At 40.4% G+C, this 72,089-nt stretch overlaps 2 protein-coding genes and 1 long non-coding RNA gene across 3 annotated transcripts; all 3 read left to right on the top strand.

Moving 5' to 3' along the window:
* The first annotated feature begins 28,109 nt into the window (after nucleotides 1–28,109).
* On the top strand, nucleotides 28,110–28,821 carry LOC135704858 (uncharacterized). Its single transcript, XR_010517808.1, has 3 exons — nucleotides 28,110–28,176; nucleotides 28,241–28,310; nucleotides 28,444–28,821. It is a non-coding gene; the product is annotated as an uncharacterized LOC135704858 (long non-coding RNA).
* A 12,252-nt stretch (nucleotides 28,822–41,073) lies between these two features.
* Josd (Josephin domain containing) lies at nucleotides 41,074–42,334 on the top strand. Its single transcript, XM_065226372.1, has 7 exons — nucleotides 41,074–41,146; nucleotides 41,238–41,340; nucleotides 41,401–41,508; nucleotides 41,578–41,656; nucleotides 41,721–41,813; nucleotides 41,889–42,069; nucleotides 42,131–42,334. Exons 3-7 carry the CDS (start codon nucleotides 41,430–41,432, stop codon nucleotides 42,263–42,265), a joined length of 567 nt encoding a protein of 188 aa, XP_065082444.1. The 5' UTR covers nucleotides 41,074–41,146; nucleotides 41,238–41,340; nucleotides 41,401–41,429; the 3' UTR covers nucleotides 42,266–42,334.
* A 19,774-nt stretch (nucleotides 42,335–62,108) lies between these two features.
* Nucleotides 62,109–67,201, top strand: d4. The gene is made up of 2 exons (XM_065226423.1): nucleotides 62,109–63,439; nucleotides 66,894–67,201. Exon 1 carries the CDS (start codon nucleotides 62,134–62,136, stop codon nucleotides 63,415–63,417), a length of 1,284 nt encoding a protein of 427 aa, XP_065082495.1. The 5' UTR covers nucleotides 62,109–62,133; the 3' UTR covers nucleotides 63,418–63,439; nucleotides 66,894–67,201.
* The last annotated feature ends 4,888 nt before the right edge of the window (nucleotides 67,202–72,089 follow it).

The raw sequence follows: 72,089 nt of genomic DNA, 5'->3' as shown, positions 1-72,089 counted from the left end.
GCAACTGTTGCTATAATAATGAAAATTTTCACAGATTGACTGTGAAAAGCGCTTTCCCTAACACAGGTTTGAAAATCGAATTTGTAGATTGTTCTACAGAACACGACGAAAGGCTGCCCGCAAGTGTTAGCTGCAGCCCACTGAGCGGTCCATTCGCCGATGAAGGAGGAAGAACTTGCGCACCGCTACTGATCGGATTTCAGTTGCTCGTCGTGAGCTGCTGTGGGTCATCTATGCCAAGTTCGTCACCGTTCCAAACAACATACAGCTCGCCAGCCTTATCTGTGTAAAACACCTTAATAGCTCAGCATTACTCAACCATCACGACAAAACGGTCCTTTTCAGGAACACCATAAATTTGTTAGTGTATTTTCTGGACATTTCCCGCGTTAACATTCAATTAGACCAATCTACATTGATCGATTCTCTTCATCGACTCTCTCTTTCATTTATAACTTGGTTCCAAAAAAAAAAATGTTCAGCTGTTATTATCGTCTAATATGCTTAGTAATAGCACAAACGAAGTGACAGACGACTAACTGGCGAAGAAATCCATTTAAATAATGTGGTTCACTGTAACAGAATTTTCTTGGAAGCTTGCGCCATCATCCACCAGATGGGTTAGTTTTTTTGTTTTGATTTGAACAAAGTTGATTTTGTGTACAATGATTCTTTGACAGTGTGCAAAGAGTGCGTATCTTTTTATCATTTTTAATGCATTTCAGTTTTGAGTAGAGTGAAAGAGATAGAACCAGGCATGGAAATTCATTTACATTCATTTCATGCAATCATTTACATTCATTTGCCTCTAACTTTTTTCATCAACAGCAATCCGCAAAATGATGTATGGAGCTTTAGTAGGTTTTGTTATTAGCAACAACTTTTGCCCATAACTCAAATGTGTATCTCTTATGCATCACGAATTAGAGCGGGCAGAACTTGTTACTGTTTTTCAGTGAATGTAAAATACATTCACTGAAAAACAGTAGTGGCTTCTGTTCGCTCTGGTTCGTCATACATAAGAGATACGGATTTAAGTTGTTGACAAAAGTTGTAGTTAATAATAAAACCTACAAAAGCTTCATACATCATTTTGCGGAATTCTGTTGATGAAAAAAGTTAGGGGCAAATGAATGTAAATGAATGCACGAAATGAATGCAAATGATTTTCCATGCCTGGATAGAACCAAAACATTCTAGTACATATGGTGAAAATGCTAGTGTGGTACAATCCAGTAGTAGTGGTGTTGCCATGTGGTACACTGAAAAATTGCAATAGCAGGTTAGTCACCAAAGTTTTCGAGCCGGAGCGTCTGTCACTTCGTTTGTGGTAATAGCATAGAGGTAACTCTAAGATTAGAAGGTCCCGAAATAACGTGCTGAACTTTTTGGCTCAGCTCTGGTACTCTCTTCGGTCCCAAGCTAATCGATTCACCCCTCGAAACATAGGGAAAACCAATAACCCATCATTTTATCTGTCAAACTTTCATAGCGAATCAAAACAAACATTGCGTAGTACCACAAACGAAGTGACAGACGGAGCGGCTCGAAAATCTTGGTGACTAACCTGCTATTTCAATTTTTCAGTGTACCACATGGCAACACTACTACCAACAATCAATACGAAACTAACGATTTTAAATTGGCTCACCACTTTAGTAGCCTATTGGTCCCAAGCAAACGATTACCGTACCATAGAGGTAACTCTAAGACCACTGGGTCCCGAAGAAAATCATTATTATTTTTGGCTCACTCAGTACCAGAACAACGGTCCCAAGCAGTCCCAAGCTATTTCACTCACCCCTGCATGTTCTGCATGAATCCACACACCCCTGATGTTATCTGTCAAACTTTCATAGCGAATCAAAACAAACATAGTGTAGTAATAGAATTTCAACTAGAATAGGGTACGTTAATCGTTTGCTTGGGACCAATAGGCTACTAAAGTGGTGAGCCAATTTAAAATCGTTAGTTTCGTATTGATTGTTGCTACTACTGGATTGTACTAGCATTTTCACCAAATGTATTAGAATGTTTTGGTTCTATCTCTTTCACTCTACTCAAAACTGAAATGCATAGAAAAATGACAAAATGATACACTCTTTGCACACTGTCAAAGACTCATTGTACACAAAATCAACTTTGTTCAAATCAAAACAAAAAAACTAACCCATCTGGTGGATGATGGCACAAGCTTCCAAGAAAATTCTATTACAGTGAACCACATTATTTTAATGGGTTTCTTCGCCAGTTAGTCGTCTGTCACTTCGTTTGTGGTAGTACTAGAATTTTGACTAGTATAGGGTACTTTAATCGTTTGCTTGGGATCAATAGGCTAGTCAAGTGGTGAGTCAATTTAAAATCGTTAGTTTCGTATTGATTGTTGGTAATATCATAGAGGTATTGCTATTGCTAAGACTAGAAGGTCCCGAAATAACGTGCTCAACTTTTTGGCTCAGCTCTGGTACTCTCTTCGGCCCCAAGCTAATCGATTCACCCCTCGAAACATAGGAAAAACCAATAACCCCTCATTTTATCTGTCAAACTTTCATAGCGAATCAAAACAAACATTGCGTAGTACTAGAATTTCGACTAGAATAGGGTACGTTAATCGTTTGCTTGGGACCAATAGGCTAGTCAAGTAGTGAGCCAATTTAAAATCGTTAGTTTCGTATTAATTGTTGGTAATAGCATAGAGGTAACTCTAAGACCACTGGGTCCCGAAGAAAATCATAATTATTTTTGGCATACTCAGTACCAGAACAACGGTCCCAAGCAGTCCCAAGCTATTTCACTCACCCCTGCATGTTCTGCATGAATCCACACACCCCTGATGTTATCTGTCAAACTTTCACAGCGAATCAAAACAAACATAGTGTAGTAATAGAATTTCAACTAGAATAGGGTACGTTAATCGTTTGCTTGGGACCAATAGGCTACTAAAGTGGTGAGCCAATTTAAAATCGTTAGTTTCGTATTGATTGTTGGTAATAGTTTCTGTTAATCCAGCATTTCACGAGCGCTTATGGCCGCCACAATCTGGCTGAGTTTTTGGTAGGGAACATATGATTTGACGTTTGGGTTGTGTCGTTTGACGTGTAAACGTTCAAATTTGATCGTTTACACGTCAAACAACACAAGCCAAACTTCAAATCTTATGTTCCCTACCAGAAACTCAGCCAGATTGTGGCGGCCATAAGCGATCGTAAAATACTGGATAGACTATGTAGAAAAATTAGCTCGAAATATGAATGCAGCTAACTTATCAAAGAAAGAGAGAGTCGATGAAGAGAAACGATCAATGTAGATTGGTATATTTGAAAAGTGGCGCGTACTTGTCAAGGATCGGATATCAGTATCGGTTTGTCAATCGGATATCAGTTCCGATAAGTTTAAATCTAACATACCATGTTTTTTAAGGTAATATTGGGGGTGCAATTTCAAAAATCAAAGTCGGTGGCGGCATGAAAGTGGTTTGATTTTCATCTAGAGATGATGGATTGTAATTCTTAATACGCCAATCAATAGGAAATTTTTCTACGAATCTGTTAAAATCAAGACTTTATCACTTTTCAAAATGGCTATTGAAAATGCAACTGTTGCTATGATAATTAAAATTATCACCGATTGCCAGCGAATAGCGCTTTCCCTAAGACAGACTTCAGAATTGAATTCCATCTGGTCTCACCGAACGATGTTCATTCAATCACCGCGTGTGATGAGCGGTGGTGTTCTCCAGTACACAACGAAAGGCTCCCCGCAAGCAGTTAGCTAAGCTACTGTGTTACCTGACTTATAACGAATATACGTTGTATACGAGTACCCCGAATACAACGTATAGTTCGTCCAATTTTTGTAAGTGCTAGCTACCTCAGTTGGGAGCGATCCTGAGAATCCCTGACTACAATGGCCTCAGGGTCGACACGCTTACCGAACTAGCTAATCGATTCACCCCTCGAAACATAGGGAAAACCAATAACCCATCATTTTATCTGTCAAACTTTCATAGCGAATCAAAACAAACATTGCGTAGTACCACAAACGAAGTGACAGACGGAGCGGCTCGAAAATCTTGGTGACTAACCTGCTATTTCAATTTTTCAGTGTACCACATGGCAACACTACTACCAACAATCAATACGAAACTAACGATTTTAAATTGGCTCACCACTTTAGTAGCCTATTGGTCCCAAGCAAACGATTACCGTACCATAGAGGTAACTCTAAGACCACTGGGTCCCGAAGAAAATCATTATTATTTTTGGCTCACTCAGTACCAGAACAACGGTCCCAAGCAGTCCCAAGCTATTTCACTCACCCCTGCATGTTCTGCATGAATCCACACACCCCTGATGTTATCTGTCAAACTTTCATAGCGAATCAAAACAAACATAGTGTAGTAATAGAATTTCAACTAGAATAGGGTACGTTAATCGTTTGCTTGGGACCAATAGGCTACTAAAGTGGTGAGCCAATTTAAAATCGTTAGTTTCGTATTGATTGTTGCTACTACTGGATTGTACTAGCATTTTCACCAAATGTATTAGAATGTTTTGGTTCTATCTCTTTCACTCTACTCAAAACTGAAATGCATAGAAAAATGACAAAATGATACACTCTTTGCACACTGTCAAAGACTCATTGTACACAAAATCAACTTTGTTCAAATCAAAACAAAAAAACTAACCCATCTGGTGGATGATGGCACAAGCTTCCAAGAAAATTCTATTACAGTGAACCACATTATTTTAATGGGTTTCTTCGCCAGTTAGTCGTCTGTCACTTCGTTTGTGGTAGTACTAGAATTTTGACTAGTATAGGGTACTTTAATCGTTTGCTTGGGATCAATAGGCTAGTCAAGTGGTGAGTCAATTTAAAATCGTTAGTTTCGTATTGATTGTTGGTAATATCATAGAGGTATTGCTATTGCTAAGACTAGAAGGTCCCGAAATAACGTGCTCAACTTTTTGGCTCAGCTCTGGTACTCTCTTCGGCCCCAAGCTAATCGATTCACCCCTCGAAACATAGGAAAAACCAATAACCCCTCATTTTATCTGTCAAACTTTCATAGCGAATCAAAACAAACATTGCGTAGTACTAGAATTTCGACTAGAATAGGGTACGTTAATCGTTTGCTTGGGACCAATAGGCTAGTCAAGTAGTGAGCCAATTTAAAATCGTTAGTTTCGTATTAATTGTTGGTAATAGCATAGAGGTAACTCTAAGACCACTGGGTCCCGAAGAAAATCATAATTATTTTTGGCATACTCAGTACCAGAACAACGGTCCCAAGCAGTCCCAAGCTATTTCACTCACCCCTGCATGTTCTGCATGAATCCACACACCCCTGATGTTATCTGTCAAACTTTCACAGCGAATCAAAACAAACATAGTGTAGTAATAGAATTTCAACTAGAATAGGGTACGTTAATCGTTTGCTTGGGACCAATAGGCTACTAAAGTGGTGAGCCAATTTAAAATCGTTAGTTTCGTATTGATTGTTGGTAATAGTTTCTGTTAATCCAGCATTTCACGAGCGCTTATGGCCGCCACAATCTGGCTGAGTTTTTGGTAGGGAACATATGATTTGACGTTTGGGTTGTGTCGTTTGACGTGTAAACGTTCAAATTTGATCGTTTACACGTCAAACAACACAAGCCAAACTTCAAATCTTATGTTCCCTACCAGAAACTCAGCCAGATTGTGGCGGCCATAAGCGATCGTAAAATACTGGATAGACTATGTAGAAAAATTAGCTCGAAATATGAATGCAGCTAACTTATCAAAGAAAGAGAGAGTCGATGAAGAGAAACGATCAATGTAGATTGGTATATTTGAAAAGTGGCGCGTACTTGTCAAGGATCGGATATCAGTATCGGTTTGTCAATCGGATATCAGTTCCGATAAGTTTAAATCTAACATACCATGTTTTTTAAGGTAATATTGGGGGTGCAATTTCAAAAATCAAAGTCGGTGGCGGCATGAAAGTGGTTTGATTTTCATCTAGAGATGATGGATTGTAATTCTTAATACGCCAATCAATAGGAAATTTTTCTACGAATCTGTTAAAATCAAGACTTTATCACTTTTCAAAATGGCTATTGAAAATGCAACTGTTGCTATGATAATTAAAATTATCACCGATTGCCAGCGAATAGCGCTTTCCCTAAGACAGACTTCAGAATTGAATTCCATCTGGTCTCACCGAACGATGTTCATTCAATCACCGCGTGTGATGAGCGGTGGTGTTCTCCAGTACACAACGAAAGGCTCCCCGCAAGCAGTTAGCTAAGCTACTGTGTTACCTGACTTATAACGAATATACGTTGTATACGAGTACCCCGAATACAACGTATAGTTCGTCCAATTTTTGTAAGTGCTAGCTACCTCAGTTGGGAGCGATCCTGAGAATCCCTGACTACAATGGCCTCAGGGTCGACACGCTTACCGAACTAGTTTCCACCTGGCAAGGAATGATCGCACTGGATACAGCAAAAACTCCTACAGCACTTCAATATTCCAAATTACCACTTTTTATTGTCGGATTCTACTAACACTTTTATTCCTCCCTACGTATGTTGTAGGATCTTTGATTACAGTACAGGATCTAGTCATCATTGGAATAAATAAATATTCATTCTGTTTCCAACAGTTGTCTTAGTCACTACATTTTAGCAACGACAGGAGAAAAAACTGTTCAAGAAAATCTAGCATTTTTTGCAGCGGAAAAGTTTGGAACCGAGCGGAGTTTTTACGGATTATTATCAAAATAATGGCGTTCTCCATGGTACGTATAAAATAAAGTATAAAAAGAAAACTGATTGAAGCAATTTTCTCGAGAAAATTTTGGAGTATACGGAACCTACCATCAAAAATTTTACAATATTTGAGGCCCGAAACAGTCGGGATGGCCCTCAACTATATTTTATGAGACCCGTGAAACCAGGATGAATCTTACAGGATTCAAAGTAATCTGAACTGAGGCCCGTTAGTCTCGGGATGGCCCTCAATTTAATAAGCAAGACCCGAAGTGTCCGAGATGAGCATTGCAAGATTCTGTATTGAGGCTCGATGCAGATTCAGGATGGCCCTCAATGAATCACGAGAGACCCGCAGAAATCGGGATGAATCTCACAAGGTTCAGAAGAATCCGAATTGAGGCCCGACATTATCGGGATGGCCCTCAGAGAGTTGGAGAGACCTGGAGAAATCGGGATGGATCTCACAAGATATATCGTAAATTTATGAGTCGTACACGCAGAAAAAAATATTTTAAGCGTAATAATATTTGACGTAAATGCAATAAGAATTTCATGTTGTTTTTGCTGCAAAAAGAAATCATTATTGTTTCAACAATCCAGTATTGTTGTCCCTTAAAACCCATGGATTGTTAAATCAAAAAGAAAATCTTTTCGAATTTACAAGAGCTTTCATGGTTTTGACGTAAGCTGTCAAATTTGGCAGCTGGGTCAACAAGAAAATATGTTTGTTTTTAAAAGAGATTTCTTGTTGATTCAATCAAATTTATTTTATGAAGGCTGACAATTCACGCAGTAGAAATAACAATATGTTTATTGATTCAAAAATAATGTCGATTTTTTTTTTTGTGTTTTGTTTTCTTTTTGCAACAAACAGAATTGCAATTGAATTTTTGAGGCATAAAATCACTGATCACGCCTTCCTTTGGGAGCCGTTGGTCACCGGTTCATGAGTTGATGGGTCGATATGTAGGGTCCAGGTGTGGGAGGTGCATTCCTGGCGTCGGGAGCATTGGTACTCGGTACGGAAAACAAGATCGACGGAAAAAAATCAAGGAAAAAAAACTTAAAAATTGATTATATTTAACAACTGCAGCTTCAACTGCAGCTTACTTGCTTACCTCAAGTCTCAAGATTTTCGGAAATCTCGTACTTATTTCCCGAAATTCACAATTAAAAACAATACTTAATCAAATGAGAAATTTGTTGTTATTATTTACATTTTTGTCCGGGTGAAAACGAGGGAATAGTGGGTAGTTATTTTTGTATTCATGGCCCGGGGAATAGACACAGCAAATAAATGCTAAATTAAAATTAACTATTGTTGGCTTAATAATAGAATATTGTTATTTTTACAATAGTTGCAATTGAAAAGTGGCTTATTAAAACAAAAAGAATCTTATGTTGAATTTATTTGAATAAGTTTTATAGAAACAATAAAATGCAATATAATTTCAACCGGAATTGTTTGTTCAAATACAACTAAAGTTTTGTTTGGTTCAATGCAAACAATTTTCTGTCCGTGTAGGATGAAGTACGTAAAAGTAGAGGCCCGATAAATGGGTTGATCTAAAAAACAAAAAAAAAGAATTGTAACTTCATACATAAAAATTGTTTCTGTCAAATTTATCATTTGTCTGCCTACTGTGATTTACAGGTTAATCAAATCGTTCCACCGTTCATTGAAAACGATGAAGGACCCACAGCTGTATGGTGGGAAAAGTGGCGAGAGCACTTTGAGGCCTATCTTGAGTGGACAAATGTAGTTGATCATGATGAAAAATTCAAAACGCTTATGCTCTTCGGTGGGTCAGATGTACGGAGGGTTGTGTCCAAGATAAATGTTGACGATTCACATCCGTTGGACAACCGGCTGCTCTCCAACTACTTTATGAGTATTTCATTCCACGTGTGTCGAAGACCTATGAAAGACAAAAATTCCGACAAATGGCACCTGAAGCAAACGAAAAGCTAGATAGGTTTGCAATCCGTCTGAAGAAACAAGCAACAAACTGTTCATTCGAGGACCAAACGGACACCAAGGATGAAAAACAGAAACGGAAATGCCTGGAAAAAGATCATACACTAGAAGAGGTTTTGGCAATGAGTCGAGCTCATGAATCTGTTCAGCTCCAACTGAATGTCTGGGAAAGTGGAATCAATGAAAAGAACATTGTCAACACGGTGCAAACAGGTGCAGCTCCAGATGTGAAGGAACACCGTGTAGATAAAACCTGGGATAAAACCAAAACGAAGCACGCAAACAGATGTTTCCGGTGTGATGGACGGCACAACTCGAATGATTCCATCTGCCCAGCATTGTCTCGGAAATGTAAGATTTGCAACAAGATCGGACATTTTGCTCGGTGTTGTTCGAGAGGTAAGAAATTCCCAAAATATGATCGTCAGGAAAATCGTACTCAGAAGAAGAGGTTTGTTCGAGAAGTTAGTGGAGATGATATCAGTCAGAGAGAGGAGAGCGAAGTGTTCGACTTATTTCACCTTGGATCAAGAAAGCGGTTCGTATCAGCAGCAGTGGGTGGAGATTCACTGAGGATAATTATCGATATAGGTGCTGATGAAGATATTCTCAGTGAAAATGACTGGAAGATGTTGAAGTCTACTGGATTCCAGGCATACAGTATCAAGAAAGGAAGTAGCAAGGTATTCAATGCCTATGGATCCAAAACTCCGTTGAAGGTTCTCGGCGAGGTAAATACGGACGTAGCCTTTGAAGGAAGAAGCGTAGAAAAAACGTTGTACGTCATCCAATTCGGGAAATGTTCGTTACTTTCTGGAGACGCTGCTATCAAGTTGGGTGTCATCAAGTTTCTGAACGTAGTTGAATCTGATCCTTTCCCTTGCATCACCGGTAAGAAGTGATTGATTAATATGTAAAATAATAGATGTAATTTAATAAATTTCTAATCGTTAATGCTGGTTAATGTATAGGAATAGAAGCCAATATTAAAATCGATAAAAGCATTCCACCAGTTCGACAAAGTCTACGACGCATTCCATTTCCTCTAGAAGAACTCACACTGATGAAATAAAAAGAGTTAGAAAAACAAGATATTATCGAACGCGTTACTGAAGCGTCCGAGTGGGTATCCCCTATGTTAGTGAAACGCAAAAGTACCAACGAAGTGAGTATTGTTATCGATCTGCGTGAAGCAAATAAAGCCGTCGTACGAGAAGTTCATCCGCTCCCAACTTTGGAGCAAATGATGAAAAAAGTTGGGGGGAGTAAAATATTTACCAAGCTCGATATCAAGCAAGCATTTCACCAAGTTGTGTTGAAGGAAGAATGTCGCTACATTACTACATTTATTAGTCCAGTTGGGCTGATGCGTTACAAACGATTAATGTTCGGATTATCGGCTGCCCCTGAATTATTTCGAAAGGTCATGGAAATGATTTTCGCCGATTTTCCATGGCTGATCATTTTCATCGATGATATACTCATCCCAGCCAAAGATGAAAATGAACTTGCACTTAGAACTAGTTTAGTACGAGAACGTGAGTTGGAGGTGAACCAGCCCCAGGCTGAAAGCCTCCCTAATAAAGATAAATTAATTAAATTACGAGAACGTCTGCGGAAACACAATATTTTGATCAATACTACCAAAGTGGAAGAAGCTGTAAGGGCGACCGATTTTCTCGGTTACCACATTTCTAGACAAGGAATATCTGTCGCTGAAGAAAAATTGGACGCTATTAAAAAGTTAAATCCACCCAAATCTACGGAAGAAGTGAGGAGTTTTCTAGGTCTGGTTAATTTCGTTCACCGTTATATCCCAGACATGGCAACTATAACCTATCCATTGAACGTATTGACAAGAAAGGGGACAACGTTTAGCTGGGACACAAACCACCAAGAAGCGTTCGAAAAAATCAGAAGTATTTTGCTAAAGAAGGAAACTTTAGGATACTACGATGTGAATGAAGATACCTTCGTGATTGCTGATGGAAGTCCTGTTGGCCTCGGAGCAAAGAAAGAAATAAAAACGGACAATATCGTATAATTTGCTATGCTTCAAAGACACTCTCGTTAACTGAACGAAGATATGCGCAGACGGAGCGAGGAGCCTTAGCGTTAGTGTGGGCCTGTGAAAAGTTTTACTACTATTTATACGGTAAATTCTTCTTCCTGATCACCGACCATAAACCGTTAGTGGTTATATTTGGAGATCGAGTGAAACCATCACCACGCATTGAACGCTGGAAATTACGAATTCACAATTATGTACCGTCCGGGAAAAAAACAATATTGCTGATCCACTCTTAATTACAATTTATTTAATTTACAATTACAAATTACAGCAGGGGTTCATTTGCTGGTAGCTACAGATTATTATTCCTGATTTGTTGAAGTTGCCGTAATTACGTCAATGACAGCTGCGATAACGATTAAAAAGTTAAGAGAAATGTTTGCTCGATTTGGATATCCTGACGAAAATTTCGTTATTTAATTATAAAATTATTTAATAATATGTGACAAGGGCCAACCATTTTCTTCGGGAGATTTTCTATCTTTCTGCAAAACCAACAATATAAACATAAAACATTCAGTTCCATACGCCGCTTTCCAAAATGGTCTCGTGGAAAGACAAAACCGAACACTATTGAAAACTCTAAAGATAAGTGCATCTATGGGTAGGAAATGGGAGAAAGACCTGCAGGATTTCTTACATTCATATCGAGCAACTCCTCATTCTATAACAAATTTTTCCCCTGCGGAACTAATGTTTGGTTGGAATATTAGAGATAAGCTTCCTAACATAAACCGCGAAATTGATGTTGATCAAGCAAGGAAAAATGACGAAAATTCAAAGGAGAAAGGTAGGAAATATACTAATGCAAAGAGGAAAGCTAAACCTTCGAACATTGACGTCGGAGATCATGTTGTGGTGAAGAACTTCGTGAAGAAACATAAACTATCGTGCACCTTCCACCCGGATCCACACGTTGTAGTTCGTCGAGAATGTTCCTTCCTTCGGCTGATCGTGGAAAATCTTATCAATGGAGCCATATCAAACCGACATGTTAACCACGCGAAACATATTAGAAGTAAGAATCCTGTATCGACAAATCAGTGCCAACATTTCAAAGGGGCGTAATTGCTTTTGTAAACAATGACTTTAGGCGTCAATTTCGCGTGAATGAAATATTACCTATCCAAAATAACAATGCTAGCTGGTAGAGGAGACATTCCTCTACCTGCTGGTGTTATTATTTTTCATTACTGAGCTTTTATTCGCGAGAAATCGACGGCTAAAGCCATTGTTTACAAATGCAATTACGCCCCTTTGAAATGTTGGCACTGAAATGATGAACTTCCTATTGTACCTGATTTCGACTTGAATGCTGCTGATAGTCCAACATCCGATTCAATACCCAATCCAGTAGTACCAGAGAACAGGACCGAAATTCAACCTGGACCACGGCCGAAGCGAATGAAGAAAATGCCTTTGTACTTGAATGATTATAACTTAAATTTGTTAAATTATGCTGATTAATTAATTGACTTATTTATAGTATAAAAGAAGGGAGAGATGTAGGATCTTTGATTATAGTATAGGATCTAGTCATCATTGGAATAAATAAATATTCATTCTGTTTCCAACAGTTGTCTTAAGCCTGGTACGCAGCTGAAAAGAAAACGGAAAAGTAATTTTTGAGGATTTTTCCCAAAAGAAAATTTGACAGCTATAGTCTGCTAAATTTTGAGATTATAGGGAGATGTGGTCAAATTGTAAAATCAACACTTATTAGTGTTTATGTTGTTTAAATGCATCCAAAACATCAGTTTTGCAATAAACGCCAACATTACCTAACGGAATAATTGGTCAGACCATTATTACGCAAGCAAAATGAAATTACATTCAGAATGCGCCACCTTCATGTCGATCACGATACTAATGTAATCGATCTTTCCTTTACCGATTTCTTTTGAACTGCGTACTTGGTCAAGAAATGCTAAGGAAAAGAAATTTCTTTAGCATTCCGTGTCCTATCCCGTAGCACGTAAAAACGTCATTACTTTTCAGCTACGTACCAGGCTTTAGTCACTACAGTATGTAACACTCCCACTTTCTTAATTTCTATCTGACCTGTTTCTGTTGTCTTTCCCTTCTTCTTCGGGGCCCCTTGCAGATCCACCACCACGTTTTCTCGACGACTGCTTCGCTCGGCTCCACGTTCCACCTTCTTCCTTATCTCCTTCGGCGGCGTTGGAAATCTCCTTCGCGTGCTATTCAACTTCTTATGCTGGCTGGGCCACCGAGTGTGTTGACGGACTCGGCTTCGGCGGTTCGTGCCGGAATTGTCCTTACTTGGCTGGGGACTGGCGTAGCCTATCGGTACGTCTACCAGGTATACCTCCCCAACAAACAATTTGAGTTGGTTAAAAGCTGAACAAGCTAGTTTTTAGCTGAAGAAGCTTATTTATTCTTATTCAGCTTCCAATGTTCGTTGGGTCAGCGCTTCTGTCTAAAATTTACAGCGGGGTCCTAACAGATAAACGGTTCACATTAGGACCTTTGAACCAAAATGGTGATTCCGGGAATTTACCTGCTGTCCGTTTTTTCCTCTCACTCTCTTTCACTTTCCTCTTACTATCTTCAACTATCTTCGGTCTGCACAGTAATGTTTGGTATTTTCTAGGCTTTGTCTGGTTTGAATATTACACCAGAGACTATCGACCGTTTATCTTGATGGTTCTTTGATGATAGACCTGATCGGTGTATGTAGCCTAGAAATACGTTCTTTGGGTCACTGTCCTTAGACTATTGGTCAGTGACCCAGGCCATTCGTTTTCCATCGCCAGTCATCGTGTCCGTTATGCCGTTTATAATGGCCTTTTTTGTCGTCACCTCTCATGGCCGCCTAAATGCTGCTTTTATTCCATCTGGTGGTGGGTTTTGTAGACTACGGTGGGCTGCGTAATACGGTAGGCTACTCTACTCTGGCCTACCACGGAAAATTTACTGACGTAGAAAAACGGCACACATATACGAACATTACTTGCCATGATTTTTCAACATATTAACGAGTACTCTACACGATATTCTAAAAATTACTCGACACTGAATCGTGAACACTCACATTTTACATTGCAAATGCTATGCAAAATTAGACGAGTCATACGTTGTATTCGGGGTACTCGTATAGAACGTGTATTCGTTATAAGTCAGGTAACACAGTAGCTAGCTGCCATCAACCGCTGATCGGATTCAGTTGCTCGTCGTGAGCCGCTGTGGGCCATCTATGCCAAGCGCGTCACCTTAGTTCCAAACAACATACAACTCGTCAGCCTCATCCGTGTTGAACACCTTAATAGCTCAGCATTACTCAACCATCACGGCAAAACGGTCCTTTTCAGGACCACCATAAATTATTGTTGTTTAAGAACTAATTTGCTTTGAACATTCGCTCACCTTGATGTCATCCACATCATCCCCAAAGCTCTTTGATAATGTACCCAGCAACTAAACGTTTGTGGTCAAATGCGTCAACCAGCGGCTCCGGTGGTGTAGTGGTAAGCGTTCAATCCTAGTCGGCGCCGCCGGGATTTTCTGCGGCATAACATCTCTGATCACGCCTTCCTTCGGAAGGGAAGTAAAGCCATTGGTCCACAAACGAAGTGACAGACGACTAACTGGCGAAGAAATCAATTAAAATAATGTGGTTCGCTGTAATAGAATTTTCTTAGAAGCTTGTGCCATCATCCACCAGATGGGATAGTATTTTTGTGTTGGTTTTGCACAAAGTTGATTTTGTGTACAATGATTCTTTGGCAGTGTGCAAAGAGTGTATCATTTTGTCATTTTTTTATGCATTTCAGTTTTGAGTAGAGTGAAAGAGATAGAACCAAAACATTCTAGTACATTTGGTGAAAATGCTAGTTCAATCCAGTAGTAGTGTTGCCATGTAGTACAATCCAGTAATAGTGGTGTTGCCATGTGGTACACACTTCGTTTGTGGTAGGTACCGTCGATATTCTCAGTTTCTGTGATTGATGTGTTTTCGGTAATACATATTTAATTTCCGCACCGCTATCATCTCCAAGAACATCGAGGAAAAAAATCCACAGCATTGTTCTAAACTGGCTTCCAAGCTTCCAACCCATCGGTCCTTTTCAGGACCACAAATGACTGATATAAGAGTTAGTTAAAAAGTTCAAGTAATAGCTTGTATCCAAGACATATCGTTCAGGACACCGACAGAGTACCTCAAAAACAGAATTCTCAAATTGCTTCCGAATTTCAACCTATAGTACCTTTTCACTGATAACGAGTTAAGAAATAAATTTAATATTTACTATACTTTTGCTGTGGCATCAAAACTACCTTTCGTAATCCTACGTCAAATCTACGATCGTGTCTTGGATACAACTTCTTACTTGTTTTTATCGCTTCGGTTGTTTCGCACGGCGTTCGGAATTCGCGCGGTTTTCGTAGCTTACATAATTTAGATATTTCGTTCGATGCGGATTTACTTATTCAATCGGATTACTACGTGGATGTATCTACAGGCACACGTCATAGCATTGTTTTCTATAACTATCTTGAAACTATTCACACGGAATCCAGTGTTCAAGCTGCCAACATAGGCTAATCCTTGTCAAATTACGAACTTAATTTTCTAAACCAGAAAGATTTGCAAGACGGTTGATTTAGGTCCGGCATCGTTGGCTCATGCCGTGGCAGAATACAAGGGGCTGGCAACCCTATATCAATCCTATACGTTTGACAGTAGGCAACATCACGAGCCTTATTTAAATACGGCCCGCCTGACGTATAGGTGGAAAGTGACGGAAAACCGTGTTGTAAGCAGAAAGACAAGAGCAGGTGATGGCATCAAAAACATGGCCGCCAGTCAGGCCCCTGGCAGAATAGCGTCATGGGCATGCGATGAGGATTACTGAGCTTCCCCTCATGATGAACCATTACTTGAGAGAACCAAAGTTCTAGCCTGAAGTGATATTATCACACCTACTACTTTTTTTAAGAGCCGCGTCGTAGTACGTTTACGTATAGGCACTGACGTTGGGTGCGATACTGGCGGGTTTTTCCGCAAATAACGCTTAGGCTGTGTTCCATTTGGTGAATTTTCACTTAAATTTCCAAATGGAACACAGCCTTATTTTATTTTTTTTTTACACAGATGGGTTCCCGAATAAAAATTTACCATACAAAAACAATAGAACCTATTGTTACAATACAATAAAGTCTATTGTAGCAACAATAAATGTTATTGTCAAAAACAATAAAAATGCAATAGAACTTATTGTTATGTACAATATAATCTATTGTTTATGAGACATTTACAATATAAAAGGGGGGTTGTTAGTTACCGTAACCATAAAAAAAAATCAATTTTTTCTCTAACAAATTTGATCTCATTACAATAAATTTTATTGTTATTTTATTGTGCAAAATTTTGATTCCATAGTATTTGTTGTAAACCTATTGTGGTGACTATTTGATTATCTGACCAATACAATAGAATCACAATAAGATAAATTGTCAACAATAGAATCTATCGTATTTTATTGTAATTTTATGGTTATTTTTATCCGGGTTTGCACGGGAATTATACTATTGAAATATTTCAGAAAGTGCCCAACAGTGCTGCTTCTACTCGCGCGACAAGCTTTCATTGTTGTTTTCATTGAAGCATTACTCAGGGAACAATGTTAAACCCAATTTTTGTACATGGTATTGTAACTAATCTTATATGTGCTTCATTTTGATTTGGGATAAGTGTTTGAACTATGAGCGTAGTTGAAGCATATATAATTTAAAAATCAGCTAGGAAACTAACATTAAGGAAACTAACACTAAGGAAACTAAGTGAAGCATTTTAGCATAGAGGTAACTCTAAGACCACTGGGTCCCGAAGAAAATCATTATTATTTTTGGCTCACTCAGTACCAGAACAACGGTCCCAAGCAGTCCCAAGCTATTTCACTCACCCCTGCATGTTCTCCATGAATCCACACATCCCTGATGTTATCTGTCAAACTTTCATAGCGAATCAAAACAAACATAGTGTAGTAATAGAATTTCAACTAGAATAGGGTACGTTAATCGTTTGCTTGGGACCAATAGGCTACTAAAGTGGTGAGCCAATTTAAAATCGTTAGTTTCGTATTGATTGTTGATTTTAGCGAAGACAACAAATCAAGAAGACTGGCAACTATTCCATTTTCTCATACAAACGCTCGTACAAACGCTATGAGACAGGTAGAATCGCGTCATCTGCCGCTCAAAGGTAAATGCTTCGAACGAATTTGATAGCAAAGATTACATCCTCAGAAGAAGGGTTTGTGTATTTGCTCATTTTTCTATGCGTTGCTTCCACCTTCACTCAAGTGCAGCGCTACTGTATCTGTCGCTTGGATTCTGGCAAAGTTGCCAATCTTCTTGATTTGTTGTCTTCGATTTTAGTCACTTAAAGGTGTCACCTGAGACGAACTAATATATCTTACTTTAACTATTTGTTTTATATTACTTCTGCATGAAGTCAACGACTTACATAGTTGAAGATGCTAACTTCAAATAACAGACTAGAGTGGTAATTTTTGTAGATAGATGAGGAGATGAAAGTATAGAGTTGATAGTTCCGTTAGAGTACGGCAGTATGAAAAATTGTTTATATAGAGACTAGAAAGCGAGCAAGGACAACTTTTTAAGAATGAAGGTACACATCGGTTTGATCATCTTTCTTTACCAAACTCCCCCGTTGGAGAGGGGACTTGCGCTCGCATTGCCCCACCAAACGCTGCAAAATGAAAATGAAATAGTACTTTTTCACTGATAACGAGTTAAGAAATCAATTAAATCTAGATAGTCATTGTTTACAAAAGCTGTTACGCCCTAATTCCAGCTCTATCTAGAAATATTTGCTATACTTTTGCTATGACATCAAAACTACCTTTCGTAATCCTACGTCTAATCTACGGTCGTGTCTTGGATACAACCTCTTACTTTTTAAACAGATTTTCTATACCTGCATATCAGTACAACCATAGAGGTAACTCTAAGACTAGAAGGTCCCGAAGAAACGTGCTCAACTTTTTGGTTCAGCTCTGGTACTCTCTTCGGTCATCAGTTCAGCTTCGAACCTGTTCGGATACGGTTGTGTATAAGTTTGTTTCTGTTTTGTGCGTGCGTTCGCTGATTTCGCCAGATTAGCGCTGGCACTCTGCCTCCCGGACGGTTATACGTGTGTGATTGGTGGTTTTCTCGCTTTCCGAGAAGTTTTGGAATCGAAAAAGAAAACGTGTTGCATCATGTTTGCAGGCATCAGAAAAGATGTCGCTATCTGCGTTGTTTGTTTTTTTCTTCGCTTGTGCTCCCGGTACAGAAATTAATGATTTTGTGAGCGGTCGCTTCGTGTTCGCGTTAAGCTGGGTTTAGATAGGGCAAGTCAATTGATCAAGTCAGTTGAATTCAACTGACTTGAACGCGAATTGAACGTGTAAACCATGCCATTCAACTGACTTGATCAACTCACTTGAATTGAAAAAAGTTGAACCAGGCTCAACTTTTCAAGCCAATTGAATTCAACTGACTTGATCAATTGACTTGCCCTGTCTAAACCCAGCATTATGGAGCAATCGACTACATTCGACCAGAAGATTGATCCCCGTAGGGCGGGTCTATGAACGGAGCTACTACACCAAGTGTAACATAGCTGCTTGCAAGGGATTCAGTTGGACTGATTTGGTGAGATTGTTCCTTTTTTCTACTTTTGTCTATTTAAACTTAATTTCTATGAATGCGTATCGTTTGGAATCATTTGATTCGGATGAGACTCTTAACTTTTATTTGTTTACATTGTGTTTCAATTGGTATTCTTAAGAACTTCACAAAATAAGGTTTCAATATTTAAATTGAGCAGCTCGACTAGCCTGGTGGCTGCCGCTTTTGCTTACTGAGTAGAAGACCGTGGGGGATCCACATTGTAAAGATTCCCTATTTTCAGCTTTTTTACAGGCTGGAGTTGTTGTTTGAACCATTTAGTTTATCAATTTAATTTATCTGTATAACAATTATTCACAAGCATTCTTCCAGGTCAATTCAAGAATAGTTTGATGATGATAAATCTTCCTAATATTCACATTACAGTTATGACCCGATCCTGTCAATCTATCCGCGCATCAGACTGTTATTTTTCAATAATTCCACATAATTGTAATTTCATACCTTCCTCCTTCAAGATGAATGTTTAAGATACACATACTTTGCTAGCTGACAAAATGGGGTCATTGCTGTATAATGATTCTCTTTTTGCAGCCTTCATTCAGACTGGATCTATTGATTTAAATTATTTGAGTTTCTTCCAGCTCTTTGATGACGGAACATCATTAGATTTATACTGTAATGATTCACTCTTACAGCTTTCACCCTAGTTTTGTCTGTTGATTTGATTTGTTTGAATTGGTTTTTAGCTCTTTGGTGTTGGCAGTCGCGGGCGATCAATTTTGCTCATGCTCATGTTCTAAGTTTATTTTCAGCATTTCGATGATGGAACGTCTTCAGATTTATATTATAATGGGGCTTATTACGGGTGTCGCATCACGGTGAAAAGTTGTCACTTGTCGTCACGGTGAAGTGATTCCCATTTGATTTGTACGGTAATCACGGCTCTTATTCTGAGTATCACTTGCTTATCACTGTGTAGTGACACCCGAAATAAGGCCCAATAATACCCCATTTGGTTTTGGCTTCGGGCAAATCCAAGTATAATGCATGATAACACTGATTCAATTAATACCATGGTCGCATCATTTATCAAGGTGAATCCTGATCCAACGAACCCAACTTACTAACAAGATCTCCTTTTCTGTGTCTTTTGTTGGGGTGCAGAGGTAAACACGGCCCACAAACAACAAATGTCACTCTAATATTCCTTCCCTACTCCCACCTGATTGCAAGGACGTGGCCGGCGCCGTTATTGATCTACAAAATATAGAGTCACTGAAACTTGTACAATGAGAATGGACGATCACTCCCAGCCCCATTCAATTGATTCATTGTACAATTTCACTGATTCTGATCAATCACGGAGTAGCAACCATTTATATGTGCAGTCAATCTAAGCTAAGCTAGCTATTGGTTATCGTATATGTATAGTGTTTATAGTATTACATATCTTTCATTATTGACTTTACATCATTTAATATTATTGTAAATTACATTTTATTATACTTAATTCTTAATGTTAGCTAATATGAGCGGCTCCAGGGAAGCATAGTGCCAGCTGGAAAAGAAATCTGAATCGTTCATTATCTGTTTCGTAAAAATCTTGTGTTTATTGTATCTTGTTACATGGCATTATAAGGCATTTTCAATATTACATTACATTTAAATAAGTATTAACCCGGTTACACACATTTCAGGTCATCCAGGTCTTAAATAAGATGGGATCCGTTCCTTTTATCAACAGTTGTGATATTGCATCATATGCTGAAAATATATGAATTATCGCGTATTTCTGTTGTTCATTACATACCAGGTGAGGGCTTAATCAACAATCAATACGAAACTAACGATTTTAAATTGGCTCACCACTTTAGTAGCCTATTGGTCCCAAGCAACGATTAACGTACCCTATTCTAGTTGAAATTCTATTACTACACTATGTTTGTTTTGATTCGCTATGAAAGTTTGACAGATAACATCAGGGGTGTGTGGATTCATGCAGAACATGCAGGGGTGAGTGAAATAGCTTGGGACTGCTTGGGACCGTTGTTCTGGTACTGAGTGAGCCAAAAATAATAATGATTTTCTTCGGGACCCAGTGGTCTTAGAGTTACCTCTATGGCTTAATCATGTTTTGCCGTCTAGTGTTTTGGTTTTGAGATGCCCGATAACCTTAGAGGGATCGGTTTTGCTTAATGAGCAGAATATCATGGGTTTAATCCCAAGCTCTCCCACAACATAACACAACACAAACATATCAAGTATCATTCTAGCTAAAATATTTATTTGCATAATATAACCTGGAAATTTCAGGGTTACATCTTCCTTATTGGGAGCTGAGGAGACATAGAGCTGCATCATATTGTATGTAAAATAATTATTATTTTCATTGCGGAATACCAGTTTTTTTATCCATATAAATGTATTTTCATTATTACGTATTTTAATAATCTGATATATTTCATTTCTCCATTACATATGTTTACTATATATATAAATAAATACTGGGCTGGGAGGGAGCATCAGGGTATCATTTGACCTGGAACTGGACGATTGGAGTGGTATGACAACCGGAGTCTAGGAGGGAATAAACACTATCATTTTCTTTATCCTACCGATTCGATTGTGATGGTGTGAATTCTACTCCAACAGTTTCATGGAGATTGACGCGCCCTTCTTAACAAACCATCCTGTAGGAAGCTTAATAAGTATTGCGAATTGCGTTATTCGATTTGTTGGATCGTATCGTTGGAAGGAGATTCTTAAATTCCCGTGGATTTCACGTAAGTGCCTCTGCTTACGGGTCCACCCCACCGTTTTTGGTCCTTCATACAGCGATATTGTGAATTCAGATCGGTAGCTCAAATTGATCTTGCTATTAAGTGGAGCTGCATACAAGACAAGATCTTCGAAGGGATGGTGGCTACCTTACATACATACATACAGCTCTGGTACTCTCTTCGGTCCTAAGCTAATCGATTCACCCCTCGAAACATAGGAAAATCCACTAACCCCTCATTTTATCTGTCAAACTTTCATAGCGAATCAAAACAAACATTGTGTAGTAAAGCATTGTCCATTTAGAATCCGGAATAATAAAATCATCTGTATCTCGGTAACGGATTGACGTACAAATAAGGTTAATACATCAAAACAAAGGTAATTCACTGTAATTTTAGGAAAAAATATCAATACAAATCATTTATCTTCTTTTCTAATAAAAATTCGCACTTTCTTTTTTATTCCTCCCATCAAACACTGCACACCTCCGGAGTCAACTTCCTTGGCACATTTGTTCCACATTTTGGTCATCTGAATCACGTCCCGAGCCGTTTTTCCACTTCCGCTTCATTATTGCCCAAAATCTCTCGATGGGCCTTAACTGCGGGCAGTTGGGTGGATTTATGTTTTTATCGATGAAATCTACGTTATTATCGCGGCACCACTGGATAACTTCTCGGCTGTAGTGGCAACTCGCCAAATCTGGCCAAAACTTCACGGGACCTTTATGGGCTTTAATGAAAGGTAGTACGTGGTTTTTGAGACATTCTTCCTTGTATATCTTCGAGTCCATCGTCTTATTCGTCACGAACACTTTGGTCTTTACTCCGCAGCTGCATATCCCTTGCCAAATCACCAGTTTTTTGGCAAATTTTTCCATAAAAGCAAACTTAAACTTCACAGGACAATCTCCTCGTGCCGTCGCCATGTTGAATTTTTGGCCAGGAAGCTGTCCGAAATCCTTTTTTGACGTAGGTTTTATCGTCGATGAGCAGGCATCCTTGGTACTTCGTCAAAACCTGCTGGTAAAATTTCCGAGCTCGAGTTTTGGTGACGAAACTTTGCTTCAACGTTGTGTTTGGTTGCTTGTTGGCTCGATAAGAACGATATCCTGCTCGCAAACGAATTCTTCGAACGGTACCGTGAGCAGCAGCGTATTTTTGTGCGATTTCATTATCTTAAAGTCCAGGGTTTGCTCTGACGGTTCTCAACACCTTCTGGTTCAGGCGTAAAGCCCTGCCGTCAGCTCTTTTCAATGCCCTTTTCGATTCCGCACGTGATCTATTTAAAATGAAGGTCATACCTTGAGCATCTGTGCGCAAAACAAAATGTCTCCCCAGCAAAAAATAGGAGAAGTGCTCCACGGCCCAAACAGTGCTTAAAGCCTCCCGCTGGTTTTGATCGTATTTTATTTCCGTTGTAGTTAGCGACTTAGACGCAAAACTTATGATCCGCGGCGTTCCACCCTTGCAATGCTGAACCAACACTACACCCAGCGCGTGTGGTGAGGCATCCGTATAAAGGATGGTTCTATCATGTTCAGAGAAGTAACCTAAGGATACGGTAGAGCGGATTATCTTATCCTTTACAAGTTCAAATGCCTTTTCTTGCTCCTTCCCCCAGCTCCAATTTTGAGTCGTTACAACAGTCCACAAAGGACTAGATATTTCTACAAAATTCTTGATGTATTGATAGTTGATAGTTGATAGATAGTTGTGAAGGGGGGAGGGGGAGAGGTTGTTGTGAAAGGGGGAGGGGGTTTACATGTATTACTTTTCCTCATTGTGGTCACGCCGTGATCCACCTTTAGCCGCTGATTTGATCCTGTTAACTGCAGGACCTAGTGCCACGCCGTCCGAAGCGGTAATGAGCAGAGGCAGTTAACAGTTAACAGTTAAATGATCTTTATTTCTTGTGTTTGTGTGGTTTACATGTATGAATTTTTCAAGTGACACAGATGCGTCTTTTCAACTTTAGTTCCTGTGAAATTTCAATTATTATTAATTACAGTTCCTAGTCCTATCAGGCCTGTTTTAGAGAATGACCACCTTGGTGGGATTGGTTTGATTTGAATTGGAAAAAGGAGTCTACTTATAACTACTATTTACAACTACAACTAACCTACAACTACTATGTACACCTAACCTACTATATACAAATTGCTTATCAAAGCATGTTCTGATAAATTACATTTTTGTGTAAATTTAGTCTTAATTTCGTTAATTTTGGAATCTATTTTGGCAATGCCTGCCTCTTCATGTAAATTTGTTATTCTAGTGTCGAAAGGACGATCAAGAACCATCCTCAGCACTCTATTCTGAGCGACCTGAATTTTGTTCCTGTGAGTCTGTGCACATGATTCCCACACCGGAGCTGCGTAGAGGATCGCAGGTGCTACGATTTGTTTGTAGACGGCCAGTTTGTTCACCCTTGAGAGGCGGGATCTGCGGCAAATCAGCGGATACAGACTCCTAACCAAGGCGGAACACTTGACTACGGTTTTCTCCACATGCGAGCGGAATAGGAGCTTTTCGTCAAATAACATCCCGAGATAGGTTACTTCGGCGGACCACTCAACCCTTGTGCCATCCATGATTACAGTACAAGAGGGAGCCGGTTTTAGTTTGGGTGATTGCCGATGGAGGAACATGATTGTTTGTGTTTTGGAAGCATTGATTTTGATTTTCCACGTGGTGGCATAATCAGCAAAGGCGTTAAGGCATCGTTGAAGTTTGTTCGTTATTTCGCGAGGCATCCTTCCTTTGACGGCTATTGCGGTATCATCTGCGAACAGGAAAAACACGCAACCGTCTCCAAGGGGAGGAATGTCGGAAGTGTAAATGCTGTAAAGCAAGGGTCCCAGCAGACTGCCTTGCGGGACTCCTGCTGGGATGGAAAACGTGTCGGAAAGACAACCATTCAACGATACCTTAAACGACCTTTGCTGGAGGTAGCTACGGGTGATTTTAACCAGATGTAATGGAAAGTTGAAGTTACAAAGCTTGTATGCAAGCCCATTGTGCCAGACATTATCAAACGCTTTCTCAACGTCTAACAATGCCATGGCTGTGGACTTGGATACAGCTTTGTTACTTCTGATGTTATTCATCACCCGCACTAGCTGGTGATTGGTGGAGTGCCCCTTTCTGAACCCAAACTGTTCCGGAAGGAGAATGTTATTTTCCTCGACAAACTTGAGCAAACAATTGAGAATGAGTTTCGCGAACAATTTGCTCAGCGCTGAAAGGAGGCTGATTGGTCTGTAGCTTGAAGCTAGCGTTGGGTCCTTCCCGGGTTTGCGGATAGGTATGATTTTCGCTGTCTTCCAGATACTTGGAAAGTAGTGCAGTTCCAAGCATCTGTTGAAGACAGCAGCCAGCAGAGAGTGAACCTTCATGCTGAGATTTTTCAACACTAGGTTGAATATTCCGTCAAACCCGGGGGCCTTCATGTATTTGGTGCATTTCAGCGCTGAGCAAATCTGTTCCACTGTGATTCTATCCTCCGGAGGGATGGCACAAGGGGAGGAATCAAGGTTGAGTACGCATTGCTCAACCTGAACTTCGAGCGGACTTTGGATGTTGGAGCCAAGCAAGTGCGATTTGGCAATATGCTCACCAATCGCATTTGCTTTCTCCTGAGGGGTGATTATGAGCCGATCGTCATCATTTTCATCTTTTAGTGGCGGAATGGGTTTAGGGTGCGTCTTTAAGACCTTGGCAACTTTCCAGAATGGTCTGGAGCGGTCGTCCAGATTCTGGACAAGCCGCCCGAAACTTTCGTTCCGGAGTGAGACCATTCTGGAAGCAATCTCCTTGTTCAGATTGGCCATTTCACGTTTCCTCGCTAGATCTCCAGTCCTCTGAAACTGGCGTCTACGAACATTTCTCAGGCGAATTAAGAGTTGGGTGTGGGAATCAATGGCAATAAACTTACCCCTCACAGGAACTCGTCGGACGCACGCCTCGTCAGCCACGGTTATGGCTTGGTGGAGTACTTCCAACGCTCGATCGATGTCCTCCACGGAGTCAAGCGGCGGGTTGTCGATGATGTGCCTGTCTACCACGCGTCCAAACTGGGCCCAGTTTACGCGATGGTAGTCCTTGCGCAGGCTTGGAGCAGCAGCTACGTTGTATCCCAGTTCAGCCACCACCGGTTGATGGTCGGAGCTGAGTTCGTTTAAGGCTACCGGCTTGGACAAGCCGGTATTTGAAAGAAACAGGTCTAGCGTCGATGGGTTGCCTGCCGGTGAGATGAATGTTGGCTCGTCCGAGAACCAAACGGAGTACAGCCCATGCTGCGAATGGTCGAACAGCAGACGACCGTTCTGGTTCTGTTGGTAGTTCCGCCATGCTTCATGACGAGCATTCAGATCTCCTCCAACAACGAAGCGGGAACCGGTACGGGTGATGGTGGACAGGTCCTTCTTAAATTTAGCCGCTAGTCCACTGCTGGCGGCACACTGTCGAGGGCAGTAGACGGCGATGAACTGGACGTATCCAGTCGATGACTCCACCTCCACACCAAGGGCCTCGATGATAGAGGTGCGGATATGGGACAGAGTGTGGTATTTTATTCCTTTCTTGACGACGACCGCAACACCACCCCCCCTGGAGCTGGTGCGATCAAGCCGGATAATGTTGTGGTCAGGCAACCAGAAGCTGTCGCTGGACTTTAGATGGGTCTCGGTTAGAAGGCCCACGTCGATGCTGTGCTTGCGGAGGAAGTCGGCAAGCTCAATCTCTTTTGCTCTTACAGAGCAAGCATTCCAGGTGACGATAGTTAGCGGTTTAGACGCCATACTGGATGATGAACTTACCGAGCACCTGGATCTGTTCGGGCTTATTGCGGCACTTACGAAGAGCACCGGACATGTTGACGAAAATTTCCATCAGTTCATCCGCTGAGAACAGATCGGGGTTGTTGTTTTGCGCTGTTGGTTGTCTCCAGAATCCAGGGGGGGATGGAGAGCTTTGGCCAGCAAAATCACCGGAAGCTTCTTGAGGGGGGGCGGGTTGCACCCGCGAATTCGCTTGCCTTTGCTGGGGAGCACGAAGAGGCGGAAAATCCTCCGTCCTGAATGCTGGGGTTTTGTCCTTCTTGCGTCCTGGTTGATTGTTGCTTGACGCCTGCTTTCGGATGCGTTTGAAGTCCTCGCGTTTGGAGCACTGTCTGTCGGAACCTTGATGTGCACCACCACAGTTAGCGCATTTTATCGCCACGGCTCCATCCGCAGGGCAGTTGGAAGTGGCGTGTTCTTGAGCGCAGTTGCTGCAGCGTGGCTTGATGTTGCAGTTGCGGGTACCGTGTCCAAAATTGAGGCACCTCATACACTGCGTTACGTCACGATGGCCGCCACGGTATGGCTCCCACCGTACGATGATGGAGCAGATTGATCGGATGGCTTGTAGCGCATTGAGCGTCACCGTCCCTTTCTGGAAGTGCACCAGGAAAAGACAATCCGGGTACGTCTTCACGTTTTCGTCTCTCCTTGTCATTCGGAAGACAGCGATTGGGCAAGCTTGTACCGGTTGATTTCAGCTTCGACCATCTTGGGGTCGAAGTTTGGTAGACCCCTGATGACTACCTTGAAGGGCTTCTCACCGGGGATGTCGTGCGTGAAGAATTCCGCCTTGGTATCCTTAAGATATTTCACGGCCACTTCGTACTCCGCTTTTGTTCGGAGCATCACCTTGGTGCCGATCCTGCCGAGCTTAAACTCAGCTGCAACGCCCAGCGATGAAAGATCGCCAATCAGCGTGTTGATTGGGACTTGCTTCACCACCAGTGGAGGAAGCTTCATTTTTGCTGCACTCGGGCTGGCAGCAGTTTCGTTGTCGACGGCGTCGCCGAAATCACCAATGACGCTGACGTTCGTCGCGGTGGCATCGTCCCGTCCACTCGCACCATCGGACTGGCCTTGATTTTTCTTCCTCTTCTTTGACCGCTTCACCGTGGCTGAGGTGGTATTCCCTACATCGGTGGGAAGAGTAGCGTACCTATTCGAAATAGGTACACTCAAGCTACCCTCACCGCTGTTCTTCTTCTCCGTTTTCTCTCGGAGCCTGCTCCGGGAGCGCTGTCTTCCCATCACACGAAGCGACCGACACTACTGACGACGCGATTAAACTGCGAATGTTTGGAACAAACTAGAAACTTTAGAACAACTCGACAGAGTGAGCAAAGACCGAACTGTACTGCTTGACGTTTAAGCAGAGAATGAATTGTTGATTGATGAGCAGAGGCATGAGAGCAGTGCTGATTTATATCTTTTCAGGTTCAAGCAGAATGATGTGCAACCAAGTGGTATTCGTTTATGATGACTGGGTTTGGGAAAAAGGCTTATTTCATGAAATCAGTGATAAAATTACCATTTGTACATTTTCAAAAGTTTAAATTGTAACCGATGGTTCCATAATGTGGGCTTGTGACTCTATCACAAGTGCACTCATAATCGACTGTATAACAGTGTTGTAGAATGTCCTAAATCCAACTCTGCTGTTGGTCGCTCACTTTCCCATACCTTTCCATTCGCCTGCGGTACCACTCACTCTCATCAAACTGGTTGACAGCAGGCGCTCTGCCGAAAAGGTTGTCCATATATGGGGTAAGGGGAGAGACAACGACGGGTGAAATAAATATGTAAATACAGCAACATTTCGGGTCTGCTCGTATTTCGTGGTTTTTTGCGGATTATTGCTTGGCATGCTAGCAGGAGTCAGGTTAATTCTGTTTCAACCGCACTCGGGAACAGACTCAGTGCGCGACGTGCTAATTTTCCCAAAGGTTCACTGAAAGGGCGAGGTAAAAATGTGTAGTGTGGTTTTTTTAAATAGTGTGTTTTGTTTAATTACAGGTCTAGGGCTAGTAAAAAGAAAAGTTAGTAGTGTCAGTCGTGTTTAAAAATTTCGTTAGTAAAAGTGGTTAGTAGTGCTAGCTGTAAAATTAGAACTGAAAATAATGTGTTATATTGTTCTTTAAGGTTAGGGTAGTTCGACCAATTGTCACCCCAAACTGACGGTTGACTGTTACCGTGCAGATAATTCTAAAAGAAAAGGTAAATTTATGTACATTTATTGTAAATTTGTGAAAAAAATTATGTATTGTATGAGTAATTATGTGGTTGGTTTGGTTTTGAAAGGGGCAGGCTAATTAAATGTGTATGGCGAGGTGCTAATAAGCGTGGTTAGGTCCACAAAGGGCCTTTTTCTTTTCTTTGGCAGCATTTGTCCTGGAGCGAGCGCCATTGTGTTCGAGGTCAAAGGACAAGCCCGGCATTATTAGCGAAGCCATTTTGCAAAGGCCACGTTGCAGCGGTAAGTCCATTGTGACACGCGTTCGGGATTGGTCCTCCAGCTGGGTTCAGGAGAACCAGCTTGGAGCAGTGCAGCAGTCGCTACCGCGGGTTCTAACGAGCCAATATCGTCCCGCTTCTTTCTCTTCCGCCACCCTCTATGCTGTTTTGGTTGCCACCGCTCCGCGAACTGCATGCACCGGGCGAGTTATCACGCAATCGCCACGCAGTCACCAGAATTAGACCAATTAGTGATTCGCCAGAATAACCACCACCCGCTTCATCACCGCCACCATCCCCCCATCGCAACCACCACCGCCACTGCCGAGAAACCCCGAAAACGAAGCCAAACCGCAAGTAAAATGTGACGTCACAATGTTAAAAACTATGTATCGTAAAATCTAGAATATAATGCTATTGTACATGTAATTTTCTTATTCCAGAACTTTTCATACTAGTTGAAAATCTCACTACCATTTCTTTTGTGTATCGTTCTCCGGACTCGAAAGGAGTCTTCATGCCTCCCTCCCTTTGTGGTTTATTCAGTAGGAAATTGACTCTGTGGCTTTTGAGCATAGAAAACCATAAGTGAATCATTCATGTTTTCTTTCCCCTTTGCCCTGTTTATGGACAATACCCTATCGTCGTGAGTTACTACTGACAGCATAGATGGAAGAGTGAGAGTGGTATACCGTATTCCTTCCTTCCGACCCTGTTGATAACTTTTTCCACTGAGTAGCTGAGGGGTTTACAAAATACAGAAAAATTGAAAAATATTTATTTTAACAGGTTCGTAATGTAATATCCTATCGATTGGCGTATTTGAATTTTAATTTCATCTATAAATGACAAAGTTACAAGCGTTCAAAACCTAACACTCCTTCACCACACATATTTTTTGATTTGCACCCCAGTATAGTCGACAAAGACGTAGTTCTACGTCAAAACAAATGTTTTGTTACAAAATGTAAGGTATATTTCCAAATAAATAAACATTCAGTTTGTTACCTGATCATTGTTATCTTCATTAACAGGATTTCACGCGAGACCTTCATGCTGTACCACATTGACATTATCCTTACGGCATGCCACCGCAAAATGTCCGCGTCGACCGCAAGAGTTGCAGTTCCTATTCATAGCTGGACACTCCTCGCCTCTATGCGATGGACGGAAGCATCTGGAACATCTATTACGACGACTCGACTGTGTTCTGTTCATCTGGTATCGTGAGCTATCCTTGAACCGTTTTGTTGAACTTTGAATCGTGTGTTGACCTTCTCCTCTGCGCTTGTACGGACGTTGGGATTCGCTATTCTGGTTGAACACTGCCAAGACGTTGGGCTCCATCATTGGGGCCGTAATTTCTGCTTGAAACGCTTCGGCTCGGGTCGCAGATTGAACAATATAGTTTGAATCGTAACCGAATGTACGTGCCGCCAACTACGCTGCTACTCTTTTAATTTGGAGTTTTTTCTTTAAGCGGTCCTCCAAACACGCTGCCCTTATTTATTTTCCAAATGCAAGCGGTACTCCCAACGCGCGGCAAAATCTAGTGATCCTCTCAACTCGCCTTTCCAAACAAATTAAGCGGTCCTCCCAACTTGCTCGTTTATTTTAAACAACCATCCATTTCGATGCAAAAAATGGATGTGGTAGCCATGTTGTTTTCCGAAACTAGCATCTTTTTCCTTTTTTTTATTCGTGCAATGGGTGATTTCCTCTTGATTGATAACTAATATTAAAATTCGATTACTTTGCTGTGGAAATTTCAGCAAAACCTGTCACGGTCACCAAATGTGAAGAGCTGAACTCTACCGGGAAACCACCCATTGCAGGGTAACAATGGTACACTTGGATACACGTCTTACCTGCTCAACACTTTCACACTCGAATGATAGCTTGCGTCCAAACCATCTCTGTTGAATGGTGCCAAGTCGATACAGAGGGTTCACGTTATAGAGTGGCAAGACAACAAGAGAAAGCAAGAGAATTAAAATAACAAAAGTTGAAAGAATTCATAAAATGATAAACAAACAACTAATTCCCACATACTCCATTATAATATGCGCAGAAGGTGAGAAACTCCCACAAGAAATCAAAATATATGGTGTAATGTCAAAGGTAGAGGTTTATTTGTTTCCACTCAAATTTTGTTGGAAATGTTTACGCTACTGACATAAACAAAACGCATGTAAATCACAACAGGTCAGGTGTTATAATTGCTCACAAAATGATCATGAAGGAAAGGACTGTAAATCATTGAATGTTTCATGTTTCCACTGCAAAGAACCACATAAAGCATTCGACGCAAACTGTAAAGAAAGATCTCGGCAAGATAATATTCGAAAATCAATGGCATATAACAAGCTCTCATTCGCTGAAGCTGAAAAACTTAACCCTCGTCCATCACAGACAGCTCAAAGACTTCAATCACTGACTGACTTTCCTCCGATAACAACAGACAACGACATTAACAACAAACAACAGCCAAAACCCCAAAATAAACAACAATACCCAGAATAACATCAACAAAAAACAAAGAAGTTAATAATGATAACTACATAACAAAACCAGAATTTTAACAAATCGTAAATAAACTAAAAGTTGAAATAGTAAAACAACTCAACTTGAATAAACTCATCAACAAAATTGAAGAAATTTAAGAAAAGATTAACGAAAACGTTTCAAACAAAGACCAAACCAATTCAAAGGATCAAAATCTGTTTCTTATTAACATCATTTAACAGTTAAATGATCTTATTAACCCCCACCTAATGATCTTATTATCTACAACCACCTAAACCCCCATATCTATCTTCTATATATATAAAAATGAATTTCTGTCTGTCTGTCTGTCTGTCTGTCTGTCTGTCTGACCCTTATAGACTCGGAAACTACTGAACCGATTGGCGTGAAAATTTGTATATAGGGGTTTTTGGGGCCGTGCAAGGTTCTTATGATGGTTTGAGACCCCTCCCCCTTCTGTAAGGGGGGGCTCCCATACAAATGAAACAGAAATTTCTGCATAACTCGAGAACTAATCAAGCAAATGGAACCAAATTAGGCATGTGGGGGCGAGTGTGGGGGTATAAGGAGATAATCATAGGGGGTAACCCCTTAGATAATAGGGGGGGGGGCTACGTACAATATAGCATGCTTTTTTTTATAATCGGCGCATAAACTCAAGCTAATATTGAATCCCGAGCAAGACCGGGCACACTCTAAATAAAAATGGATCCAGTTCGCAATCTAAGTATACTTCAAAATAACATCAATAGTATAAGACCGGTAGCTAACCGTTCACTTCTAACTCATCTATTACAATCACATAAAATTGACATTGCTATCTTATCTGAAATTCAGCTAAAACCAAATGAAGATTTTAAAATTCCTTTAAAAAAAATAAGAGACAAAGGCTATGGTGTTAGTAGCCTTCTTAATAAAAATGAAATAAATGTCCAAGAAATAAAACTTCCAGATGTAAAACCTATAGAAGCAATAGCAATAAAAACAACTAACACAGTATATCAATTTTTATTCATTTCCATTTATATACTTCCAAGTCCTATTAGTAACACTCAAATAAAAAAAAAACCTTTGACTGACTTATTTAACTTTGTTGATCTAAACAAATACAAAACAATAATAGCTGGGGATTTTAACGCTCATCATTCATGAAGCCAACAAAACGTGTACAAGAGGCGAACTAATTTTGGAACTAATTGAAAACAGAAACTTAATTATCATGAACGACGGGTCACCAACGATGTTGGATCATCCAAACATTACTCCTTCTGCAATAGATTTAACTATAGTTTCATCATGTTTAGCACCAACAATTGAATACTAAATACTAAATGAAGAAATCTGTGGAGATCATAAAATAATAATTTTTAAAATGATTAATCAAGCTCAACATTTTTTCAATAATTCGACTCTTATAAATAAGAAAAAAAAAACAATTAAAAACATTAGTGAAATAGATCCAAAAACAATAACATCACCAGAACTACTAAGCAACTTATTTATTTCTAAAATTGATGAAACAAAATACAAACCGATTAAAAAAAATTACCCAAAAAAATGGTGGTATTCATTAATTCAAGAACTATTTCATGAAAAAATAAAGCTCTTAAAGATTATTTAAATTACTTAACCATGGAAAACTTGATGTATTCCAAAAAAGCAAGAGCTAAATTAAAAAATCTATGAGAAAAAACTATTTCAAGATTTCACAGATACTCTTACACCGGATTTAAACTTAAAACAATTATGGCAAACAGTAAAAGTGGAGGGATTCCTCAAAAAAATAATCTACAACTATTGAATAACAGAGAACTAGCCAACAAATTCATGAATCTAAACTTTCCCAAAATAACTAATGAAATAGAATACAATGTAAATAATGATTCAAATCCACTTAAACTATCTGTAAATGACATTATCAATACTCTAAAAACTAAAAAAAGACAGTACTGCTCCAGGTCCTGATAACATTACATATCATATTTTAAAAAATACAAACATTCATCTTCTTAATGTAATAGTCAGCATGTGTAATGAAGTCTTAAATAGCCGTAATATCCCAGTCAGCTGGTTAACAGTAAAAGTAGTTGAAATTCTTAAACCAGGGAAAAATGAAATTTTTTTCACACATCATATAGACCTATTTGCTTAATACCTACATTCTTAAAAATAATCAATATTAAAATTAAATCAGAAATAGCCCATTTCATACAAACAAAATACTCCTTTGGTTTTAAAAGCAAAACATCCTCAATAAATTGCGTTAATTACTTAGTTTCTACTAATAAGAGGGCGCTAAAAACAGGAAACAATGTATCATGGTCACTTTTTTGGACCTATCGAAGGCGTTTGATAACGTCGATATTTCTATATTACTGGGAATTTTAAAAGAAAAGAAATTTCCGGAACATTTAATAGATTGGATATATTTCTATTTGAAAAAAAAAGAAAAGCAGTATTAACATTAAATAATGGCACTACAATATAAAGGATTACAAATAAGGGACTACCTCAGGGCTGCCCGATATCACCTATTTTATTTAATATCTACACAACTAAATTACATGGAACAATAAAAGAAGGAACACTCATTCAATTCGCAGATGATTTTGCTGTTGTCATTGAAGGTATAAATACAATAGATACTAACAACAAAATGAACAGAACGCTCAACACAATTTGTTCAAATTTAGATAATTTAGGAATGCAACATTAGTTTTCATGAACAACAATATTCCAGATGATATAGTTATCAAAATCAACAACAAAACAGTAGAAATAAAACATGCTCATAAATATTTAGGAATTTGTATCGATTACAAATTAAAAATTACAGAAACGGTTAATAAAGCTAAGAAAAAAAAAATTAATATTTAAAAAATGTTAAGCAGGAAAAAAGGGTGTCACCCGAAAGTCCTTCAAAAAGTTAATTTGGCCTATTCTGCGTGGCGTGTGAGGTGAGGTGACACGCTGTCACTTGTGAAGTGACAAATGTCACCTCTGGTGAGGTGATTCTCCGTGCAAATCAAATGGAGAGTCACCTCACCCGAGGTGACAATTGTCACTTCACCATCACTTCACTGTCACCTCACCTCACCTCACACGCCGCGCAGAATAGGCCCAAATAATTCCATATTTAGATCTCAATTAGATTATGGATTATCGGTATACTCAAAAGCAAGTAAGACAGATTTATCTAAGATCGAAAGAGTGCAAAATGCTTCAATTCAAACATCTTGTCGTTATTTACAATCTACACCAAATCACATACTTTATGCAGAATTAGGAGAACTTCCATCAAAAAACAGATCTCAATATCTTACTTATAAAGAATTGCTAAAAACACTTTACTATGAGACAAGTCCAATAAATGATCACTTAAAAGATTTAATTAATTTTGATGAACTACCTAAACACCATAGCTTTCTAGAAAAGATTGCATAAGTTAACAACTTCCACATACTACAATGTAAAACCCAACAGATACAAATACATCAATCAATTAATACTAATGTTATTGAAATAGTACCTATAATACCATCTTTACATAAGAAAAATAAACCATTAGCGTTACAGAAGTTAACCATTCAAAAATTAATTCAAGAAGATTACAATTCATATTTAAATTTTTTTACGGATGGCTCAAAAACAAATGCCGATAGAATTTATGACCATGAAAATAAAATATCGTTCAGTAATAAACTAATTTCTAATTTTACAATTTTAAATGCAGAACTATAGTATGTATTATTGAAGGACTAGAATATGCTATCACTATTGAACAATTTAAAGTAGTTATTCTAACTGACTCACAAAGCGGCTGTATGGCCCTAATAAATAATAGTTTTGAAAATTACCTAGTACAGAAATTTTATGCTCTCGTTCACTACAATAACTTTCAAAAGGTGGTTATCCAATGGATTCCTGGTCATAAAAATATAACAGGAAATGACAGAGCTGATAAAGCAGCGAAACTAGGAATTAACAAAGCTAGAATCGAAGACTATCATCTAAGTATAGGGGACTCACTGATCTGTTTTAAAAATGAATTACTGTCAGAATGGAACGAGGAATACAAAGAACTATCAAATGAAAAAGGAAAAGAACATTATCAAATAATGGATAACATAGTAATGAAACCTTGGTACCATAAAATGGGAATGACTACGACACAAACAATTAGGGTCAGGTGGGGCAAGAGTGCCATATGGGGCAAAAGTGCCACCTGCTTGTATCGAAGCCTGAAATACATTTTTGATATTTCTTATTAATGGGATGCTATAAAAAGCCCTTCAGATATACTGCATCAAATTTGGTTATACATTATGATGTAAATATTATCAAAAAATCTAAAAAACTTACACGTTGTCGAAAACTTCAAAATGTTTTAAGAAATCGATGACATAAAATAAGCTTTTTCTCATCATTTTTCTAAGAAAATTTAATAATACGATGTAAATGTTATTGTACGGTAATACATTTTGCGACCCTCAATATATACATACTTATTGTTGCATGTAGATCCTCAAAAAACGTATTTGAAATTCGTCTTCTCCACGGGGGCAAGAGCGCCATACTTGCCTGGGGCAAAAGAGCCATAGTAAACAAGACATATAACCTCAAAAAGTTGTCGCCTCAGAGTGAAGTTTCGAAGTGATGGTGCGTGTCTACAAGCGAAAATCGTTGCGTAAATCGTGGTCGGAACAGAATATGGTTGCGGCCATACGATCCGTGACTAAACATGGGATTTCTGTGCGAAGAGCAGCAGTGGAACACGGTGTCCCTCGCAAAACGCTATCGAAATATGTGCTGCTGGCGTTGGAACCTGGATCGCAACATTTGGGGCGCTTCGAGCAAGTTTTTTTTCTGTGCAACAGGAACAGGAACTAGTTGAGCATGTTATCAAACTGGAAAGTTGGCTGTACGGAATAAGCTGCCACGATATGCGCAGTCTTGCTTTTCAGCTTGCCGAAAGGAATGGAATAAGTCATCCATTCAACAGGGAAACTGGGCTTGCCGGAACCGATTGGCTACGTGCTTTCCGACGTCGTCACTCTGAACTGATGCTTAGAGTACCCGAAGCAACATCTGCTGCTCGTGCGCAAGGATTTAACCGGGTTGCTGTGGACAAATTTTTTGATCTCCTTAACCACGTTACAAGTTCCGGCAAGTTTGCACCCAGCAGAATCTACAACGTAGACGAAACCTCTGCTTTGACCGTAAGTTGTATAAATTAATGTATCATTTTTATCAGCAAATTAACAGGCATTCCGGTTTACAGGTTCAAACCAAGAATACAAAAATTCTAGCGCTTCGGGGACGTCAACAAGTAGGAGGAATAACTTCTGGCGAAAGAGGCATTTTAACAACATGTGCATGTCAGCAAGTGGCCAATTTATACCACCAATGCTGATTTTTCCAAGAGTTCGGCTCACCGAACAGTTGAAGAAAGGAGCTCCTCCTGAGACGATTTTTAGCTGCAATGCGATGGATGACGACAGCTGATTTCAATATGTGGTTTAACCATTTCTTAAAGCATAGTCGACCAACGTCTGCTGATCCCGTTCTGCTACTCTTGGATGGCCATGTGTCACATACGAAAAATTTAGCGTTTTTGGATAAAGCTAAACAAAATTATGTGACAGTTATCAGCTTCCCTCCACACTGTAGCCATCGACTCCAGCCGCTGGATGTCAGCTTTATGGCCCCACTTTAAAGTCACTTTTCCAAGTCTATCGAAAAGTATTTGAGAAATAATCCTGGCAATGTTGTAACTGTAAATGAGATAAGCCAACTGCTGGGAACAGCATTTATCCAGGCTTGCTCTGCATCCATAGCAGTGAATGGATTTAGAAAGACCGGTATTGTTCCCTTCAACCGCCACGTTTTCGGAGAAGACAGCTTTGCTCCGGCAGATGTCACGGATATTGATCTATCCAGCACAGCACATGAAACAACGGAACAGTCCAACAATAGCACCAATGTTCGAGAAAGCGATGATGAGGATCCTTTCTATGGATTCGGCGAGGAGAGCTTGAAGAAGCCGGATATTCCAAGCTATTTCAAGGATGAAGATAAAGACAAGGAAAACGTTGTAACTGATCAGGAGAAAAAGGCGCCGTTTGCGATAGGGCCATCCATTATACATCCCATACCGAAATCAACAACGAGGAAGGCCTCTAACGCAAAAACACGAAAACGTGAGAAAGCTGCAGAGCTAACATCGAGCCCCTACAGAAAAGCGTTGCACGAGTCTCAAGCCTTTCGAGACATCGGTCAAATAAGGAAGGAAACCAAACGGAAGTCTAAACAAAATCCAAAACGTCGACGTGTAGCTGATATTAAGAGCGATACACTTCCGGATCCACTATGCGATGCATGTGGTTCATGTTTCAAATAAACCAACAACGGAGAAGGATGGACGAAATGTGGTTGTTGTGCTTCATGGTTCCACAAGTGTGTTAACCTTGCTTGCCCAACTTGTATTTGATTTATATTGATTGTATACCCTATTGTTATAAATGAACTGTAATTTTTATTACAACGAACAATAAAATTGCACAATGCTTTTTTTAAGGCTTAATTTTTTTAAATACATGTTTAAAGGAGTACTTGACACTGTTGGTTAAATCTTTCACCTTGTTGACTAAATAAAAAGTAGTTTAAGGAGAATATGAACCGTTTGATTGCGAAATTTTGATGATTTTCTTGTTATTGAGTTATATGGCCGTCTTGCCCCATGGGGGTGGCACTTTTGCCCCATGGGGGTGGCACTTTTGCCCCACACTGTTTTTTAGCCTTTGTTGATAAGGCATATGAAAACAACTAAGAAAAAATATTTAACGTTTACATATTCAGTTTCAGATACAACAGGTTTAAGTAGAGGATGTTTAAGATTCTATGTAGGGGAATTCACGTATTCTCGGCAACCTAAGCAGCGACCTTCTTTATATAGCCTTTTTCTCTATGGAACGCACACATATGCAGTATTGGTTTGTTTACAATCTTTTGCTGCCAGCTGCTCTAACAATTTCAGTCGAAAGAATTGTCAAAAACTGTTTTCAAACGCTTTTACAATGCTCCAATCTTCTCTAGTGAGAGCGAGTATTGTCGGCAACCAGTTTTTCTTCGGCAACCGTTCCATTTGAACTGCATGTAAATCTGCTGTTCTATTATCGGCAACTCGAAATCAGCTACAATTTGTAGTGCGTGTGTTTCATTTCAAGAAAACCTTGCTAGATTGCTTTTTCTCAGTGGTAAAAATATAGTCAAATTGAAGCTGAAAGCATAAAGAATCGTTTGCATGCATTCAGCGAAGTGTTTTCGTAAGAAAATCCACTGAAAATAGTGTTTCAATTTGGGTTGCCGAAAATAGTCTGTCATGCCGAAGCCGTCATTTCCCCTACATCATTTGTTTAAAAAAAAGTTAGATTAACCTATGTTTATTGAAAGATTTTCTTAACGTGGCACACTTGCCCCACCTGACCCTACAATGGGAAGAATAAGAACATTTCACACAGCAACTAAAGACAGGCTATATAAGTGGAATTTAATGAGAACTGAGAATTGTGACATCTGTGGAGTCCAGGAAAGCTTGCTACACATCCTTTATGAGTGTCCAAATCGAAACTTGACCAGAAATAACTGCAGACAAATCCAAATCTCGATGAACATTTCAAAAGGTCCTATCTGCTTTGATCGATTCTCTTTATCGACTTTCTCTTTTGATAACCACGCCTACGCAAACATATTTCGTGCTCTTTTTACCGTATAGTTTGATAGCAGAAGTTATTGTCTTGCGCTTAGAACTTTGAACACAGCAAGGAATGCTTTTGAAATTGAGTTATTAACTAAAGAGATAGTCGATGAAGAGAATCGACGAATGCAGATAGGACTACTTGAAATGTTTATCTAGAAATTCATCAGCATCCTAAAAAATAAAAATCAAGCTGAACATTGCATTAGGTCCTAAGTAACATTGACAGATTCTCATCGTCGACTTTCTCTTTGCATTCCCACGGTCATGTTAAGACATTCCCAGGTATTTTCAGCACACAGTTCGATAAAAGAAGCTTTTATCTAGCATCTAATACGACAAAAACATCAACACAGCAAAAAAAAAAAATTAATATCGATCAATGTAATTCAAGCTGATGTATGAAATAATGATGTAATAGCAAAAAGCAGATACAATATTACATCAATGGATGTAATTTTGTTCGCAATATCGATGTACATCGTACAACGTTATATTACACAACCGATGGATTGACCTGGTTGCAGCAGTTTGGATGTAATATTCAAGAACTTTTTTTCTGTGAAGAAATGATTCTGTGCTCAAGTTATTAACTAAAGAGAAAGTCGACGAAGAGAATCGATCAATGTTACTTAGGACCTAATGCAATGTTCAGCTTGAAATATCGATGAATACCTATATTATATTTAATAGCCGATTTAATAAAAGAGGTGGTAACCAATGTGTGAGTAATGCGCTGGCCAGACTGAGCAGTTATAACATGTTATAACGGTTGTCAAATAATTGTAACATAGAAATCACCATCAAGATAGTGCTATAACATGTTATAACTCTGTAGTCTCCGATCGTGAATTAGGTTTTGCACCGTCGGGGTTAACCTCAATCTGATGACAGTTCAGTGGTACTGTTTACGTGGACTTAGTCGATTTTTTCTTGGGTGGATTTTCTCGATAATTTTTCGGACTGCAGTGAGATGTAAACCACACTTCTGCAATGTCCATGAGCAACATCCTTTCTACGCGCTGTTCCTCGACAATTTTCGAGTTGAAATTCGAAAATTTAAGAATATTTTTTTCGGAAAAACGACTGAGTGCTTGTAAACAGTACCACTGAACTGTCAAAAAGGTTCAGCCGGCTAACACTGAGTTCATTTATGACGCCACGCTGGCAGTTAGGTTTTGCACCGTCGGGGTTAACCTCAATCTGATGACAGTTTAGTGGTACTGTTTACGTGGACTTAGCCGATTTTTTCTTGGGTGGATTTTCTCGATAATTTTTCAGACTGCAGTGAGATGTAAACCACATTTCTGCAATGTTCACGAGCAGCATCTTTGCAACGCGCTGTTCCTCGACAATTTTCAAGTTAAAATTCGGAAAAATGACTAAGTGCTTGTAAAAAGTACCACTGAACTGTCAAAAAGGTTCAGCCGATTAACACTGAATTCATTCGTGACGTCACGCTGCAGTACCTAGTACCTAATTTTTAATTTTTTAGACTAAGTCTTGTTACATTTTCTTAAATTTAAATCTTTTTTTTTTGCACTCATACATACCTACATACATACATACTATTAGGTACTGCAGCGTGACGTCACAAATGAACTCAGTGTTAGCCGGCTGAACCTTTTTGACAGTTCAGTGGTTCAGTGGTACTGTTTACAAGCACTTAGTCGTTTTTTCGAAAAAATATATATTAAAATTTCCGAACTTTAACTTGAAAATTGTCGAGGAACAGCGCGGTAAAAGGATGTTGCTCGTGGACACTGCAGAAGTGTGGTTTATCTCACTGCAGTCTGAAAAATTATCGAGAAAATCCACCCAAGAAAAAAATGACTAAGTCCACGTAAACAGTACCACTGAACTGTCATAAGATTGAGGTTAACCCCGACGGTGCAAAACCTAATTAATTTTTGCTTGAAAATTTCTGGCAGAAGTTAACCAAAACATAACATAAATATCGTACACACTTAATCTAGCTCGGTAAAATCTCCAACAGCCGAGCCAACAGCCGATTACCTCGGCATTTACTTTTGCTGATATCTCTGCAAAATATCTGTTTGTTAGCTGATATCTCAGCAAAATGTTATTTGTTAGCTGAGTCTCGGCAATTGTGTTACTGAATCTCAGCAAAATAAATTGCAGAACTGCTCGGCTGTTGGAATCTCGGCGAAAAAATTTAAGTGTGTATACGTCAATTGACAACCAACTATCACTTGATACGCCTGGCTAATATGGACCAACAGGTCTGTGCCATAACAAGGAAGGAAAAACAAAAGTCTATTTATTGAACAAAACACTTGAAGAAGCATAGCTCAAAGTAAATATGTTTCTTATTAATATCTATTGAAATTTATAAGTATTTGGTTTTATTTCGGTTTAATTTATTCACTAATTCCTTACATTAACAGTTAATAGCCACAAAGTTGATCAACATACTGTTTGCGTAATGACATTGTGATAATTCGTACCCGCTATTTCGATAAACAATCAATAATGACGCAGTTCATTTAGGTTCTTCTAAAATCGAAAATACTCGCATGATAATAATTCTAATATCTGTGTTTATTTTAGATGAATGAAAAAGTAAAAAAAAACACAAAATGGGAGCTTCATCGGTTTATCATGAAAAACAAATCAAAGAATTGTGTGCTCTTCATGCATTGAACAATTTATTCCAAGGTATGTCATGGTAGTATTTATGTATTGTATTAGTTTTATAAAAATGATATATGCTAATATTGTTTTCAGATAAAGGATGCTACAATAAAGTTCAGCTAGACGAAATTTGCCGGAATTTGGCTCCGAATGACTATATCAATCCACATAGGTTTGTGAAAAGGGCATGAAATCAAGTGAATATTCGTATTAATGCATTTTCTTTTAACTTCAAGATCTATCTTGGGCCTTGGAAATTATGATATAAATGTTATTATAACGGCACTGCACATGAAAGACTGCGAAGCAATTTGGTTCGACAAACGAAAGTGAAACTATTTTTAAATCAACTACAGAAATATAAGTAAGTTCAATAAATTCATTCACTACTCTACACTTTTTAGAGATCCTTCGTGCATCGACACCACAACAATAATAGGATTCATTCTAAATGTACCATCAAACTACAAAATTGGTTTTGTTCGATTGCCGCTTCAACGAAGACATTGGATCAGTGTGAAACAAATCAATGGAGAATATTGGAACTTGGATTCGAAATTAGATGCACCTCAAGTAATCGGAGATGTAAGAAATTGCAACCTATTAGCGTTGAACATAATCTTATTTCATAGTTATACTTTTCTAGGAATTTCAAACTATGGAATACTTACGCAATCAGCTACAAAGTAATGATAAGGAGTTATTCATCGTTTGCTCTAAAGGAGTGGATAATGACCAGACCTGGTTGCTACCAGAATACAGGCGAGAAACGTCACAGTAGAATAAAAATAGTTGCGAATTATGAAATTATGGAAAATACATTGCATTTTTCGGATAAATAAATCGGGATACCTATGGCGATTCTTTTAATCTTATTTTCTCTTGTGATGTAAAAGTTCTTGATAAAATATTTCCGGGTATTTTCATAATGCCTAATCCATCATACTGTCCGAATATAGGATGAAATCCCATTGTTAAATTTATTTACCAGTCAAATTGCTTTTTGACGTAATCACCTTCCGATCAAAATAGTTTTCGATGTTACTTAAGTCACCCAATTTCTATGGAGATGCCGTTTGACTTAAGTAACAGCGCTGAGAAACCCGTGAAAAGTGTACGTTCGTCGTTTCGCTTTCTCATTATTAAAGTGAATAAATCGAACTGTTTGTTGCTAAGATGATTTCGGTGGTCCTAAAATTGTGGGAAAACGGGATCGACCAGCAGGTTATCACAGCGGAAAGAACCCGACACAAGGCAGAAACTCGGGTGAACGCGTAACGAGGCCAGAAAAGAAAATGCAACACGGAGCTCGGTACGAAAACATCTTTATTCGCGGTCGGTACAAAAGTAACTGAAAGTCGTTTCTGTTCTTTACTTACTCTTTCTCCTCTCTCTCGTTCGTCGACTAGTTTGTCGACTCATCGTCGGTGTCGGAGTGGTGGCGTATATAAATATCGCCCCCACCAACACTCCTCCTCGATATTGGAGCTACGCACCACGTTCGACTCGATCGTCCCCGTTGGTCAAGCCCAGCGCAGTTGCAAACTGCTTCTGCTTCACGCATCCGACAGGCTTGGTCAGTACATCGGCTACCATTGTCTCCGAAGCACAGTACTTCAGGATAACGATTCCTTTCTGCACCAAATCCTTCGTATAGTGCATTCTGGTATCAATATGCTTGGATAATCTTGATTGGCGCTCGACCTCCACGAAACTTATACAGCTAGTATTGTCCTCGTAGATGACAGTCGGCCCACGTTGTTCCGCATTCATCTCTGCCAGCAATCGCCGCAGCCATACAACCTCCTTGCAAGCTTCGGACAGAGCGATGTACTCAGCTTCCATGCTCGACAGAGAAACATTTCCCTGCTTCCTGCTGGCCCAGCACACTGTTGCATCTCCAACTTGATACAGATATCCCGTATTGGATTTCCTGTCCGAGCTATCACTAGCCCAGTCCGCGTCACAATATCCGATCAACTTAATAGGCTCCACTCTGTTCGTCGACAACTTCAGTTTATAGCAATTTGTACTCATAAGGTATCGAACGACGCGCTTCAGTTCAGTCCAATCAGCTTCTACCGGACTGCTAACACACCTTCCCAAAATCGCTACGCTCGCTGCGATGTCCGGCCGAGTGTTCACCGAGACGTAGAGCAGCGCTCCAACCAGGCTATGGTAGCGCTTATTGTCCGGCAAACTCTTGCTGTCTTTCCGGCTTTGATAATAGCCAACATCCAGCGGTAGTTTTGATCCTTTTGCTTCGCTAAGTCCGTATCGGTCTGCAACCTTCTTCACATACACCTCTTGATCCAGATTATAATATCCTTCACAGTCCTTGGTGACGCGTATCCCCAAGAAGAACGAGATTTCTCCTAGAGATGAAAGCTTCATCCTATTCGCCAGTTCCTTCTCGGTTTGCTTCATTTCGTTGACATCGGTGCTCGCAAGCAGCATATCATCCACATATATTAATAAATAGACTCGTACGCTGCTTCTCAAAGCCTTGACATACAAACATGGGTCCGCCTGTGACTGTTCAAACCCCAACTCCTTCAATATTGCGCTGATAGTTTCATTCCACACTTTGGCCGCTTGCTTCAACCCATAAAGACTGCGCTCTAGCTTGCAGACCAGATTCTCCTTGCCTGACTGCACGAATCCTTTTGGTTGCTGCATGTATATATCTTCCTGCAACCGCCCGTGAAGATACGCTGACTTTACGTCAATATGATGCACGCTCATCCGATGATGTCCCGCTACGGTAAGCAGAACCCGCAAGGTATTCTGCGAAGCCACTGGCGCGAAAACTGTGTCGTAGTCTATACCAGGGCGTTGTGAAAACCCCTGCGCCACTAAGCGTGCCTTAAAACGGGTTACATTGCGAACGCTGTCTTCCTTCCTTTTAAAAACCCATTTGCAGCCTATTGGCTCTCGTCCAGCGGGCAGCTCCACAAGTTTCCAGGTCCCGTTTTGGATGAGCGAGTCGAACTCCTCCTTCATAGCAACCTTCCACAACATTTGCTCAGAGCTCCCGATTGCGTCCTCGTAGCTCACAGGTTCTTGCTCGACAGCCATGGCTACGTCCACCACATAATCTCGCAGATGCTTCGGAAGTACACCTCTTGTGCTCCGAACTGTTTGCTGGTTCTGGCCTTGAACGGCTCTGCCGACGGGATCTTCTTCCTCGGTTTCGAAACCGTAAAATTCTTCTTCGGACTCCGAATTCTCCTCCTGAATCTGCTGCTGTTCTTCCTGCTCCTCCTTAACCTTGGCATCGTTCATTCCCCAGTCGAGCACCACACAATCTTCATCCTGCTTGCCATACCGACGATCCATCATCATGGAACCATTCTGCAGCTCCACAAAACGAGCGTCTCGGCTTATGGTAATCTTGTTGGTTTCCAGATCGAGGAATCTATAAGCCTTACGGTCTTCGCAGTATCCTACGAATAACAGTTTCTGAGCTTTAGCGTCCAATTTACTACGTTTAACGTCCGGGATGTGCACATATGCAGCACTCCCGAACACTCGAAAATGCTTCAGCGATGGCTTCCGTCCGATCCATCTCTCGAACGGCGTTTTGTCCACAGATCGTGACGGCATACGATTCTGGATGTAACCGGCAGTCATCACTGCCTCCCCCCAGTACTGCTTCCCGAGACCTGCGTCGAGCAACATGCAGGTTGCCATTTCCTGGAGGCTGCGGTTCTTCCGCTCCGCAACTCCGTTCTGCTGCGGGGAGTAGGCAGCCGTGTACTGAGCTTGAATTCCCTCCGAGGCATAGAACTCGTTAAGCTCTTGGTTCACATATTCGCCTCCGCCGTCGGATCTAATGACGCAAGGCGCTCTTCCGAATTTTGTCCTCGCATGTGCCACAAATCTCTTGATGCACCCGGCTGCCTCAGACTTTTGCCTTAAAAGACAGACCACCGTATAGCGACTGAAGTCATCAATTATGGTCATCAAATAACGACAACCTCCGGGTGTGACCGACTTCATAGGACCGCACACATCTGTGTGTACCAGATCCAGAATGCGACCTGCTCTGTTGCTACTCATTTTGGGAAAGGGAATACGAGAAAGTTTACCTTGCAGGCAGCGTTCACAGACTTGCCTAATTCCACAGTCTGTCACCTGGAAGCCATCGCTGAGTTCCTCCGCTTGGATGCGCTGCAGCACCGTAGGGTCGCGGTGTCCAAACCGCCGGTGCCAGGTGTGCTGGCAGCTTTCCGAATGCCGAACCTCCTTGCTCAGCCGTGCATCCTGTGCCACGCTCAGCTCGTACAGGTTTCCACTAAGAACTGCCACTGCAACCACTTCTCTTTCCATATTCACCACTGTGCACCTTAACGCGCCGAATTCAACCTTCAGTCCCTTTTGTGTTAACTTCCGAACCGACAACAAACTACTGTCCAGGTTCGGTATGTACAACACATCTTGAAAGGTAATGTCTCTCACGCGGCCGTCATTGTCAACACACTTCACAACACCTTCGCCGATTCCGGCCGATCTGGTCACAGATCCATCGGCCAACACAACATCGATCTTCACATTTTCATTCAGTTCCCGAAAAAAGGCTTTCTCGTTCGTCATGTGGCTCGAGCTGCCACTGTCCACGTACCACGAACCGCTGCACCGATTGCTTCCAACCGTGAAGCAAATCGGGCTTTCCGTTTCGACCGCCTGTTTGGCTTTACGCGCACTTCTCTTCTTGTCACTTCTGGAATCTTCTTCTTTTTTCTTATCCTGCTGCAACAACCGGCAATCACGACGAAAGTGACCGGGCTTACCGCAATTGTAGCACTTCTTCTCCTTCCGCCCTTTGCTTTGCAGCTTCATCGCAGTTTCACTACACTCACCGGAACGCTCCACTCTGCGCAAATACTCGTCGACCAGCCGCTGTTTGACGAATTCGATCGTCTGATCTGCGTCCGGACGGCTTTCCATCGCCGTCACCAATCCGCCATATGATTCCGGGAGGCTGCGATAAATCATCGCTACTTTCAGTGATGTTTCCAGCTTCTGACCGGCGCACTCCAGTCGGTCAAATAACTCCTCCAGCTCGAAGAGGTGCTTCTCCACGTTTCCTCCTTCCGTCATATTCAGGCTACAGATCCTTCTGAGCAGCGACACACGGGATGTCATCGTGGCTTTGTTGTGAAACTTCTTCAGCACCGCCCACGCATCCTTGGCCGATTTGGCGTTCTTGATCAAATTTAGCTGGCTATCCTCACAAAACAACACGATGTTAGCCAACGCCTTTTGGTCTGCTGTCGTCCAAACGGGAGTGACTGGTGTCGGCTTCGCGTCATGCACCGCGAACCACAATTCATCCCGCTTTAACAGCATCTCCATCCGCAGTTGCCACGTCGAGTAATTCTGGTTATTGAGGCGTGGAAATAACACATGTTTCTCAGCCATTTTCGATTTTGCTCGAACACGACAAAACACGACACGATCGAACACGTTCGTTTATAACCTCAACCAACGCACGCGAATTCACTCTCGCTGCTGCTGTCCACCCGTCTCACGACCGAGCAACACACGCACACAGGCAACCAACCGTACGCCACTGACGCTATCGAAACCAACGCCACCGACTCAACGCTCCGCTTCCCCACGCCGAATTTTCACTTCGCAGAAAATGTTCAGTTCCGGGGGAAAATCACACTACCACTTTTCTTCAGCCTCACCTGGGCCCATAACCTGTGGGAAAACGGGATCGACCAGCAGGTTATCACAGAGGAAAGAACCCGACACAAGGCAGAAACTCGGGTGAACGCGTAACGAGGCCAGAAAAGAAAATGCAACACGGAGCTCGGTACGAAAACATCTTTATTCGCGGTCGGTACAAAAGTAACTGAAAGTCGTTTCTGTTCTTTACTTACTCTTTCTCCTCTCTCTCGTTCGTCGACTGGTTTGTCGACTCATCGTCGGTGTCGCAGTGGTGGCGTATATAAATATCGCCCCCACCAACAAAAATGATGAATGGGCTGCTCGTAAGGAGACGTAATTGATAATTCTCCCGAATATCCTGGTAAATACACTTTGACTTAAGTAACAATAGGGGCCACCAAACGACGTATAATAACTTTTGACTCAAAAACCAGTATTTTTAGCATGAAAGCTAGCGATTTGCATTTGTATGATTAAAACCCTGCTAAATATGTTAAACATTGCTATCACTATGAGATTATATGTGTTTACTTGGAAATAGGAATAACTTTTCGGTCATCAAAACAAAACTTTATTTTTCTCGGATTGGTGCGAATGTTACTTACGACATAATGAAAAATTTGCTCTTGATATAGTGTACACAGAAACAAAATCCATTGGCAAAAATACTATACCTATAGATTTGTGCAGAAATGAAATTCATTTAATTTGACTAATTTTTCTATCAAAACTACTATACCGTTTGAGTCAGCATAGTAGTTTTGACAGAATGGTAGTAAATTTGATTATATTTATAGTCAACTATACTGATATCATGGTAGATTTAACGGTATTAAGCGTAGTTATACCAACAATCAATACGAAACTAACGATTTTAAATTGGCTCACCACTTTAGTAGCCTATTGGTCCCAAGCAAACGATTAACGTACCCTATTCTAGTTGAAATTCTATTACTACACTATGTTTGTTTTGATTCGCTATGAAAGTTTGACAGATAACATCAGGGGTGTGTGGATTCATGCAGAACATGCAGGGGTGAGTGAAATAGCTTGGGACTGATTGGGACCGTTGTTCTGGTACTGAGTGAGCCAAAAATAATAATGATTTTCTTCGGGACCCAGTGGTCTTAGAGTTACCTCTATGGTTATACTGAAAATAAGTGTTTTCTGCAAAATAGTATTCCTAACTATTATATTTGTTTCAGTGTAATAGCAGGAGAATCGATTGACACTGATAGCAACAATCAATACGAAACTAACGATTTTAAATTGGCTCACCACTTTAGTAGCCTATTGGTCCCAAGCAAACGATTAATGTACCCTATTCTAGTTGAAATTCTATTACTACACTATGTTTGTTTTGATTCGCTATGAAAGTTTGACAGATAACATCAGGGGTGTGTGGATTCATGCAGAACATGCAGGGGTGAGTGAAATAGCTTGGGACTGCTTGGGACCGTTGTTCTGGTACTGAGTGAGCCAAAAATAATAATGATTTTCTTCGGGACCCAGTGGTCTTAGAGTTACCTCTATGCTGATAGCTCGACTTTGTTTACCTTTGTTACTTTCGACGTAATGAAAATTTGCTCTTGACATCAGCTATTGCGAACAAAACTTCGGAAACACTTTTCTCGTTATACCCCGTTCACATTACAGCCTATATCACGTAATATAGGCTGTCTTGCAATGAGCACTCATACATAGGATTTCCAGTGAAAACTAGATGTATGAGTGCTCATTGCAAGACAGCGTATATCACGTGCCCCGTAACGTGGGTAGATCACATTTTCGTGGTACGTTACGGGATGTAAGATCTACCACCGATTCCTAGTCCTGACTTCTTCAAACTAGGGGAACAGGATTTTTCAGTAATCATAGGAACACATCTTAGTCCTTGTTACTTTTTATGCCTTGTTGATAGTGATAAGTCCTCGGGTTGCCTGGACCGAGGATAATCTTGAAACAAGGAAAAAATGAGTTAGTTAGTCTTCACCTACACGGAGATGAAAAACTACCCAAAATTAAGTACTTTTCCCTCAATTTCGGGGTTCAGCCCAATAACCCAAATTTGAGTAAATTGCATATAGTAGTTTCCATTTAACACCAGCAAAAAAAATACCTACTCTTAAGTATATTCTGTCAGCTATACAGTGGGGGCGACGTTTATCCCAACGCCGTCACTGCACCGCATCTCTGGTAACTGGAGAGGAACAGAGCGAAAGCAGAACATCATTCTCATACCAATCAGTCTGTAACCGAAACGAATGAATAAAGACGTGTCTAATCGTATACGGTCCCGCGTGTGAAAGTTTTTCTTGTTATATCACGAAACGCATTGTCCGGATTCCGCCCGGTATTCCGTTGCCTGTTGGGTGCCTGAAGTGTCCGCCTGTCCACTCTGTTGTCCATCAGGTTATGGGCCCAGAGATAGTGAAAAAGGAAAAGTATTTTGTGGGACGAAAAGTGCTTTGCGGAAGACATTAGTGCACGAAAAGTTTCGGCGTGGTTTCGGTGGCTCGGTACAGTTCTTTCGGTGGCAGCATTTTGTTCAAGCTGCGGGGCGCACGACTGTAGTAGTGTGCGTGTGCAATTTGGTGCTGAGCTGACTCTGACTCTGGTGGTGCGCGTTTTTCCTTTGGCGTAGTCGTTGGTGTGTTCCGAAGGCGGGAAGATTTTTTGTTTTCCTAGCGTAACAGGTGGAAAGGGCCTGACGTTTTTCATTCTCGTCGCGTGTGTCGGTCGGAGAAGAAAATGGGTGATAAATTCCTGTTCGCTCGCCTGAACAATCAAAATTTCCCTGTGTGGAAGATGCGCATGGAAATGTACTTGAAGCGCGAAGAACTCTGGAGTGTTATTAAAGACGAAAAGCCAGAGCCGGTCACACCTGAGTGGACAACCAGTGATGAAAAAGCTATGGCGATGATTGTCCTAGCCGTTGAGGACAGCCAGCTAAATTTATTGCGTGGTGTTGATTCGGCAGTGGGCGCGTGGAACAAGTTAAAAGAATTCCACGAAAAGACGTCGATGACGTCACGTGTGTCCTTGCTTCGTCGTATCTGCAGTTTAAATATGAACGAAGGGGACAATATTGAGAAGCACCTGTATGAACTTGAAGAGCTGTTCGATAAGCTGGCGTGCGCCGGCCAGGAGATGGAGATGCCGCTTAAAATCGCCATGATCTACCGTAGCCTACCGGAGTCCTATGGCAGTTTGGTCACCGCCCTCGAAGGGAGACCGGACGCCGACCAGACTATGGAGCTGGTTAAGCAAAAACTGATCGACGAGCATCAGCGTCGATGCGAACGGTCGGGGAGCTCCGGTGAATCGGCGATGAAGATGCACAGCAAGAAGAAAAATGAGAAAGTGTGCTATCGGTGCGGTAAATCGGGACATTTTCAGCGAAATTGTCCACAGCAGCCAAAAGGTGGCCCGGGCGGTAGTGATGTGAAGCGTGATTCGAAAGCTAAGTCCGGTGGTGCGAGGGCCAAACAGGCTGAAGAAAGTGAGTTGGCGATATGTTTTGTGGCTGGAACCAAGTGCAGTGGACCTTGGATCGTTGATAGTGGGTGTTCCAGCCACATGACGAACGATCGGTCATTCTTCAATGAACTGGACACGAGTGTGCGAGTGAAAGTGTTCTTGGCCGACGGGTCAGAGACGATGTCCGGTGGACTCGGAAATGGCACAGTAAAGTGTGTGAATGGAGACAACCGTTTGGTGGATATTCCGTTCAAAGACGTCCTATACGTGCCCTCATTGGACAGTGGACTCATATCGGTGAGAAAACTCGTGAAAAATGGACTGAAAGTGGAATTCTGTGGTTCGCGGTGTGAAATTTTGTCCGCGGGAGGCAAAGTGGTGGCTGTGGCGGAACCCCGCGGCAGTCTGTTCGCGTTGAAGATTGCAGAGGAAGCTCGGCTGGGCAAGGAGGCTCGGCACCTGCAGAATTGCCAGCATACCTGGCACCGTCGGCTAGGTCATCGGGATCCAGCGGCGTTGGATGAGATCCGGAGGAAGGAGCTATCTGAAAACTTCAAGGTTCAGGATTGCGGGATCCGGCAGGTTTGTCAACCTTGCCTAGAAGGTAAATCATGTAGAATTCCATTTCCCAAAATCGCGGTTAATCGTACCCAACGTGTTCTCGACGTCATTCACACTGATGTGTGTGGACCGATGGTAAACGTCACGCCCGGGGGTGCCCGCTATTTAATGACAATCATTGATGATTTTAGTAGATACACTGTCGTGTGTCTGCTGAAGCGGAAGAGCGATGTAACTGATTGCATTAAGAGATTTGTCGCGCACGTCAAGAACATGTTTGGTCGGGCTCCATGTGTTATTAGATCAGATGGCGGGGGTGAGTATACCGGACACGAGCTGAAACGGTATTATGAGCTAGAGGGCATTCAAGCGCAGTACACCGCGGCCTACTCTCCCCAGCAGAATGGAGTGGCGGAGCGTAAGAATCGCTCCCTACAAGAAATGGCCACCTGTATGCTTCTTGATGCAGATCTTGACAAAAAGTACTGGGGGGAGGCGGTGGCCACTGCTGCCTACTTGCAGAATAGGTTGCCATCCCGCGCTGTCGATACGACGCCTTATGAAAGGTGGTTCGGCAGGAAACCATCACTGTCGCACCTGAAAGTGTTCGGTTGCCCTGCATTTGTTCACATCCCAGAGGTTAAACGGTCGAAGTTAGATAGCAAGGCTAAGAAGTTACTGTTCGTGGGTTACTGCAGTGACAGGAAGGCCTATAGATTCCTCGATACGGATACAAACGGAATCACCATTAGTCGCGATGCTCGTTTTGTGGAGCTTCAGGAGGAGAAACCAGTGTCGGATGGTTTGCCTCCAACCGAAGAGGATCTTGTAGAGGTGGAGGCCTCGAGCAGCCAATCGCAGAAGCAAGTTGAAGCACTAAATCCAGAATCGCCAAGGGATCCGGAAGATGATGATGAGGAATACTTCTCCGGGGATGATGAACAGGCACAGCCCGACCAAACGGAAGCGACCCAACAAAGGCAGAAGCGGAGCACCCGGGGTGTCTTGCCAAAGCGTTTGGAAGACTACGTCGTCTGCGTTGCGATGCAGGCGCAGGAGGAGCCAGCGACCTACGAAGAAGCAGTGTCGGGCGCCGAGCAAGGATTATGGAAGGAAGCTATGGCGGAAGAATACCGGTCGCTGATGGAAAACCAAACATGGAAGCTTGTCGAACTGCCAGCCGGTCGTACTCCAATCAGCTGCAAGTGGGTGTATCGGAAGAAGCATGACAACATCGGCAACATCTCTCGATTCAAGGCTCGACTAGTAGCGAGAGGATTCTCGCAAAAATTCGGAGTGGATTATGATGCCGTTTTCGCTCCGGTGGCAACTCAGACAACTTTGAGGACTCTCCTGGCGGTCGCCGGGCATCGGAAGATGTCCGTTCATCACCTCGACGTAAAGAGCGCTTATCTTCACGGAACGCTCAAGGAAGAGGTGTATATGATGCAGCCGAAGGGATTCGTCGTTCCTGGGAAGGAGAAATTCGTGTGTCGACTGCAGCGAAGCCTTTACGGCCTGAAACAGGCCGCACGTGTGTGGAATGAGACAATCAGTGCGATGTTGAGAGAGCTCGGTTTCACACAGTCGGTGTCAGATCCATGCCTTTACGTCAAGGAGTTGTCCAATGGCAACGTCATCTACCTATTGATATATGTTGACGACATGATCGTGGCGAGTACGGTTCAGGAGGAGATTAGGATTATCGAGGACCAGTTGAAGAGGAAGATCTCATTGACGTTGTTAGGTGAAGTTAATCAGTTTCTGGGCGTTCGAGTGACCCGGGACCAAGATGGATATTTCAGCCTGGACCAGAACGTATTCATCCGTGCACTCGCTCAACGATTCGGCCTACAAGACGCGAGAGGTTCGAGCATCCCGCTTGACCCAGGATACTACCGTAGCCGGGTAAACAGCCGGCCTCTAGATACGAACGAGCGCTACCACAGTCTGGTAGGCGCACTACTCTATATCGCAGTGAACAGCAGACCGGATATAGCCGCAAGCGTATCCATCTTGAGCAGGCAGATCAGCAGCCCAACGGAGACCGACTGGGTCGAACTGAAGCGCGTCGTCCGATACTTGCTGAAAACGGCTGACTGCAAGTTGAAGCTGTCTGCTACGAATGGTGAGCAGCTAGTTCTCGTCGGATACTGCGACGCGGATTGGAGCGGGGACCCTTCTGACCGGAAGTCAAATTCCGGCTACCTGTTCCAGCTGGGAAAAGCTACGATCTGCTGGGCGAGTCGGAAACAGACGAGCGTCTCTTTGTCCAGCATGGAAGCCGAATATATGGCCCTGTCTGAAGCGTGCCGTGAGTTAGTTTGGCTGAGGCAACTGTTGGAGGAGATGGGAGAACACCAAGCAGAGCCGACTACAGTTATGGAGGATAATCGTAGCTGCATCGTTTTCGTGGAGACCGACCGCAAGTCTAGAAGATCCAAGCACATCGATACCCGTGTACACTACACCAAGGACTTGGTCGATAAAGGTGTGGTCACTCTCCGATATTGTCCGACGGAGGAGATGGTCGCGGACATTCTAACCAAACCGCTAGGTGCAATGAAGCAGCAACGATTCGTCGAAGCAATGGGGTTGGTCAGTGCCCATGACCGGGTGGCATCGGCTCCGTGACGTCGAGGAGGAGTGTCAGCTATACAGTGGGGGCGACGTTTATCCCAACGCCGTCACTGCACCGCATCTCTGGTAACTGGAGAGGAACAGAGCGAAAGCAGAACATCATTCTCATACCAATCAGTCTGTAACCGAAACGAATGAATAAAGACGTGTCTAATCGTATACGGTCCCGCGTGTGAAAGTTTTTCTTGTTATATCACGAAACGCATTGTCCGGATTCCGCCCGGTATTCCGTTGCCTGTTGGGTGCCTGAAGTGTCCGCCTGTCCACTCTGTTGTCCATCATATTCTACCCAAAATTAAGTTTAATTCACGTAAATTTGAGAATATGCATTTTACTCAAAAGTAACTTATTGGGCTGAACTATATCGTTGGGTCGAATCTCTTGTTCCTTTTTTGACAACAATAACGAGTGCAAGTGAGAGGCTGAAGTCAATATTAAGTAAAAAGAACTCAAATTTTGGGTAGTATTTTTTCTCCGTGTATGTGATTCCTAATCTTCTAATCGTTGTTCCCTATAGTTTGAAGTGCATGGTCATTATCGGTGTCATAGCTTGTTTTTGTTGTTAAGGAATCCAATTTTGACTGACAAAGGGGCGTGCCGGGCGTGCCTTTGGAGGGTGTTCCAACTCCGAAGGGTATAAATAGCGGAACCTTTCAGTTAGAATCGATTCCTTGCGATGAAGGCAAGAATGACAACTGTATCAAAACCGAATACTTCATCATTTCTCAATAGTGATGGAGTAATTAGGTTTTGCACCGTCGGGGTTAACCTCAATCTGATGACAGTTTAGTGGTACTGTTTACGTGGACTTAGCCGATTTTTTCTTGGGTGGATTTTCTCGATAATTTTTCAGACTGCAGTGAGATGTAAACCACATTTCTGCAATGTTCACGAGCATCATCCTTGCAATGCGCTGTTCCTCGACAATTTTTAAGTTAAAATTCGGAAATTTTAGAATTTTTTTTCGAAAAAACGACTAAGTGCTTGTAAACAGCCAAGAGAGAGGCGCCAGCTAGCTCTGAAGCCGATCGCGTAAACGTCAATGCGAACCAGTCATGATCTGTCACTGCGAACCGAAATTTTGATTCAATAAAGTGGGGGAAGTATTGTTAATCGGAAAAAATCTGCGTATTGTTTTTTTTCAAGATAGTTTTTTTGAAATGGCAGTTAATGACGGTGCAAAATACAAATGTTTTTGGACGTTCGGCGTTTCTGTTACTTATTGTGAAGCAGGGTGAGGGTGTTATTAGTAGTTTTCACGCAAAGGATTTATTTTCCATTGAAATGCTGCTACTCCGAGCTCCTAAAAAATAGCCATTTTTTTGCACAATACATTGACTATTTGGCGACTACTGTGAAGGAGTGGGTGGTCTATTTCAGATTTCTGACTAAAATAATTGTTAATTTGTGAAATAAAGACATATTTATTGTGTTATCTCTTGATTCTTATTTGAAGTTTTTGTATCAATTTAGCATACTTCGACTATCATATTTTCGCTTACGCGATTTCTTCGTACGATTTGAGTTTGCTTTGAATCTCAAAAACCTTTTGATAATTTTGGTTTTTAAACTGTGGCAACCAGGAATTTCCAAAGGTAATGATTTTAAAGACTTTTCGAGAGAAGAAAATTGATGCTTGGTTAACTGGAGGTGATTTTCAAAATGCTGGTTGATGCTTTCTTCCATACAAATAAAAAAATAAAATATGGATCGTGTAACAAAAACAAATGGCTTCTGACGAGCTCTTCCCAGTACTCTCATTGCATCTGTGACAATAAAATCAGCTCCTACATTACAAAACTCAACCCACCGTGCTTGAAGCAATGGATCGTTTGGAAACCGGTGAAACAACACATCCGGTGGGTTTTCTTGTTCCGGCCGCAACGCTTCACTTGACAACGCATTTTATCTGCTGTGTATCACTTTTAACCTCCTCCTAATCACCAGAATTCACAAAATCAAACCCGTTTAATACGAACCCGATAGCTCTAAGCAATATGCAGTAAGATACTTGCTCACAACCTACAGTTCACGACAAGTTTGAACACTCCGACGGCAAAACTATATCAACAAACCGAGTGACAAACGCGCATCCTCGTTTGAATGATTCTTTCCATCAACAATTTTTTCAACAAAAAGGAAGAAGAAGAAGACAACCAAAACAAAGCATCTGTCATTTGAGCTGGCTCCTCTCTCAGAGACCCCTGTTCGCCGCAAACGCCTGGACGGGCGAAGACTTTTCTCTGGAACGGCTTCATCTGAAACAGATTTCGTGATGAAATTAATAATCTGCATAAGATTCTCTGGAGCTTCTCCCGTTGGCAGCAAAAAATCTTGCAAATTAACAAAATGGCGGCGATTTTTAGCCCGCTTTTTTGCAGCTTTAAGGTGCTTCAAACAATGTTAAATGTTAATATTTTTGGCTGAAAGTGGGAGAAGCTCCAAATAATTTAATAAGGAACAAAATGCACAAAGATTCAAGTCAATATCTCTTATAGTTTCTGAGAAAAATCTTCGCCCGATAAAAAAATGCGGTTTCGAGAAAAACGCGTTTAAAGTTTTGACTTTAGTTAAAACCATTTGGGGGTTCTTACCATTAGTCAGCTATGCCTGGACACCGAATTCGCTGATCGGAAAACGGCTTGGGGGGATGAAAGTAAATAGTCTAAAGTACAAAAAAACGTGAAAAAAAAAATTTGATTTTTTGAAAAAAAAGATCGGGAATACCCCCTTAATGATTCGGTGACACAGAAATCTTCATAAATATTCGTTAGTAAAAAGTCCAAATAGCAATTTTGTTGGTTTTTTATGTGGTTAGTTTGGTACTGCAATGTTTCATTATCCCCAACGACTGGGAGTAAGATACATTCATTTTCAGAGTCCAGAATGAAGTCAGCATGGCGTTGATTAAAGTCTCCATAGATGTGAACTTTAACCTCAGCTCAGATAGAATTTGTTCAGCACTTTGGAAGAAGGCTTCATAACTGCTTTTATGAGCATGGTCTGGTGGAAAATACACTGAGGCGAACACGTGCGTTTCACCGGCTATGTGTGATTTCACCCAAATATGCTCAAATTCTGTAAATTTTGGTGTAAAGATAATTTCTGAGTTAAAATTGGCCGAAAGAGCTATAAGAACTCCACCACCTGACTTCTTCTGTGTTGCATGAAAATTTCTGTCGTCTCTGAATACATTAAAGACATTTCCAAAGATTTCTTCACTTTTCACGCTTTCGTTCCAGCTTGTTTCAGTTGCCAGAATGACCGAGAAGGATGAGCATAATAAATGTTGATAAATTTTCTTCATTTTAGCTGGGCTTTTCATGCGATTGAAATTTTGACAATAAATCAAAATTTCAGTCGCATTCTGTCTGTGTGAAGAAATTGTTGGAAATACGTCGGTTGATAAAGTATGGTCATTGTTATTATTAGTTACCTCAGTCTCATGCCGAGCATCGTTATATAGAAATAATGAGTCTTCCTCAAGGTGCGTCAGCGGCGTTGAAAATTTACAGGATTGTAAAATTTGAGGGCGGCCTCCCTAGTAGATTGTAGCCGTTGCGTGCGTTCACTGGACAGGAATGTACGGTAGGATTGCAGGTCTGCCAAGGCGTCGTTTCGAGTAATTCCAAGTTCTTCATGGACGTCCAGGAAAATTTCGTGAAGGAGATTTCTGTCTTTTGGTAGTCCTTCAGCTGCTAGCATTAGAATAGCACTGGTTTTGGTGATTCCGCGAATACATGTTGATGATGGCTGGTCATGCAGGAAGGAGCGGACAATGTCCATAATTTTCGGGTCCCTTGCTTTTCTTCTGCAAGAAATCCCTCAACTATTTATTTGGTCTTAACTGATTCATGTCAACTTTGTAGCCAATTGGTTACCCATGCTGACTTAATCCCAACAGCTCTACTTTCAATTACCATAGAGCTGATTGGGAGCAATATCGAACATTTATGGAATATAACTTCGATCCAAACATTCCTTTGCAAACCAAAGATGAAATTATTTATGCTCTTGAATCTCTGACTACTTCTATAGTTAAAGCAAGAGCTGCCTCAGTACCAAAATGCGAGGTTAAATTCGATACAATTATAATAGACGACGATCTTCAGCTCTTGATCTGTCTTAAAAATATCCGTAGGAGACAATATCAAAGAACACGCGATCCTGTCATGAAAGTTATCTGGCGGAATTTGCAAAAAAAAAAAAAATTAAAAAGCGATTCTCTGCCCTGAGGAACAAAACTTTTGAAAAAAATGTTCTTAAGTTAGACCCGAGTTCCAAACCCTTTTAGAAACTCACAAAAATTTTGAAAAAACCTCAAAAGCCTATTCCAGCGCTTAAAGAAGGTGGTAAAATTTTGATCACAAATTAGGAAAAAGCTCAGAAACCCCGACCAACCGTTCGTGAAACTTTTTCAAAGTTCTTTAACAGAAATAAATATTTATGTCGGCAATTCTTTACTTTAAATTTTCTATGATTTCAATGTTCACATTTAAAAATCTTTATTGATCGATACTTACATTTAAGATTATTTCTTCATCGGTCATATGATAGTAATCTATAAAGGTGCCATACTAAATTTCTTTTAATTTCGATATGTCACATGGACTTTAGTATTCTTTACAAATATTCATCAATAAATATTTAAATACTGATATCATCGTAACTTTGAATTTTACAAAGAACAAAAAATATTGCCATCGATGCACATTGATAATCTCCTTGTTATCGATTTGCATCGCTGGTTAAAGAGAGTTCGATATACACCAGGTGAATGGTGGCAATGTTTATATTATTTATTGACATATTCGGCATTTCATCGGAAGAAGCAATCTGCCGGTAAAGGCCCACGCACATTAGATCTGGATCGGACGCGTTGCGGCAAAGTGACAGCTAAATCTATTGTCTAACTGTCAAATTTACGTCAACGCAACGCAAACGGATCTAATGTGGGTGGCCCTTAAATGAACGAGAAGACCGATGGCCGCGACGCAGCCAATGTTTACCATTGTAGTTCTTCAAGTTTACGTATATATTTAATAACCCGTGATAGCATGCGTGGTGGGATTCTCGGCATTTGGAACCCAATGAGGAAAATTGATACATTTTTACCTCTATTAACAGAAATCGATATTTTGATCTGGCAACACAATCGATATTTTAACATTGGTAACGATTGGTAGCACTATTTTGAGAAAGATCTTTATAAATGATTCACGATTAGACTTTTAGCATCTTAACAATTATTCATGAAATGGTGACGATCGCTATCGATTTTTCTTATGAATGGCTTTGAAGATCGATGTATAGAAAATTAAAGAAAATTAACGAAATGGTTGGTCGGGACTTGCTAAGAAATTCGAGAGTTCCCATAATTTCAGTTTGGGTCATACTAGTCCTATTGAGAATCAGGTTGCTCGGGATTATCTGAATATTTTCTCTCGGGAAAATATTTTTGATGATTCCTGGGGGACTGATTTGGACGAAGTAAGGTCTATAACTAAAAAGTTTCATAATATGAAAGCTCCAGGTGATGATGGAATTTTCTATATCCACATCAAAAAACTCCCAGAGAGTACCTTGTCTTTCTTGGTAAAATTATTTAACAGATGTTTCCATTTGGCATACTTTCCTGATAAATGTAAAAATGCAAAAGTTGTTCCAATTTTGAAGCCGGATAAAAATCCAGCTGAAGCTTCTAGCTACCGTCCATTAAAATTGCTTTCTTCAATAAGTAAACTTTTTTTTTTTTCCTTTGGTTTGTTTTTTCCGTCGATCTTGTTTTCCGTGCTGAGCACCAATGCTACTGACGTGCCAGGAAGGCAGCTCCCACACCTGGACCCTACCTATCGACCCATCAACTCATGAACCGGGGACCAACGGCTTTACTTCCCATCCGAAGGAAGGCGTGATCAGAGATGTTATGCCTCAGAACATCCCGGCAGCGCCGACTGGGATTGAACCCAGGCCTGCTGGGGTGAGAGGTAATCACGCTTACCACTACACCACCGGCGCCGTTACAGTAAACTTTTTGAAAAGATAATTTTAAATAGAATGATGCTTCACAACAATACGAACTCAATTTTTGCAGATGAGCAGTTTGGATTTCGCCATGGGCATTCAACTACTCATCAACTCTTAAGAGTTACCAATTTAATTCGTTCAAACAAATCTGAAGGCCACTCAACTGGAGTTGCTCTTCTAGACATAGAAAAAGCATTCGACAGTGTACCCAACAAACAATTTGAGCTGCTTAAAGGTTGAATAAGCTATTTTTTAGGATTTCCAGTGAAAACTAGATGTATGAGTGCTCATTGCAAGACAGCTTATATTACATGATATAAGCCATATTCTGTCCAGGGTATTATCAACAATCAATACGAAACTAATACCCCGGACAGACTATGGCTTATATCATATAATATAGGCTGGCTTGCAATGAGCACTCATATATAGGATTTCCAGTGAAAACTAGATGTATGAGTGCTCATTGCAAGGCAGCCTATATTACATGATATAAGCCATAGTCTGTACGGGGTATAACGATTTTAAATTGGCTCACTACTTGACTAGCCTATTGGTCCCAAGCAAACGATTAACGTACCCTATTCTAGTCGAAATTCTAGTACTACGCAATGTTTGTTTTGTTTCGCTATGAAAGTTCACTGGGTCCCGAAAAAAATCATTATTATTTTTGGCTCACTCAGTACCAGAACAACGGTCCCAAGCAGTCCCAAGCCATTTCACTCACCCCTGCATGTTCTGCATGAATCCACACACCACTGATGTTATCTGTCAAACTTTCATAGTGAATCAAAACAAACATAGTGTAGTAATAGAATTTCAACTAGAATAGGGTACGTTGCTTGGGACCAATAGGCTACTAAAGTGGTGAGCCAATGTAAAATCGTTAGTTTCGTATTGATTGTTGCTAATACCCCGTTCAAATTACAGCGTATATCACGTGATATACGCTGTCTTGCAATGAGCACTCATACATCTAGTTTTCACTGGAAATCCTATGTATGAGTGCTCATTGCAAGACAGCTTATATTACGTGATATAGGCTGTAATGTGAACGGGCTATTACCATAGAGGTAACTCTAATACCCTGGACAGACTATGGCTTATATCATGTAATATAGGCTGTCTTGCAATGAGCACTCATGCATAGAATTTCCAGTGAAAACTAGATGTATGAGTGCTCATTGCAAGACAGCCTATATTACATGATATAAGCCATAGTCTGTCCAGGGTATAAGGCCACTGGGTCCCGAAGAAAATCATTATTATTTTTGGCTCACTCAGTACCAGAACAACGGTCCCAAGCAGTCCCAAGCTAGTTCACTCACCCCTGCATGTTCTGCATGAATCCACACACCCCTGATGTTATCTGTCAAACTTTCATAGCGAATCAAAACAAACATAGTGTAGTAAAAGAAATTTCAACTAGAATAGGGTACGATAATCGTTTGCTTGGGACCAATAGGCTACTAAAGTGGTGAGCCAATTTAAAATCGTTAGTTTCGTATTGATTGTTGCTATTACCTCGAAGCTTTTTGAAGTTATTTCCATCGAACTTTTTCTTTAAACTATCCATATTTATCACTTTTTGTACTTTTTAAAACGAAACAAAGGCACTGGACAAGGCACACCAAGTATGTCAGCAACGTTACAGCCGAGGTTACAGCAAGATATTTTTAACCCAATAATGGGTAAAAATGAACCCATTTTTGATCCCTCAACAGGTTTCGGAAACGGGTGAAAAAGTATCCACTATTTGAAATTTTCATTTACGCATATTTTGACAGCTCCATACACTACCACAAAATGGGTACTTTTTCACCCATTAATGGGTACTCGCCAGTTACAGTGTATAGGTATTCTTTACCGACTTTAAGGTATGTGCATCTTAGCGAGCACGGTATACATAAACAAGTACTCCCGGATGTAAAATTAATTCGTCGACCAATGACGTCATTGGTATCCTTCAATAGTGCGTGAAGCGGAATAGCACTTACTGTACAGTGCAAATAAGTTGCAGCACATAAAAATCACTCTTTTGTTCAGTGATAGGCTCTCATTCATAAAATAATGTATGAAATTAAAAATATCAATTTCTTTTATCGTTCGTTTGTTTACAAAAAAGATAGGAATGACGTCACCATGCAAATGTCATTTACCCGAATTCACCTCAGGAGTACGTCTTGGTTTACCTACCTGAAATATCTTTATACAATGTTGAGTTTAATAAAATTTGAAGGCTAAACATAAACGCGAAGCGCGATGGCGTCCGTAAACTCGATAAATATCCATGAAATAAACATCCAAAATCTGGAAAAAATCGAAAGTTTCCTGAATGATTCCGCGTATAAGGAAGCGATAGAAAATAGTGAAACATTTAATACTCGGTTATGCATCGAAAGGCGTTTACGAATGCCGTTTTTAGATCCGCAAACTGGAGTGGCTCAGTATCATAGCAGCTTATTCTTCCGGGCAAGGCAAAGGATTCCGGGATTGAAGGAAGGTCAAATTTATAGTTATCCTTCATCACGATGGAGAAAGTCACGTCGGCAGTATTTAATGCAGAAACCTCATCCACCGTTTCCCACATATACCCATCGGCCATTTGGACATTTGCAAAGCACATATGATTCGGAAAACTCCAACCTAGATTCGACTACAACCAGTATTGAGCCAGAGGTAAAAGACCAGAAAGATGATCCCGGAAAGGATTGGTACTACGACGAAATGGATATGCATGAAATGGAGTCATTTGACGATCACGACTTACCGGACTCCGATTGTGATTTCGAGGAGAGCTACAGTAGCCGAAAGAAGAAAGGAAAAAGCGGTAAAGCTGGATCTAGTTCCGTAAAGAACAAATCCAATATCCCAGACCCCAACTCTCAAAAACGCGGACGTGGCGCAGGCAGAGGGCGTGGAAGAAAATCACAAGGTATTGGAGATAGTCCGACTAGCAAGGAAACAGGAGACAGCTCCAAGAAAATTCGATCTCAAACTCTTCCTCATTTAACACCACAAACGAGCTCATCTCCATTGACAGTACCACCGGATGAACCGCCAATGCCGGTGTTAGTACCCGAATCTAAGATTCCTGAAGAACCAGAGGAAATTGTACCATTCATTAAATCTGGAATATCTGTAAGTAGCAATGCATCTACTACCGGACCACCGGTTCACATAATCGAAAAGGGACGAGCCATTCCATCTCCGTATTGTGACTTTTGTCTTGGCGATGCCCGTGAGAACAAAAAAACGCTTGAGCCTGAAGAACTAGTATCTTGTTCAGATTGTGGTCGCTCCGGCCATCCCACTTGTTTGCAGTTCACTGCCAATATGATTATATCGGTTCGTAAATATCGCTGGCAATGCATAGAATGTAAATATTGCACTATTTGCGGAACGTCGGACAATGACGACCAGCTGCTATTCTGCGATGATTGCGATCGTGGGTACCACATGTATTGTCTCTCACCACCGCTGATATCGCCACCGGAGGGATCGTGGAGTTGCAAGTTATGTACCGAAGAATTCCACAAGAAATAAGCTAACAAGAGTTTATACGAAGGTAAGGAACTATTTGAACTAATAATCACCCAATCGGCTTTCTCGCACATTACTGAAACAAGAGATAACCGGAGGGATACGTTCGAAAATGAAAAATAATTTGCTACAGATACTATACTAAAATTTTCAATTTTCCCTTATTTGATGTTTCATAACCGCTTGCCTTTAAATTAGAGTTTTTTTTAACACCAGTTTTTAGTCAACATCCTAAGTAGATTTTATAACATTTGCCCGAATGACAATCCGCATAGCAAAATCCCGAATGGTTTGTTAATATATTATTATGAACCCAATACATTTGTAACAGTACACTCCAAAATAATTGCACGTCCGATCTACGTGAAAACATTAACATGTAACATTAACATGAATACCATGTAGCCACAAATATTCCCATTTAGCGGTCAACGTGGTCAAGCTGGAATGGATTAGCACGTAATGTTTACGTGATTTTGAAATAATATTTACTGGAATATACTGTTTATCTTACGTTTACGTTCCGTGATTTCCACTATAATTGGCATGGATTTGTACGTAATGTTTACGTGATTATGAAGTGATCTAACAAATACTTTTTTCCATTTTGTCCAAGAAAAGAATGTTCAAACGTTGTTAGCATTTTTTTATTAATACGTCAAGTGTGTCATTGAAACATTAACACTAACCGAAGAACGAAGAACATTGAACATCTCTTCCATTAATGACCTCGATGACGACATATTGAATCACTTTTTCATTCATGTAAATCACGTAAACTCATGTTACGAAAGCACAACACAATCATACAACCGCATATAGACGTTTGATGTTAAAATGTTTTCACATTCATTATCAGCTCCAATGAACATGACATGATATGTTTATCAATTTTACTACCATCATGCAAACATGACAGTTGAAGCATTCGAAGCAGCTACGTGATTTTTCACGTAGATTTGACGTGTATATATTGTAGAGTGTACATGCTTATCACTTACTTTTTACGTGGAATTGCCGTAGCATCAACGAACATGAAAATCACGTAAATTTTATCAAAATTTAATTTTGACATTGAGGTGAGGCACGTGGAAATGATTGAAGTGGGATGTTGAAGAGGTTACGTGATTTTTCACGTAGCATTAACGTGAAAAAAATTTAGAGTGTAGACAACTCATCAATTTTTGAAATGGTTAAAATTATTAGATTCTGATTTCTCATCAACATTTCAAATACGTAAAAAAATTCCAAGTTTCCCAAAAAAATAATATTTGATTTTGATTTCTCATAAAACATTAATATCCTAGAACTCCCAAAGTCCCTCCCCTTTGCTCGTTTTTGCACCTTATTGCTGGTGGGCGCGCTTAATTTTATGCTTTCTAGTGGAGTGTTGGAGACGGTAGGTTTATGGCCGGCGTTGCTGGCTCATGCCGCGATAGAATGGCACTATGAGCAGGCGATGGGGAGCTTCCCCTCTCTGATGAACCACTGCATGAGGGAACCAAAGATTTAGTCTAGCACTGATAGTATCACACTTGTTACTCCTTTGTTTGAGAGCCGCGTCGTAGTACGCTTACGTATAGGCACTGACGTTGGGTGCGATACTGGCGGGTTTTTCCGCAAATCACTCTTATTTTATTTATTTTTACGCAGATAGATTTATTTGGAATTATACTATTGAAATATTTCAGAAAGTGCCCAACAGTGCTCCTTCTATTTGCATGACAAGCTTTCATTGGAGTATTAATCAGGGAACAATGATAAACACCATTTTTGTACATGGTATTGTAACTAATCTTATAAATGCTTTATTTTGATTCGGGATAAGTGTTTAAACTATGGCTCGGGATTTCCTCTGTGGCGTGCTTCTATTGTGATATACCCATACGTATTTTTGTGGTGCGACATAGTGGAAACGTGTGAGCGTAGTTGGAGCATATACCCTATATAATTTTAAAACCAGCTAGGAAACTAACTTCAAAGTGAAGCATTTTAGTCTCTTGAAGGTGCCACCTGGTTCGAACTAAGATATAATAAATATAGGTCAATGTTATAGTTATAGCACAGACAAACAGACATAACACATTGAATATTTCTCACTGTAAAACATCGTCGCTAAAACATTACCGCCATCTGTTGAATACTCTGTGGTGGGTAGTACACTGAACAGATTTTTTTTTTCCTTTGGTTTGTTTTTTCCGTCGATCTTGTTTTCCGTGCTGAGCACCAATGCTACCGACGTCCCAACAAACAATTTTAGCTGTAGATTAGCTTATACAGGCGAACATCAGCTGTATAAGCCCATTTTTAGCTGTATAAGCTAATTTGCAGCTAAAATTGTTAGTTGGGGTGCCAGGAAGGCAGCTCCCACACCTGGACCCTACCTATCGACCCATCAACTCATGAACCGGGGACCAACGGCTTTACTTCCCATCCGAAGGAAGGCGTGATCAGAGATGTTATGCCTCAGAACATCCCGGCGGCGCCGACTGGGATTGAACCCAGGCCTGCTGGGGGGAGAGCTAATCACGCTTACCACTACACCACCGGCGCCGTTAACACTGAACAGATGGCGGTAGTGTGTATACTTCAAACGCAAGGGAATTGACTATGCGCGCCACAGGTGGCGGTACTACCAACTACGATACTTTTGAATTGACCGTTAAATGCTTGTTCGATGAACAACTTACGAGTGTTATGTCTGTTTGTCTGTGGTTATAGTTGGAGCATATACCCTATATAATTTATTTATTCAATTTATTCAAATGGGTCAAGTCTTGAAAACAAAGCTGTCACGCAGCTCCAGCTTGATACCCCATAAAAATCCTTTAAATATTATATTTATTTGATATTTATGATACCGTTTCAGAATACAACTTGACAATCGTGCAATGATACAGTCGGTATTGGGGCATTGCATTCCATTTATCAAGGTTGCAAATACTCATTTCAGCTAAAATAATGTTTTTCGAAATAACAAAACTAATAGATGGTATGATGGTATGTTTTACTAGTAACTTACAAGAAGAGGTTACACAGTATGCGTTTGAAACATAAAACCTGTAAATTTTGCTTTCTATGAGTCACAATCAGCGATTTGCTGATCGCTGAGTGAGTGAGTGAGTGAGTGAGCGAGTGTGTGAAAAATCACTGATTGTTACTCTCATGAAGTGAAATAAACAGGTTTAATATGTCAAACACATTCTTTGCAACCTCTTCTTGTATCCTACCAATTCAAAATATGATCATGGCATCTAATTATTTCATAATTAAAAAAAAATGTTTTAGCTGAAATGAGTATTTGCAACCTTGCCATTTATTATTAAGTTTGGTTTCTGAAAAAGATTTTTCAGACATGACAATGTCTTCTAGTTTTACTGATATTTATCCATGACAAGCAATATTTTGACATTAGGTTAGGGCTGTTCTATTTAATACGCTATATATTTAATCCATTGACATTTGCTTTGAATTTCCAGGATACCCAATGCATGACATCTTTAAAATCTAGAAGCCGGATCAACTGTTTTCCTACAGTGGACAACATGTTCGATGATTGATATAGTACCCAATGAGTAAGATATGCTTCTAAACCTATTAAGACTAAATTATAAACACAAGTAGGTATATGGCAGAATATGCTTGTTTATTATTGTGTGATGCTACTACATTTCGATGTAAACTTTATAAATCTCATATACCTAATACAACAAGTTCAAACTATTCAACAGCATAGATAATAAACAATGGAATGTTTGGATCTTATTTATTCGAACATAAATTTTATCAAGAAACATTATTTACCTATTTATATCACCGCTCATCACTAGCTCATTGTACTGAGTTTCCCCGCAATCACCCAAACCACAACCTTTGAATTTTCTTAATCGTTTATTTTAGCTCCTCTTCGTTGCTGTCTCTTTAAGTATGGATGGAAAATCAAAGGGATGCAACAATAGTTTACCGTACCTTCCTCTTGGGGAAAAAGTTATTAGAAAAAATATGTATGCATATGTACCTATGTACGTTAGTGCAAGGTGTTCCTATAGAAGCGTATGGAGTCTCCATAAGCCACTATAGGAACACATTGCCCTAACTTACCTCCACTATTGGTGCGTTTACCCAAGACCAGTTTGGTAAAAATTAAAGCTATTGACAATCGATGGGAAATAGGAGAACTAGAAAAATTACGATGGATTCATAATTTTGAACGACGAGGTATGGAAGAATAATTTTAAAATGCTTATATTTTACGAATTAGGTTTTTTTTACGATTTTGGTTATACATACGAGCAGTGATGGAATTCTCACCAAAATATCATTTTCGCTTGCGATACGTTTTCTCTTGGGAACTTTCCCTCGCTAGTTTCACACTCCAATATTTCCTGAGCGAACTTTCTGGGATGAGAGAATGAGATATCGCGAACTTTTTTAACTCGAATCACCAACGTGAGGATACGAAAAATATCAGATCATTTTTTCTCTCTATCTCTTTACACCACATTCGTTCTTGAAAATTGCACTGCACTGCGTTTACCCAAGACCAGTTTGGTAAAAATTAAAGCTATTGACAATCGATGGGAAATAGGAGAACTAGAAAAATTACGATGGATTCATAATTTTGAACGACGAGGTATGGAAGAATAATTTTAAAATGCTTATATTTTACGAATTAGGTTTTTTTTACGATTTTGGTTATACATACGAGCAGTGATGGAATTCTCACCAAAATATCATTTTCGCTTGCGATACGTTTTCTCTTGGGAACTTTCCCTCGCTAGTTTCACACTCCAATATTTCCTGAGCGAACTTTCTGGGATGAGAGAATGAGATATCGCGAACTTTTTTAACTCGAATCACCAACGTGAGGATACGAAAAATATCAGATCATTTTTTCTCTCTATCTCTTTACACCACATTCGTTCTTGAAAATTGCACTGCACATTTCACAAGGGAAAGATTATAGACAGAAAGCTATCCCGAGTAAATCAATACAATCTCTAAAGACTGATAAGTCTGGTACCTGGCTGTCTACTGGCGCCTGTTGTTTAAAGTAGCCGTTATCAGTATGATGTGAACAGTTTTGTGCAACTTATTGATTGGTGCATTGGTTTCTGGCAAAAAAATGAATGAATCAGCACAAGTGTCAACGCGACATTAACGAGGAACGGGGAGGGTAGTGTAAGATTTTGTGACTAGCAATTTTTATATTAAAACCGTTCCTCAGGATAGGGGGTTGCGGAAGGAGGAGCGCCTAATGTATCCTCATTTTCACGAAATACAGTTAATGCATGGCTCCTCTCATCACTAGTGTTCGTAATATCGTTCCTGTAAGCTCTTATGCAATAATTATATGCAGAGGGATGGTTGGGAATATAGGTGATGGTGAACTTTTTCACTGTGCTATTACCAGTGCTGTAAATTCTCAAAATCATTTGAACATTTTTGATGAAAATGGGAAAAGTAGCTATTCGCTATCAAAGGGGACCTCCTCCGAATGGGTGATATCAGTTGCTTAGTCATTTGACGAAGGCATGGATCATTCTCATTTAATACCCTGGACAGACTATGGCTTATATCATGTAATATAGGCTGTCTTGCAATGAGCACTCATACATTGGATTTCCAGTGAAAACTAGATATATGAGTGTTCATTGCAAGACAGCCTATATTACATGATATAAGTCATAGTCTGTCCGGGGTATAAGAAACGCTATATATCATTCGATTGAGTGTAACCTAAACACAAACGTAGCTCTGGTCGACATTCCGGCGAAAAAGCTAAGCCAACCCGACACCAACCTGACTTCTATCAAACCCCAACCCGATGTTGACCCGACATTGACCCGACATAAACCCAAAATTGACCCGACATTAACACGACATTGGGTCGACATCGACCTTAAATTAGCCTTACATTGATCCGACATCGGGTCGACTTGTCTGTTCGGGACCATTTTCCTGGATTTCTTCCATACTTCACTGTCGTATATCAAATGATACTGAGTGACTCAATTGACAGTGACAATGAGCTTCGAATGAGAAAGGGGCTCTTCAAATTATGGTCATGTGAGAATTCGTTTACACAGAATTGATTGAATGGTTGTAGTGGTTCATCTTCAATCGAATGATATGAAAATTTACAGCACTGGCTATTACTGTCCTCTCCCATGACTGGGAATCCTGTAAAACAATGTAAAACTCCCTATGTAAAACCATAAGGTATGCGGGACTGCTGCACTGCTGAACTTCAAAACGCTTTATTTGCTGACCAAGAATCTGACAAAAACATCTTTTTAGTGTGCAATTTAGGATGATAAAAAATTTAAACAGGTTATTCAATGTCCATTAAAACTGTAAAAAAATATAGGTAGAAAAAAAGAAAACAAAAAATTATTACCAGTTGGCTGGAAATGAACACAAAATTAATCAAAGTACCATGTACCTTGAGCTTTTGATATAGTGACAGATTGAGAACGATCTAAATTTTCCATCCACAAGTATTGCAAGACTTGAAATTAACAGACAATCTCAAAATACTTTCAACTTGCGAAGTGATAGATTCCCAAGTGAATACACCTGCTGAATAAAAATTATCAAGTAAACTATTTTTTTAGAATCGATGTTTAATAGATTTTTTTTGCAGTTTGAGATCCATGAAAAAAGGTACAGTAGCTTTATGGCACCAGTGACCAGCAAATTTAATATTTTCATTCAAGGTTGTGTGGAAATTCAAGCTACCGGGCGAGCTACTGGGTTACATTGCTGTCCTCTACCTAATGCAGTCGAGTGATCAAATCAGAAAGTTAGCAGATAAGAAATCAATTAATAACTAATTTCCTCAACGTTCAATTAAAAAGTGGTCTTTAGAAAAAAAATGTAGCTGAGAAAATTTCCTATGAGTACACAAGGTTAATTTATTGGTAGATCATTATGGCGAAATTTAAAGACGAGGTGAACAAAATAATCACTTTTCCCATAGTAATACCTTTATAAATTTTAGAAGGCCATTGCAGAATGAGATCACAACCCAATAAGCTCAAATTTTGGGAGAATTATCTGGACCTGATTAAAAATCGATTGAAATTAGTGAAGCAAAGCCGATATTTTGAACCACCCTAATAAGCATGTTCTCAATGCAGTAAGACTAATCAACAGAATGCTTGCTAGCTAACACTACTAAACATTTCTAAGCGCCAATCTCAGTGGTCTAACTGTACTTCGCACTAATAGCATAGTTCTTCTTGTCGAAGAGTACAGCCACAAATGATGATTTGGTCACCAAAGATTAGACTCTTAGTGAATAGTTACAAGTATCTACTATTAGCTGGTTGCATTGAGAACTAAAACTATAAATAAATCCGGAAAACTTTGAGATTAGGGCGTAATTTCTTTTGTAAACACACACTTAATTCGCCGATTTCTCGTGAATTAAAGTTCAATCTAAAAAAACTAACAACACGGACAGGTAGAGGAATGATTCATTTGGTATAGTATAGTTCGCTAGATTGTGCTTTGATTAGTGAGAAATCGCTGAATGACGTGTTTGTTTACAAAAGCAATTACGCCCAAATCTCAAAGTTCTCTGGAAATGGTATTTAATGTGATGGATGCGAAAAATATCGGAGAACGAGAAGAAAACAAACAGACACTCTCGCGTGATCATCACCTGCCTTTACTCGCTGGAAAAAAAAAGAACATGGTTGGTTCGAATCACGAGTACGTGTGAAATGATGTGAGATGGAGAGACGAAAGATCTTTCGCGATACGAAATGAAAATTTCTCCCGCTCTACGCTTTCATGAACTTTTTATCATCTCTCGTTCGCGAACTTTTTGTGAGAAGTTCCTTTGGGATTTATCTCTGCAATGAGCTGTGATAGAACTTTTTTTGAAAATGATTTTTCCAACACTGCATACGAGATTAGAAAAGTTGAAATCTCTAGATCTAAACGAAACATAGAGAAAAAAAATTATACGTCTATTGGGTATCTTTTGAGGTTTCATTCAGCAATACAAAAATTTACATATATGTACAGGGTTGCTTCCACTCACTTGCTATAAAAAAATGATTTTCTGAATTTTGAAATCATTCGATGTTATAATGATATTTTGTACTTGTTAGGTACATGAAGAGGATGAAAGGCAAGTGTTTGACTCATAAAACCTGTCAATTTCGCAGGGTTGCTTCCTCTCACCTGCTATAAAAAAATATTTTTCGGAATTATGCAATCATTAGATGTTATAATGATATGTTGTACTAGTAAGTAACAAGAAGAGGGTGTAAAGTATGTGTTTGACTCATAAAACCTGTCAATTTCGCTTTCAGAACGTCACAATCAGCGATCTTATGATTCGTGAGCGTTCGCTCAGAGTGAGCGCTCACGAGTCGTAAAATCGCTGATTGTGACGCACTGAAAGCAATATTGACAGATTTTATGTGTCAAACATATACTTCATGACCTCTTCTTGTAACATACAAGTACTAATTAGCATTATACTATTTCATGATTTCATAATTCCGAAAAACGTTTTTTTATAGCAAGTGAGTGGAAGTAACCCTGCAATTTCGCTACCATAGTGTTACAATAAGCGATTTTATGATCGCTGGCTGGGTGAAACCCCAATGATGTTAACCTTATCAACTATAGTAAAAAAAAAATACATTCAAGCATGG

This window comes from Ochlerotatus camptorhynchus, unplaced genomic scaffold (assembly GCF_037179485.1).
Source record: "Ochlerotatus camptorhynchus isolate MF236.1 unplaced genomic scaffold, CSIRO-AGI_Acam_v1.1 ptg000250l, whole genome shotgun sequence".
Classification (NCBI taxonomy): domain Eukaryota; kingdom Metazoa; phylum Arthropoda; class Insecta; order Diptera; family Culicidae; genus Ochlerotatus; species Ochlerotatus camptorhynchus.
This window is presented reverse-complemented; position numbering and strand designations above follow the sequence as displayed.

What these genes read in the sequence shown, in the direction of transcription:
- Josd (XM_065226372.1), top strand. Translation starts at nt 41,430, where the DNA reads ATGGGAGCTTCATCGGTTTATCATGAAAAACAAATCAAAGAATTGTGT. An exon ending in ATTTGGTTCGACAAACGAAA is followed by an intron (nt 41,814 to 41,888) that starts GTGAAACTATTT and finishes TACACTTTTTAG; the next exon opens with AGATCCTTCGTGCATCGACA. An exon ending in CACCTCAAGTAATCGGAGAT is followed by an intron (nt 42,070 to 42,130) that starts GTAAGAAATTGC and finishes ATACTTTTCTAG; the next exon opens with GAATTTCAAACTATGGAATA.
- d4 (XM_065226423.1), top strand. Translation starts at nt 62,134, where the DNA reads ATGGCGTCCGTAAACTCGATAAATATCCATGAAATAAACATCCAAAAT.